Genomic DNA, 72,089 nt, shown 5'->3' with positions numbered 1-72,089 from the left:
GGTGGAGCTGGGTAGTTTTTTTAACCACCCTACTAATATTCTTTGTTTTTTCATAAATACGACACCAATACTACTACAGTATATGACAGTTTGTATTGTACCAACACTTTCAAAGCTTTGTTTTGGTACTTCACCCACCTTCACCTTAATGATTCGATCGTGTAATAAAATAGGTTAACCTTGTCTTCTAGACATTAAAATTGTTGGAAAATTGTTCAAAATGGTGGTGGATAGCGGTTCAGTGGAGTTGGTTTCCTGCTTAGCGCACAGGCTGCACTCATCAAATGGGAGCCAATTAATTAAGATTCAGAAAACGGGTAAGCAACCTCACGATAGTCCGTTGTTATGCGTCGACCGATATTGTCGAATTACAGGACAAGGAAAATTACTACAGTGGGCTGAATGCCGTTGTGGATAAAATTCCGAAAGGTGGCATCAAGATCTACATGGGCGACTTCAATGCGAATATCAACACGGACTATGAGCGTGTCATGGGACGTCATGGTCTTGGATTAATGAGTGAATACGGTGAGCTGTTTGCATAATGCTGTGGCAATAACGACATGGAATAACGATGGAAGGAAAGCTCTTTCCCCATCGGCCAGTGCACAAAGTCACGTGGGTCTCCCGTGATGGACAAACTGAACTGACAACTGACATTTGCTGTTTGCCCTGTTTGGGTACACTATAAAAAAAATACACGAGAGGACCGTGTGTTCTACACATGAATTTGCGCATGTTGTCAAAGCAAATCAATATCACGTGTAAAACATATGACATCGCTCATTCGAAACTCTGCATTTGTTTATAAACAAACCACACGGTATTAACGTGTAAAACAAATAGAATTCTGTTGCTTGACTTGCCAGAGTCACTTGTTTGATATGTGATATCGAAATGTATTCGTGTTGAATTTCGTTTGTTATAACAAGTGAATTTCATGTTTTCTTTCATATTTAAATGATAATGATGATTGCATATCCGTCCGGAATCCGATTTCCGTCAGCGGATCGAAATCCATTTCGAAAAACAGTTTTCATAACTTCAACTATTACATGATTAGAAAAACCGTCTCTCGTTGGTTTTCGAAACCATGACGGAAATCGCATTCCGAACAGATAAAATAAAATTCGAACAAGTTAGATTAAAATGTAGGTGATTGTATTTATTATTTTTAGAAATGCTGAACCACACCAACCAGCATTAACGAACTGAGGCCGAAGAGTTTGTTCTAGGACAGGTAAGTGCTTTCATCTTCCGGAATCTGCAACCAATGAATAAGATTCTCATCATCTACACAGATCACCAAGAAATTCAAAGGATTGCTGCCGGAAAACGTGATTGGTTCGGTGCTGATGCCTACCAATAACAGGAAGCCGCCATGAAGTACGTACGTCGCAAAGGATATTCCGAGGAACCGATACTGAGGATTCGTCGTTGTTTTTATGAAAAACAAATGCAGCAGCAGCAGGAGGAGAACATGCAATAAATAAGAAAATGCACCAAGTTAGTATGTTCCGATTAGATTCAACACCAACGAGGAGCCACAGCAGGTCAGCCAGTTTTCCCAGAGCAAGAAATTCAATTTTGAAATATTGATATAAGTATATATTCAAATAAAATATTCAACTTACTTCTGTATTGTTTTTGTTTTTCAACCGTATAATAGAAATCGCATTCCGAATGGATCAAATGAAATAAAAACAAATTATTATTTTTAAAAAAATCTACATTTTTTACAGTTTTCAACTATATAGAATAAAAAGATTTCGAGAACTTTATTGTACATAGATTTGTAGGCGTATACTCATATTTACCTAAGACAGCAGTTTAGTTCAAATTTGGTAAACTTCACTTCGTCTATTTATGTGCGAAGTTGTTTGTTCCACACATGCCGCAATGTCTTCTGCCACTGAACAGTGAAATGCCTCTTCCTTCCACCACCGCTTTATAACCATAATGGAAACACGAATATATTTCTTCATAAATAATATTCAAACATAGTATTTTTCTTCTTTATTGAAGTGGTATTTAATATAAAAGTATAGTTCACTATCACTGATAGCTGAAAATTGTTACAACCTTTTCGAAACATGCATGAACATGTGCGATTTTATTGGAATGATGACAATTGTCTCATCAGAATCCATACCTAAATTCGTTTCAATTGATTCATAACATATTTAAGATAAACATATGACATCGTGGTGTATCAAGTATGAAATTTTTTATAAACATTGTCATTTGAACTGAGTTTGTAAAGAACATCGCAGTGATGTGAAATACATTAAACTTGATGGTGTAACTTGGAATGAAATATCATCATTTTGAAACATATGAGTGGAACGTGTATTTGTTATGGGTATTCATGGATATGCATATCATATCGTGGTGTATCAATAATGAATTCGGATACTAACTTTGTCATTTGAAATAAGAATGTCAAGAACATCATAGTGATGTGGATTACACCAGAGTTCATGGTGTCAGCTGATTGAAAATATCCATATTCCGAAAAACATGAATCGAACGTGTATTTTTTTATCAGTGTAGGTTTGTTTGCTGCACTCTGGAAAAAAATAATACTAAATAGATTAAAAGTCATTCTAATTAGGCTTTCAGCGATCGTGTACGTACACGTACGTTTCACTCACACTTTTACTCGGTTTGTTTGCAACCACGAGCAGCTGTCACGGCAAAATCAAATGGCATTGTTTGCAACCACGAACCTGTGTTCGTGTTGGTGAGAAATGTCGGCGAGACCCTAATAGGCCAGAGTCTATTATATATAGAGTTACGCAAAGAGTGAAGCCAAATCTACCTATTGAACTGTCAAACCGTCTACCTATCGAGCAAAGTAAACAAATGCTTGTTGGTAAGGCGGAAGTATTGTTATCGCCTGATGATTATTATGGCGAATTAAAACTCATGAATTGAAATGTATTAGATTTGTTCTAGAAACAGCTTCAAAAAACTTCAATACACCCCCCAATAAAGTTGCAACATGTGTTTGCACTCTGTAGGTGACTTTGGTTATCGAATTAAAAAGTTTTAGAAGTGATCACTCCCGTGAAGTCACTTGAAGGGTTGAACAAAAATGAAAGTTTTCAACATAATAACAAGAACATCATTCAGAATAAGAGTAAGAAGATCCTCTTTGCGCAACTCTATATAATAGACTCTGTAATAGGCTATTCGCCTGGTTGACCCCGGCTTCGTTTAAATTCAGGCTATACTCTGTTAGTATAACTTTCATATATACAAGAATAGTATAAGGCGACGTTATCGAAAACAGTATTCTTGGTTGGTTTTTGTTTTGGTTTGAATGATTCATCTTTTCGAAATGAATTAAGAAATGAGAACAGCTTAGGGAAACAATTTTGCAAGCAATATTTATTATCTATACAACGACTTTTTGGCACAACAATGTATCCATCGAAACCAGCTTCAGTAATCTGTGTACATATTTGAGAATACTTGCGTGGTGTCCATTAAAAGAACATCTCCATCGTATAGACGCATTGTGGCAATAGTTACCTCGTCCGAAAAGTTCACATGCCCTGGAGTCTCGAATATAGTTTATCCAGAAGCTCTTGCTCTCTTCACGTCCGGCGGTATCGCGTTCCTGTCCAGTAAAAAGTGTGTCCGTGGAGCTTTTCCGTTTTTCCATGGCCATTTAGAAGCACATTTTTGAGCATCGGAGTATTCATCAAACCTGCTAATAATTCCAAATTGTTTAGCATGTTCGAAAGTTCCTGTTCTTTGACGTGAAACTTTACTTACTTCTACACGGTTTAATTAGAGGTTTATCCAGCAGTTGTGCATCTTCCTTTTGCACCATGATTTTGACTTCTTCTCCATAAGCCTCTAGTGCCGAACGAGGTGCCGACGAACCACCATTCAAAAAGTAACAGGATAATCGCTTTGCACGGTTTCTTCCTCTATATTATTTGCGGCATTTCAATAGTAAAATTCAGCAGGATTTTTTTACCTCTAGGTCTCATACAGATCTTCGGGAAGGGTATCGGATCGAACTTCTGAAATCATAATATTTACAATAAGCGATATTTCATCGGAATATTATTCTAAAACCTACCATCAATATGTCATCCACAACACCGTAAATCTGTATCCGTTCTTCTGCATATTGTTACATTTACGGATGAGGACCGGCAGCTTCCAAACGGTGAAACACATCCGGGACCAAACATAACCGTTTTTTTAGCTGACAGGGAAATTACAGAAAAACTTATGCACCGATAGAATAGTTGTGCCGAATTCAGCGATAGGTTAAATGATAAACTTGAAAGGTATACTATTTAAACAAAGCTTAGAATAAACTTCAAAAATATAAAAACGGATTTGTTTTTATACTTTGCTAGGATTATTCTATTTCTGAGTGTGCAGGAACAGCAACAGTTTTTTTTTTTGTCGTTTCGTCGGCATTACCCAGGGCAGCTCTGAGACTAGTTGTGTTGATGTCGTTGTCCCGTCGCTGCTGCTCATACTTTCGACAATGCAAGACAAAATTTTCAAAACGACTTATCTGCTTTTGTAAACAAAGATTCAAACGACGATTTGACGAATCTGATAACTCTCCCACGCAAACCAACACCACCAATAGGTAGATGAAGGATTCCTCTACCTGTTCATGGTGTTGGTTTCCGTGAGAGAGCTATCAGATTCGCCAAATCGTCGTTTGAATCTTTGTTTACAAAAGCAGATAAGTCGTTTTGAAAATTTTGTCTTGAATGGAGGATAACACGCTGCACGTTGATGATGGTTCCGCAGCACTCGCAAATTGGCGGGGTATCCTTCTTCAGTAGGGGTTCTCCTTATCCGTGCGGTAAGATGCGCGGCTACAAAGCAAGACCATGCCGAGGGTGGCTGGGTTCGATTCCCGGTGCCGGTCCAGACAGTTTTCGGATTGGAAATTGTCTCGACTTCCCTGGGCATGAAAGTATCATCGTGTTAGCCTCATGATATACAAATGCAGAAATGGTAACTTGGCTTAGAAACCTCCCAGTTAATAACTGTGGAAGTGCATAATGAACACTAAACTGCGAGGCGGCAATGTCTCAGTGGGGGACGTAATACTAATGAAGAAGAAGAATTAGATCCTTCTTCAGTAAGAACGTATGACTCAGCCTCGTATGGCCAATTCTAAGTCGGGTCAACGCACGCTGGTCTGCTGGACTAATCTGATCTCTCCACCTGAGCGTATCGTCCTTAATTTCTCTCAGTTTCACGTCTCGAGAATTGTGTCACTGATAGTTCCAGCACCATCGTATCGCCTGCTTCACCGCTCTCAAAGCGTCTTCACCAGGAATGGGTACATCGATTGCGGGCTGTTTCCGAGCCTCGTTTGTTAGTTGGCCTTGGTATTTCCACTAATGCCGGCGTGTCCCGGTATCCAGCAAAATCGGACGAGTTTGTTGCACACTAGATTTTCTATCTCCTGTATCCACGGGTGTTTTGATGTCCCGGACTTCAATGCCAACAGGCAGCTGGCCGAATCTGTAAGGATCACCATCTCACCACTGATATTCGGGGTCGTAACCGCTCTCTTGATTGCATACGCCTCCGCAGAGAAGACACTGCATGCTTGCCTAAAGCTGAAGGAATCTCACTTGTCATAATCTGCAGGAATCTGCAAGGCCGGTCATGTGGAATGCGGCTCCTACCGCGTTATCAGATTTTGAGCCATCAGTGTAGATCACAGTCGACCTACGAAATCTTGTCGAGAGCAATAAGGTACCAGTCAAAACGATTAATGCAAGAGATGGCGTTTTTTCAGTGGTAGTAAAATCGAAATTTCATCACTATGTATAAAACTACTAATCAGTGCAAACTAAGTGCAGGAGATAATCTTTTCACCTCATACTTCATTCCTTATCACTACTTTCTTCTAAAACACTTCCAATTTCCATAAATTTGCGAAATACCTTATTGTACACACCAAATTTTTTTCGCCGAAAATCAGCAAAATTTTGCTGAATTCTGCCGAGCTGAATGATCAGCAATCTTTTCAGCAAAAAATAATTACTAAAAATATCAGCAAAGTGAGTGTCATTTCATTCGACAACTTTTTACTGAATCATCAGCAAATTGAAAAAGTTTGCTGAAAATTCAGTAGGTTCGGTCATTACACGATGATTTGACAGCACCTTACTGATATAATTCAGCAAAACAAATCGAAATGCTGATATCATCCGTTTTTCAGTCATGCATAAAATGTTATCAAAATAAATTAGCTTTTCAATGTTTTTGTATATTTATTTTTATATTCGTATATTTATATATTCAGTATACTGATCGCTTTTCGTGCCGCTGCTCGAGCTTCCTGAAATTAAGCCAACGCCTCGGGGTGGCCCGGATCACCTTGCTGTAGACGTCGGAGGGATCGGAGGCATTTTCGCCGGTATCGAATTGCATCTTTCGCCTTTCGAATGGATTTTGTTGCTGCTGCCAGTATCTTCTCGGTGAAGCTGTTAACGTTCCACTCGGAATCTGACCGGATGGTTTCAGCCGTAAGCCGCTCGTATAGCGATCGGCCGGTCGCCAGTATTTTGTTCAGCTTTGCGCGGGTGAGTAAATAAATCAGAAAGTGAAAGTTTGTTTCTCGTACAGTCGTGTTTCTCCAGTAAACGGATCGACCGGTCGTCGAAATTTAGTTTTGCTTTGTGCGGAAAGCGGAAATGATCGGCCGGTCGCCGTTATTTTGTTCTGTTTTGCGCGGGTTAAGTAAGTGCAGTGCGTGTTTCAGTCGTCGGGAAAATAATTAAATATCTATTTCGTATTCGGTGGCTCATGCGCATATATTCCGCTTTGCTCCGGTCGAGACAAGTGCGAAATTCAATCGGGCAAGTGAGTACAGAGTACTGCGCGTCCGTTCGGTCGTCCAAAACGTTTCTTCTCCGTTTTCGTATGTCACCGGGCGTGCATGGTTTAACATTTTTCTCGTGGCGAGCCAGCGAATTTGTGTCATTTCCCATCCCATAGATCGCATCACTTACCGAAGTGAATCCAGATAAATTATCCTTTGTAACTGAAACGATATCCTATCCCAAGACAATCGTGGAGATGCAGAGGTATACTCGGTCTCTAGTAGCAACGAAAGTCGGACTAACAATCCTTCCCTTCCTATATGACTGTAAGGACGCGGCCGGCGCCGTTATTGACTTTAGATGTTTGAGCTCCCGAAACGTGTACATTAAGAATGGGTAGCTAGTCCCAAGCCCCATTTATTGTGTTCTCTGTACAATTTCGCAAGTTCTAGTCTATCACGGAATAGCAAATACGAATTGTACGGTCATAATGCTCATGCTCATGCTCAACCTTTTGTTCTTTCGACCTTTTGACTCAGATTTTATGTTTCGACCTTTTGTCCTACAACCTTTCAATATGCATTCTTAAGTTAACATAACACGTAATTCAACGAAGCTAATTCAGGTTACATGCCATTCAGGTCACTCTTACGTGAAAAGTGTCGTGGATGAGAACCATATTTGTTTTCATATAAATTTGTCGTGAAGATTGTTTACAATGCTGGTTTTCCGCAAATACCGAAGCTGCAATAACACTAACACAATCTCATTTAAATTGTTTACGAGTACATACAAACATATTCACCAAGATTTTTAGTAATAGTTACGTGAATTTCTGGTGAACAATACTAACGTCACGTAACAATCGTCTCTTGGTCAAGACAGATCAGTTACGTGATTTTTCACGTGAATATGACGTGATGATTATTTAGAGTGTAATGATAGCAGCTTTAAGGTACCCCGGGGCAAGTGGGACCTAAAAAACGCTAGTTCAGCAAAATTGTTAACGCATACTTAGAAAACAGGTTATTTCAGAACATTAACCACTGATACACCATTATATGCTCCCATTGTTGAAGTGTAGAGGTGTTGGAGGCCATGTATTCAATTACAAAAATATTGGTAGCGCAAGAAATAAATTTACCTTCAGAACCCACTTACCCCTTCAAACTAGAGATGGGCAAAACAGCTCATTGCAGTGAGCGGATCTGATCCGTTCAGCTCATTGAAAAGAGTCAGCTCCTTGGATCAGCTCTTCAGTTCTTTAATGCTACATATAATAAAACATAATTGTTAATATTATTATTTTAATTATTGTTCAAAAATTTGAAAAATTTATGTCATTCATTAATTTATTCATTCATTCATCATTCATCTATTTACCTTTCTTTGAATTTTTTAAAATGTTAAGCTACAGTGAGGTAATAATTTCTATTGAAAAACCGACAATTTTAAACTAATAACATTTATTACGCTTTTTCTGACCGTCTAGTTTTGAAGTCTAGGAGAACCATAACATTTATTTCTATACAAAAAACTAACTCAACATTATTTTCTATTCATAATTCTAAGTTGCATTTTATTGATAACGTTTCTCACATCGTTAATTTAAATAATTCAGTCCCTAGTCTCTGATATGTATATGAACCATATCACGTGTCATAAGTTTTCTCTTCATACTGGGTGCAGTAAATCAAAACCTTGTTTGCGCGCGCTTCTAACCCTTCTAACCATGCGTAGTTGACTAGTTGACATTTTCATACAAGCGAGCCCATTCATCTATATTGGTTCCCGAAATGCGAGAGAAATAAAAACAAGAGAGTAAAAAAATACAGAGCACGGTGCTACAAACAAACCGAGTGCACATGTAGCAGTATGCTGGCGGGAAAACCCGGCGCAAGCAAAAGATCCGCTCCGTGCAAGACACAGCACCCAGCTCGGTTCGTTTGAACCACACGGTTCGCTCGCTAGAATCGGTCGCGACTGATCCGGATCGAGATCCGTGTCGCACGGATCTGAGCTAGTGGCGCAGCTCTCGCTTCCATGTCACAGCAATTTCGAGCTGGACGACGACATGAGCGGAACTGAGAGTTCTTCGGATCTTCGGATCTTTTGCTTAGTACGGTTCGTTCGCTACCGCACTACTAGGTATCTTTTGTGTGTCCGTTCGTAGCGCCGAGTATGTGGGTATGGGTTAAGAAATAGGCGGCAAGCTAGATTATTTTTGCTTGTGTGTTTCTTATTCCTCTCTGCAGCAGAAATGATTTCTGTTGCTTGGCTAGATGGTTCTGTCGCTTGGCTCGATGGTGCTTGAGGTGCAAATAATAAACGATCAGCACGTGCGCGGTACTGGACTGGAATGCTCATACAAGCTCGCTTGTGTTGTGTACCGCGAGCGTGGTATTTTCGTTTGTGCTGTACAAAATACAACAGCGCGCGTACTCGAGTGCGTACGCTCGAGGGAGTTTCTCTAGGCGCGTATTTGACAATGATTTCATCAATTTAAAGTGAGCTGCTGAGCTGGGCTTCTTTAAAAAAGATCCATGGCTCATCAGCTCAATGTAAGGAAGCGAATCTTTGGAACAGCTCCTGAGCGGAGCGCCCACCTCTACTTCAAACGGGGCAAGTGGGACCTATTCTGTTTTCTACTGTCGAACGAAACTAATTTGAGGAATGTAGATATACTGATCATATTATTTTTGAGTATTAGTATTTTCAGATCATGGATGGAGATTGGTTGCATGTCGGACTTTATTTTTGCAACAAGAAAAGGATTATAATCATAGCAGGAATGAAAACAAGACAGCCGATTTGCTGCGATTTGCTGTTGTCTTGTTCTTCATGAGCTTACTTTTGTACCATATGTTTTAGGTGGCAAGCAAATCTTCATTCACTTTTTGTATGAATAAATATTTCTCTTTTTATTCCCGTAATGCTGGGTAGACACCTTTACGTGGTGTGTTACGGGGTAAGATCTACCATGGTCACATTGCCAGCTACAGGCAAATCCTGACCCAACGAAAACCTTCCCCAATTTCCAATTCTGTAGTGCTTATGAAATTGTCGGTAAGTCATTAAGTAAATACTACACTAATCCTTCCTTCCAACTTCCTAGATGCTTCCCAACCGCAGATAGTAATACTCATGTCCCTGTAATGTTTTTCTTAGATTGGAATCAAGGATTTAACCCCCCTTGATTTCTGATAGCAGTCTGGAAAAGCATTTCAAAAATAACATGAGTATAATTAAAGTGTCCAATCTTCTAATGCTGTGCTAGCGCTTCTTTTATTTTCAGAATTGTCATCACATCTGTTACCGAGGAAAGAAGCTGACGTTACCGTCTACTAATGATGATTTTCTTCTTCTTTTCTTATTTATAGTGAACGTAGTTATTCTGATTTCTGAACACGACGTCAACCATCACTTGCCGAATGGAGCATTTCATAACTTTTAAATAGCTTCGCTCCCAACGAAAAATTCATTAATATAATATTTGATTATTATTTATACTAACTGGAAGCGTTTGGTACGGGAGGTCCACGCTTTCTTCCTATCCCCTCGATTTCATGGTAAGGATCGACTTTAAGGGTTTACAAATTCTTAAGTCGCTCAGTATCTAGAAATCATCTCTGCGGTACATACTGCGTAGTTGGCCTGGCCGTATGAAAAGAAAAATGACGGAATTTAGAAACCGTCATTTTCCAGGATGCTTTCAAGTATTGGCTGCGCAAGTATGAGATTAGATTAGATTAGATTAGAGAATAAATATTTCTCTTTTTAGAACTCAAATTATTACATAAATCAATACTTCAGAAAAAACGTTTTTATACGCAGTATTTTTATGCGCAGTATTTTTAATTTGTAACAGAACAAAACTGCCAATTTATGTGTTAAGCACTTTATTTATCTGAAAATCTGATGCGAATTTTTAAAATAACAAAACGCAAGACAAATTCTGTTGTCCTATTGTAGAATAAATAGATTATTTGCACTGTGAACAGAAGAAGTATAGTTATAGCCATTGCTCTTCTTCATGCGGGATATAATTTTCAGAATGTAAAATACACATTTGCTAAATAACTGTACAATATTTTTTAAAAACTAAATCAAACTGTATCTGATTCAGATCCATATGATACATTAAGGACGAAGTAATTTTTCACTAGACAGCCATATAAAAACAAATAAAATAGCTTTATCGAAAATGTTATTCAAATATGTCCCACTTGCCCCATGTATGTTTAAATTCAAGGGCAAATGAAAATGGCAGATTTTGGCATTAATTTAAAAATTTAAGTCGTTTTCGATGTCACACAATTATTTAATTGCTCAAAATATTCACTTTCCACATCAATGATAAATTTAGAAACGACTATTTCTAGGAACTTTTTTCAAATGGGCGTACATGATTCTGACCTTGATTTTTGGAACGGCGACTGTGCTCTTCAATAATACCATTTTGGTGAACTTATGTGCCTAACAGAAAGAATAGATTCCGAACTATCTGGTAGTAACGTTTGTTAAACGAAATGTGCTGAATTGAGAGAATACTAACCGTTTCAAATTTCAAGGTCAAATACAGTTACGCCTATTTGAAAAATGTTCCTAGATTTAGTTGCAAATCCTTTGAATTTAAATAAAAGTAGTAGATTTTCCTGGTAGTTCAAAGTCATGATTTATTTATTTATTTATTTAAGGCCTACATCAACAGACTACTTATGTCCTAATGATGGTAATAAAAAAAAGATATAAGATATAAGTATACATATCGTCAAAAACTTTTTAAAAAAATGGACACAAACACTAAAACAGCTATCTATTGCGAAGTGAAAAATTCTTTGAATCTTCGACGCAGCGTCTGACGAGGCAGGTTGAAGTCGAATATTGTAGAAACCCTGTTGAATATACGCTGTAATCCTTCAATACTACCGTTCATACTGTAGTTAGTCCGACGAAATGGCATTCTTAACATAGCGTTATTGCGAAGTGTTCTCGGCTGTACGTTAATATTAATCTGTTCCAAAATGTCACTACAATCTATTCGGCCTTGCAAAACGTCTGCAACAAGTACAGCTCGAGCGGTGTTACGGCGTTCTCTTAGCGGCTCCAGATCGATAAGCCGTAGTCTACGCAGAGCAAATCGTAGGAAGCGTCGTTGCACGGACTCAATTCGTTCGGCACCGTTCGTATAATTGGGATTCCAAACGGCGGAGCAATACTCCAGTATCGACCGCACCAGTGAGCAATACAAAGACTTTAGACAGTAAATGTCAGAAAATTCTTTACCCATCCGAAAGATGAAGCCCAGGGTTTTGGAAGCCTTATCTACAACGTATGAGATATGCATTTTGTACGTCAGCTGGGAATCCAAAATTACGCCCAAGTCTTTGACATGACTCAGACGTTCTATGCTGGTATTCAAAAGCGTGTAGTCGAATCTAACGGGATTTTTAATCCGAGAAAAAGTGATCATCGAGCATTTTGCCGGATTGACTATCATACGGTTGACGTTACACCAATTGGCAAAGGATTCTAACTGACGTTGAAGGAAATAGCAATCTTCGATGGATTGGATTTGCAAGAACATTTTCAGGTCATCAGCATACGATAGGCGGGGAGCTTCGAGTACAAAATTCACGTCATTGAAATATAGTAGGAAGACTAACGGACCCAAATGACTTCAAGCAATAGCATTAGTATGGTGCCTCAAATGGTTTTGATTCCAAATATTTTTGTGTCGGGTGAATTCGTTTATAGTTCTGCTTCATCTTTCTAGAACATTGTTGACATTAAAAACGTTCATCGATTCATCTGCAGTCATAGTACCCACTTACCCCGTATTTTCACTTGCCCCGGGGTACCTTACATCAAATTATGCTGTCGATTATCTAAAGTGTGTTATTTACGAAAATTAAAAGCAATCCGCAAAGGGGTTATGCACAAAGTACGTCACGCTCCTAGGGGGGAAGGGGGTTTCGAGCAGCGTGACGACCCATACAAAAATTTTAAAGGTTTATTACAAAAACTGTGATGAAGGGGGGAGGGGGGTTGAAAATTGCCAAATTTTGCGTGACGTACTTTATGAATCTTCCCAAACAAAATGTTATTGGTGTTATGAATGCTCGTAAAAGTAATCTAATTGAATACTCATTTTGATATCAAATTAAGAATCTTATAATATCAAATTTAGTACTTACAATCATGTTGATTTCATTGACAGCAAAATTTGTTTTCAGTATGATTTCACAGTGTAAAAATATGCTCTTATTTCTGTTGTGTTAACCGTTAATCCATACAAAACGAGATCAACTGGAGTAATCAAATAATTGACATCATTGTCGTATCCCAGCCGAATTGGTTGGACGAATCCGCCATTGAATAGCGGTGCGACATTCCTGTAGAGATAATAATAATAATGATGGAAGGGCGCCTTCCGCAGAAGTTGAACTAAAGGCAGAACGGGAGCGTAATGCTGTACTAACGTCCAAGTTGAAGAAGATGAAGGCTCGAAATAGGGAGCTGATAAACTCAAAAGTTAGTGGCCCATCACCCAGGTATTCGCGTATTCAGTCTACTAATACTTCTGACAATCAGCAAACTGAAAACGAGTCACTATCTGCTTCTATAAATAACCTGTCATTCGCTACCCTGAACGTTCCGGAATGTAAGCCCTTGAACGATGAGGACGAAATTAAGATCTTTTGAGACTTGGCGCACATTGTTGGAGGCTTCTATGCAACTCGTAGGAGTTACAAATGAGAGAATTAAAATGAGTATTTTCCAAATCAAAGCTGGTCCTAAGCTTCTTGATATTTTGGAGAATACGAGTTCCTCATGTAGCTCTGCAAGTTTTGACATTTCTCCGTATTCGAATGCTATGGATCGCCTCCGGGATTATTTTGGTTCGCGGGATTATACCTTGCTACAACGACAAAAGCTTCGTTTCCTTACTCAGATGATTGGGGAATCGGATGTAAAGTATGTGAAGCGGGTTATCAACTTAACTAAATTGTGCGACTACAATGAGAGCCAAACTCTGGAGAACGTTGCGGATGTCATTCAATCCCATGCGCTCAACCTGAACGTTCGCGAGTTAGGTAGGAAAGTACTGAGAAAAAGGTGGCACCATTCCAGCATTATTAGAAAAGTTCGAGGTATTGAAATTGGCAAATTAAATGAGGAGTTGTTCGCAAAATCCCACATGTCCCAACAAGCTCAAGTTGCTGCAGTATCTGCCAGCTCAACGATTTCGACTCGACCTCGGACATATGATTCTCATGTAGAATGTGAACGTCAACACCAGACACCCAGGTATGTAGCTTCCAAGTTCAGGACCAACAACCAGCAGTTTCATAACAACAGAGGTGGCTTTCGTCGCGAAACAACATCACAACCTAAGCAAAAATCGTGTTGGCGTTGTTTGGGGAGATACCATCTAGCCTCCGACTATTCGGCGATCGACAAGAACTGCCGAAATTGCCTTCGGAAGGGTCACCTAGCTCGAGCTTGCAATCAATCGCGAGTGCCACAAAAGCGCAAGTCTTCAGTCGAAGAAGAAGGGAATCCCATTGGACCAGCATCAAAAAAAATCGCTATGGTCTCCAAGGGAGAGTTTACGGAGGATACTAACGTAAGTGCTGATGATTAGACTTTATGCAGAAGGGATAACTTACCCAATTTTCTTTATCCTTATTTGTGTGCTTCACATAACACTACTATTCCATGCTTGAATTTAAATAAAAAAAATAAACAGTAAAACTAAACTGAAACCTTCAATGTGGATTTATTATTTTAGTTGATCTGTGTTTAGTGACATGAGTTTTTCACGTTGTTTCAGGCAACGGAGGTGATTGATAATGTTGTGACTAGTCAACAGACTTGGATTGATCATGGGGCTTATATTCAAGGACAAGTTGCTGGACAGTCCATTCCATTTCTGGTTGATTCTGGAGCTGAAGTAAACACAATCAACGGAGATGTTTTTCGGACAATTATGAACAATGTAGAATCTAGGGCAGCTATTTTTGATGTAAGAGCTGATAAATTGTTGAAAGGATATGCAGCCAAAGGAAAAATCGATGTCATAGCAACTTTTGTTGCTGAACTATTGTACTTCCAGTTGATAGCCGAAGTGAGCTCTCGCGACAATCGAGTTTTCTCCCGTTTCCTTTTGTCGCAACTACGTCGCGACTAGTGCGCATCATGGCGCACGGCGGTGGCATTGATGCGCACTAGTTGCGATGCAGTTGCGACATCAGGAAATAAGGAAAATCTCAATCGTCGCGAGAGCTCACTTCGGTTTTCAACTGGAAGCACAATATTTGTTTCCGCGGATCGCCCTATATATTTGGAGAAGTTTTACGCTATCGATGAAGCCAGGTCTCTTATTAGCAGGAACACCGCTCTTAGGTACAGTATTTTACAAGTAGGACTAGATGTACCGATTGTAGATGGTGTTACAATGGAACGTTGTCCTCTTCCCGGAGAAATTTTTACAATTTCGGGAGTTACGGAGTTTCCAAAATTCAATGTACCGCCCGTTATTCTGACGTATGACAAAGATAAACCCCCATCGAGAAATATTTATACAAATATCCCACCAGCTTTGAAAAAGGAAGTTAAACGTAGATTAGATGAACTGCTGTCAGCAGGAATTATTGAACAGGTTTGTGAAGATATGGATAAATCATTTTGTTCGTCGTTGCTTGTTGTTCCAAAAGGGAAAGATGATATTAGGTTAGTTTTCGTGTTATTAGCTTTATTTCTTATATTAATTTCAGTATTGTTTAATAGGCTAGTTGTGGATCTGAGGGGACCTAATAAGAACATCGTCAGAACTCCGTTCAAAATGCCAACGTTGGAAGCGATATTGGCAGAATTACATGGAGCCAGCTATTTCTCCACTCTCGACCTTTCAAGTGCATTTTTTCATGTAGTCTAGATGAAAAGTCTCGTCATCTAACAAATTTTTTGCGGGCGATGGTACTTACAGATTCAGAAGGTTACCATTCGGCCTTTGCAATGCCCCGGATATATTCCAGGAAATCTGTCAAACAGTTATACTCTCAGGTTGCAAAAGGAGTTGTTAATTACTTGGACGATTTTTGATATTCAGGTGCACTAAGGAAGAGCATGACGCAAACTTGGAAAAGGTGCTCCAACGTCTCCAAGAACACAATGTTTGCCTGAACCGTGAGAAGTGCGTTTTCGGAGAGACGTCAGTCAGGTTTCTGGGATTCAACATGTCTGATGAGGGCCTTATGATAGAGGAAGATAAACTAAAAGCTATCAAGAGCTTCCGTACTCCTGAAACACAGTCAGAGGTCAAAAGCTTTCTGGGCTTAGTAAATTTTGTGGAACGATTTATCCTAAGACGAGCAGATAAAACTGAGAAGCTGAGGAAGCTAGCTAAATCGGATTGCTTTTATTGGACCGAGGAGGAAGAGAGGGAATTTCAGTTTCTGAAGGACGACGCTCTTGTTGAAGTATTGAAGCTGGGCTATTTCTCAAGCGATGATGAAACCGATATTTTTGTAGACGCTTCACCCATTGGTCTCGGAGCAGTGCTTGTGCAATATGATAAGGAAGGGTCACCCAGAATAATTTCATGTGCTTCGAAAGCATTGACGGAGGCGGAAATGAAATATCCTCATACTCAGAAGGAGGCTTTAGCCATTGTCTGGGGAGTGGAGCGATTTTCCTTCTACTTGACTGGTAAATCCTTTTCTATCAGAACGGACTCTGAAGCGAATGAGTTTATCTTTGGCGAAGGCAGAAAAACCAGTAAGAGAGCTATTTCTAGGGCTGACGCCTGGGCTCTGAGGCTACAACCGTATGATTTTTCCGTAAAACGAATCCCTGGACATATGAACGTGGCAGATGTTCTTTCAAGGCTTATCAGTAAATCGCAATATGATGCTCCTTTTGATGAAACGGATGAAAAGCACGTTCTTTATGCACTGGATGCTGGAGCTATGGATATTTCCTGGAGCGACATCGAAAGGGCATCGGAGAGTGACACCGAATTGACATTGGTTAGGACAGCTATTGTCACAAATGACTGGCCGGAATCATTACGCCGATTTGAACTTCACAGATCTAGCCTACGTTTTGTCGGATCAACAGTTTTCAAGGAAGATAGAATAATTCTCCCTGAAGAACTACGTTGTCGAGCTCTAGAGGCAGCTCATCAAGGTCATCTTGGTACTGCTGCAATGAAACGAATAATTCGAGAATACTTTTGGTGGCCTGACGTCAGTGCCGCTGTTGATAAGTTTGTCAAATCTTGTCAAACATGTCTGTTAATCTCCAGAAGGAATCCACCGATACCGTTATCAAGTCGCTCTCTTCCTGACGGACCTTGGGAGATTCTCCAAATCGATTTTCTTACTGTTCGCGGTTGTGGTACGGGAGAGTTTTTGATTGTGGTAGATACGTATTCCAGATATCTATCTGTGGTCGAAATAAGGTCTATAGATGCCAGAAGTACGAACGCAGCTCTCTCCAAAGTTTTTATCACTTGGGGTCTGCCAATGATCATGCAGAGTGACAACGGCCCGCCGTTTTTCAGTACAGAATTCACTGAGCATTGGGAGCAGAAAGGTGTACGAGTCCGGAAATCGATACCTCTAAGTGCCCAATCCAATGGTGCCGTAGAGCGCCAAAATCAAGGCATTGTCAAAGCAATAGCCGGCAGCAAAGAAGATGGGGTATGCTGGAGGAAAGCACTGGAGCGTTACGTGCACGTGCACAACACAATCAAACCACATTCAAGACTAGGAATCACGCCTTTCGAGCTCCTTGTTGGTTGGAAATATAGAGGATCATTTCCAGCTCTTTGGGATTCAAGAACCAATAAGGAGCTCGATCGCCATGATGTTAGAGAACGCGATTCGCTAGAAAAACTAGTTAGTAAAAACTACGCAGACCGGCACAGGGGAGCAAAATCATCGGATATAATGGCGGGCGACAAAGTTGTAGTAGCAGTTCAAAAATCAAATAAAACTGATCCACAATTCTCAAGGGAGAGTTATACAGTGTTGAGTCGAGACGGATCGAAGGTTGTATTTAGGAGTGACAGAGGTATACAGTATGCCAGAAACATTCAAGATGTTAAACGAATTCCGAAAGAAAGTGATGATAACAGCGTAGATAAGATAGATACAGGGCATAATGTTCCTTGTTCAGTAAGTGACCGCGACAGCGAAGGTGACCCCGAAGTATTAAACGATGCTTTTGATGATACTATCCTTGATAGCGCAAATGCAAACATAGACCAGGATAATTTAGTAACTTCTAGACCTAAGAGAACTGTAAAAAGACCTGGAAAGTTCAAGGACATGCTTGTCTATAGTATCTTTCAGTAGCGGACACCGATGATTAAAGATGATATCAGACATCAATAATTTTGGTTATAAGTACAATATTGATCTTCCCTCATGTAATTTCATTAGAATAGAGAAACGAAAAAAATTGGAGTTATAAAATTGTTTTATTCCAAAAAAAAAACATTTTCACGCCTAATTTTATGTGTACAGCGAACGATCACTGTGTACGACATTTATAGAGTGCAATACTTGTGTATTGTTTTTGTATTGATATAATCTCAAATCCTTAAGGAGAGTAGGGAAGAGGGTGAATGTAGAGATAATAACCAGTATATTTAACTGAAATAAAATTTCAATATTTTAAATTAAATTTATAACAAATGTGAATTTATAAGTACTATACCGAAATAATATTCTCAAATAGGTGGTCAATAACGCCCAATCCTCATACCGTAATATTATTCCTAAATATTATGGCTAATTACACCGAATCCCCATTCGTAGTTGGTAAGAGAAAACCAGAGAGAGAGAGAGTAATAATGAAAGTTCGTTCTATCGCTCAGTTAGCAGCGACCGAGAGAACTCAGTCTTGAAATCGTTTTTATACGCAACGGTTGTGCGAGTCGAGTGGTGCGATGATCCGGCGAGATTATGGTCCGGCGACCGATGAGCTTCCGGCGGATAGGCGTCCGGAGCGTCAAAAGCACGGTTCGAGGTACGAACCTTTGGACTGCGACAATTCCGTCTCTAAAATCGTCAATGAACTGACGGTACGAGTCACTTCGGACAGAAAATCTCTCACCAGCACTCACTCTCCCGCATCAGCATTGATGCGCTGGTATATTGAAGCACTATGTCGTTCAATAATCATGTGCGTATATATACAGTACAATTATTATCCTAAAAATTCAACATCAACTCCGGATACTACAACCATGACAGCAAATTTTGATTTCAATTTGATTTGAAACTTTGCTCGGGTATCCACTCGTGGCGAAGGTGGGCACCCCAATGGAAGCAGATCGTGGTTCGAACCAAACTCGGTTGGACAGTGTATGGGCCAAGACAATCCATCAAGGTTGCCGTAGGCAACTATCTTGGTTACCATCAGCATATCACCAACGACGACCTACACGAGTTTTTTCAAAAGCCACTACGCGTCGGAAGATTCAGTGGTGGCGATACCGCTAGAAACAGCCAAAGAGAGACGTGCTCTAGAAATATTGGAGCGTACAACGAGACGAGTCGGTGATCGCTTCGAAACCGGCTTGCTGTGGAAGAATGATGATCCACAGTTTCCGGACAACTTCCCAATGAACAAACTCGGCAAAAATCCAGTGCTGCATGAGAACGTTTGCCGACAAATAGAGGAGTACCAGCAGAAAGGGTACGCACATGTCGCTACCGCCGAAGAACTGGCAAATACCCTTTCAGATAGGGCCTGGTATCTACCTCTCAACATCGTTAACAAATCGGAAGAAGCCCGGAAAGATCCGTCTTATTATTCTATATTTCTTATTCTATTCTTAAAAACTAGTTTAGACACATTAAAATCAAAAACAGCACTTGCACTATTAAACGATCGAAAACAGTTTTCCAGAGGGTTGTTAAAACCATATGACGTCCTGTGACGCTGAATCATAATAAGATTGCGTTCACGCAGATGCCGAGAAGGAGCGTAAAACGTAACGTTTTGCAATAAATACGGACACTGCACGACATTTTTTTAAAATATCAAAAACAAACAGCCTTTGCAGATTAGTCCGACGAAGCGCTCCAGTGTCTCCAGGCCTATAAGTTTGCAGCGGCTGGAATAGTCCGGGAGGTTTACAGGATCATTCCAGGGAAGCCGACGGAGGGCGTATCTGATGAAACATCGTTAAACCTTTTCAATCCTGATAGATTGTGTCACGTGGTATGGGGACCACACACATACCGCATACACCAAGATACTTCGCACCGTTGAACAGTACAGTGCTTTGAGTGCATAGATGTCCGTGAAGTCCTTTGTATTTCGACGAATGAAACCCAATACAGTAAATGCTTTCGCGGTAGTCATGCTGATGTGCTCATTAAAACGAAGCTTGGTATCAATGGTCACCCCCAAATCGCGGATCAAATCTACACGTTCTAATTGAGTGGAACCTATCGTATACCCATTTTCGATACGTGTATTTCGGCTAGAAAACGATATAGCTTTGCATTTGCTTATGTTGAGAGCCATTCCATTTTCCGAACACCACAGTTGGAGTTCGTCTATATCGGCTTGAAGCGCACAACAATCGAGATGCGATGAGATTACTTTAAATATTTTTAGGTCGTCAGCATACAGTAACTGGCCCGATTTTAGCCGACTACATAGGTCGTTTATAAACAGTACAAAGATTAAAGGTCCAAGTACACTTCCCTGCGGGACACCGGACGTAATGGTAAACGCGCGTGAACGAGAGCTATTCAATCTGACGAAGGCCTTTCTTCCAATTAAATATGAGTGCAGCCATTGCGTTATCCAGTCGGGAAAACCCAGATATTTGAATTTCTGGATAGTGAGCTCGTGGGGAACTTTGTCGAAGGCCTTAGAGAAGTCGAAATATATTGCATCTACTTGATGTCGAGCCTCGATCTCTTTCGAAATATAATTCACATACGACATTAGGTTCGATGTGGTCGATCGCTTCTTCACAAAACCGTGTTGAAAATCGGATAGCAGTGGCTGGGATGCGGCGTACAATACGTTATGGACAAGCTCTTAGAAGACTTTTCCCAAGCAGCAAAAAATAGATATACCTCGGTAGTTTTCGACTTCGTGTTTGTCACCCGATTTAAATATCGGAGTGATGGCGGCCGATTTCCATAGTTCAGGGAATGATCCCTCATGCAGTGACTTATTGAAGATCACTGCCAACGGTGCCAGCGCACTCCTTGATGAACATCGGCGATAGCCTATCCGTACCAGGTCCTTTTGAAATGTCTAATTTCTTCAATATTGCGAGGACATCGTTTTGCGAAACGACTAAAGGTGGTAGGTTAACATCGAAAGGAAGAACGTTTCGTATAGTTTCGGGAGCAAAATTCGGCGAAGAAGAACTATGTACTCCATCAAAAAAAATCGGCGAAAAGGTTTGCAGAATCATCCGGTGTATCAGCTGAACGATCTTTGAACGTCAAGTTGGTAGGAATGGCATTTGATTGCCTACGATTGCGTATGAACGACCAAAACGAGGACGGATTGTGTTTAGCAGTTTCTTCCAGGCGAGCGACATAGTCACGGAATACGGCTTCTTGACGTTCGGTGTAGCTTGATTCTATTGAGCGGAGGCTGTTCCAGTTGTCTGCAGAACGTGTGCGAAAGAATCGTTTGCGAGCTTTCCGTAGTGCGTTCCGGAGCTGTTGCAGCTCTGATGTCCACCAGGGATGTTTGAAGGGAATTGGCTTTCGTCTCCGCGGGACGTATTCGTTTAAGATACCATATAGTTTGTCATAGAAAACGCATACGGTTTCATCAGTGTTCTTGCCATTGAAGGAGTCTGTCCAGTCGATAGACAAAATGGCGTTGTTAAGATCAGCACCTCCTTAGCCGTGCGGTAAGATGCGCGGCTACAAAGCAAGACCATGCTGAGGGTGGCCGGGTTCGATTCCCGGTGCCGGTCCAGATAATTTTCGGCTTGGAAATTGTCTCGACTTCCCTGGGCATAAAAGTATCATCGTGCTAGCCTCATGATATACGAATGCAGAAATGGTAACTTGGCTTAGAAACCTCGCGGTTAATAACTGTGGAAGTGCTTAATGAACACTAAGCTGCAAGGCGGCAATGTCCCAGTGTGGGGATGTAATGCCAACGAAGAAGAAGAAGAAGAAGAAGAAGATCAGCAAAGTTGCAGTGTCGGAAGTCAAATCCGTCGTCGTGATTCGGAACATCGGTATTTCTGTTGTTGTCATTCACACTGATCCGAAGAACAAACGGTTTATGATGGTTATCGATACGAAGTAGGGAAGTAGGTGGTTCAAGAAATTCAATTATGTTGGGCTCGTTAATGAATGCCAGGTCAAGAATACGGCCATTTGAATTATGCAGGGAGTTGATCTGATGCAATCCAGAGGCAACCATCGATTCGACAAGGGCAATCTCTTGCTCCGATGAGGCGTTAATTGGAAGTAAAGTACTTATGTTTTCGTCGAATGACCAACTCAGGAAGATTGTAATCACCTACGGTGACAATTATGTCGGAATCCTGGGCTTGATTGCAAATCTGTGATACGGTCGCTGAGTGAGATAAATAAAGAGCCGGACTGGAATTTGGTCGGAGATAAATACCACAGACGAAGATCGAAGAGGAGGGTAGTTTGATGCGTGCGGCAACTTGTTCAAGATGGTCACTGTCGATTAGTTTAACGGATGTGCATTTTAACGTTTCCTTCACTGCAATAAGTACTCCGCCGCCGCGAGTTAAATTACTTGTAGCTGCGTTGCAATCACAGCGAAAAACAGAGTAATTGGATGCAAATTCGGAACTGGAAATGTAAGGGCGAAGCCATGTTTCAGTGAGGACTATGATATCATAGTCACAGCTGGACAACTTAAGATACAATTCGTTGGTTTTGGTACGCAGCCCTCTTACACTCTGATAATACAGTGTCATGGAATTCAGTTCAGAGATGTTCCACCAACAAAAGATTCGTTCCGTTGACAAGCAGAAGCAACGGTTTATCTTCCGGAAATCTCCGGAGAAACAAGCCAGCGTTTACGTAATGGATGTAGCGACTTTCGGGTCGAAAAGTTCCCCATGCTCGGTGCAGTTTGTGAAAAAACGGAACGCGGAGGAGTTTGCTGCACAATATCCGGGGGCATCGGCGGCGATTACGCACCGTCTATTTCGATAGCGTCAACAACGTGGAAGCGGCCATTAAGCTGGTGAAGGACGTTAGATTGGTCCATCTGGAAGCAGGATTCGAGATCCAGAACTGGGTGTCAAATTCGCCAGCGTTTTTACGGAGTGTGGGGAGGAAAAGCCGGCAGCGCCGGTACAATTCTGCCGTGACAAGCAAACGCTGAAGGAAAGGGGTTTGGGACCCTAAAGCGGATGAGTTTTCGTTCTCGACAATTTTAACCCGCTTTGGTTGCTGTCTCCAATTTACCATCCACGGCAAAATAATCATCCAGCATCTGTGGCGGTCCAATTGTGGATGGGACGAAGAAATGGTGAACAATTCTGGACGTTGTGGCAGCGGTGGATAAATTTATTGCTGGATGTCGAAACTATCCGGATTCCTCACTGTCATCAAAAGCAGCTGATGAAGACGACGGCGGTGAACTACGAATTCGCCAAAGCGCCTCTTCAGCAGCTCCAGCATTCGGAGACAATCTTGTGACGACAGGCTCAGTGGGATAACTTTCCGGACGAGGTGAGCACGCTGACCAACAATTTAAAACGACGGCCGGGAGCGCGGGTGGAAACCATCAAGAAAAGTAGCCAAATCTACAAAAGCTCACCGGCATTAGACGATGAAGTAGTATTGCGCATGGATGGGAGGCTGCGGGGAAGGACCAGCTCTCGGCTGAACTTCTCAAACATGGCAGTGAGCTGCTTTATGAAGTTCTGCACCATATTATGTCAAAAATATGGGAAGACGAAGAAATACCTGCTAGCTGGTTGGGCGGCCTCATTTGACCTCTCTTTAAGAAAGGGCACAGACTAGAGTGCGCCAATTACCGAGGAATTACCCTCCTTAATTCGGCGTACAAAATTATGTCCCGTATTCTGTTCAACAGATTGAGACCGCTTGAAGAGTCCTTCGTCGGCGAATACCAAGCCGGTTTTCGGGAGGGCCGATCAACGACGGATCAAATGTTTACCCTGAGACAAATCCTTGATAAATTCCGGGAGTACAACTTGCAGACTCATCGTCTGTTTATTGATTTCAAGGCGGCGTACGATTCAGTGAAACGGAATGAATTTTGGCAAATTATGCTTGAACATGGTTTCCGGCGAAACTGATACGGCTGATTCGTATAACGTTGGACGGATCGAAATCAAGTGTAAGGGTTGCGGATGAAATATCGACGTCATTTGTTACCTTAGATGGATTAAAGCAGGGCGATGCACTCTCGAATCTACTGTTCAATATAGCGCTCGATGGAGCGATTAGGAGAGCTGTTGTGCAAAGAAGCGGTACCATTATCACAAAATCGCATATGCTCCTGGGATTTGCGGACGATATCGATATTATCGGAATTGATCGCCGTGCCGTGGAAGAAGCTTTAGTGCCTTTTAAGAGGGAGACAGCGAGGATTGGACTCACGATCAATACCAGCAAAACGAAGTACATGGTCGCTGGCAATCAACGTGGGTTCATTAGTAGTGGTGGTAGCGAAATGGTGCTGGATGGTGAAAATTTTGAAGTGGTAGAAGAATTTCTGTATCTTGGAACATTAGTGACGTGCGATAATGATGTCACTTGTGAGGTGAAAAGGCGTATTGCAGCTGCAAATATGGCTTATTACGGATTTCGTAACCAGCTTAAGTCCCGTAGTCTGCAAACGAAAACAAAACTCGCGCTGAATAATACTCTGATTCTTGCGGTGGCTTTATACGGCCATGAAACATGGACGTTAAAGGAGGCTGATCGGAGAGCTTTCGGAGTGTTTGAGCGTAAGGTGCTGCGGACAATACTCGGCGGTAAACAGGAGAACGGTATCTGGCGGCGTCGCATGAATCACGAGTTGTACCAGGTGTATAAAGGGCTGGATATTATTAAGCTTATACAACACGGCAGATTACGGTGGGCTGGTCACGTTGTTCGTATGCCGGAAGAACGTCAAGCGAAGATAATATTTAGTAGAGAACCCGGAAGAGGCCGCAGGCTTCGTGGAAGGCCGCGTACACGATGGCTTTTTGGAGTTGAAGAGGACCTGAGGGGGCTCAATGTTCAGGGCGACTGGAAGAGATTGGCCCAGGATCGAGTCCAATAGAGAAGGATACTCCATTCGGCATAAGTTCATTGAAGAGCTGTAGCCTATCAAGTGTCAAGTAAGTATGTTCCGGCAAAGAATGAACTCCGAATTCGCACGGTTCTACGGCAAACCCAGCAATCAGAAGATGTCAAGAGTGGAGGATACGATAGGCAGAGCATGTGGCAGGGATGTCAGACAACCCTAAAAAGGTAGTGTTCGCTTCGGACCCGCTGGGAACGTGAAGGCGTGGAGTGCAGCGAGGTGGACGGTGGACAGGTACAGAATAACTTGATGAGCATGGGGCGCAACCGATAATGGAGAGATTTGGTATCGAACAGTATATTGTGGTGTCAAATTTTTGATTCGAGTTAGGGGCAGTCTTTTCTTCATTGGCCGTCAGGGCGAAATCAATCGCTCCTTCAAGGAAGCAGAAGGCACAAGTTTGAGCACCTTTGTCGGCCTTCTATCTTCCCACAACTCGCCTGATAAACGCATCCTGTTTTTGTCTTGCGGCTCGAACAGCCTTGCGGATGATAGATAAATAGATTAATGAATAGTGTCGATCCAACACGGATGAATGCAGGTATTAGAAAATTAGCAAATATGTAAAATAGATTAAAAAGAAAATCATATTGGAAAAGCTAAAGCTACGATCTATTTTCCATTCTACTTCAGATGAATTTATTCAGGGCATGCATGGGGTGAACAAATCCATACAAGGTAGGCAGTAGGTAGTTTATTTACATTTATTTACCTGCTATTATAATACAAAGCTTACAATTACACATTCTTAACAAGATAAGATAGACTAGAATAAACAAAAATTCGTTTCTCTCAAGGGTAATTGCCCCATAGCTCTCCTTTCCTCTAAGCTTGCAAAATCGTCGACGTTGTGCTGTTCCGCACCGTCGTGTATCGCACGGGCGATCCAAAGCCCAGGTCGTTCTGCTTCAGTTTGCGCTTGATGCACACAATGATCACGCCGATGATGAACCCGATCAGCAGCACCACCACCACCGACAGGAGCGATAGAACGATCGACCGCGGCCTGAGGAAAGCCGGCGCCTCGTAAATGGGGATTTTAGGAACTTTCTTCGGTGGCGTGGAACAGAGCGATTTGTCGCCCAGTTCGGTCAGCGGCAGTGCCGCCAGGTCGTACGGTGTTTCACAGCGCGCTTCGGACGAACTGTGCGGCGATTCGAACTCGTCCTCGAGGATGTGCTTGACGGATTCGATGGTCTCGTACAGCTCGCAGTCGCAGTGCCAAGGGTTGCCTTCCAGTTTGACGGAACGCAACTTGGGGAACGTGTCGATGTCGGAACTTTTGTCCTGCACCGGGATGGGTTCATCCAGAAGGAGATGCTCGATGACGCAGTAGGAGATGTCCAGCTAGAACGATGGGCGTAGTAAAATAAGTTATTTGGGGCATTATTTGTTTTGTAAATGTTAAAACAATTACATTTGATTTATCTTAAAACAAGATGTCTCGATGCTAAACTTGCGCGACTTGAAAGATGCCTTGTTTACGGTGTCGAACGAACCCCGAGAAGCAATAAACCAAATAGATCACGTTTTAATCAACGAAAAATTCTTCTACATCCGATCATTACGACAGTATGATTGCGTTCATAGCTTTCGATAAGATTATGACTACACGTAGCATCCAGCAGTGGCAGCTCCAACGGAAGCTTTTCGATTGCTTAATCGAGCGCAGCTTCTTTTGAATATAACGCATGCTTTAAAGATATGGAATAAACGTTGAAGCAGCCGCAATTATCGTTGCTTTGAAATGATAAATTGCACTTTGAAACATTATGGTGAGTAAAATGACAAGCCTAAAGCTAGGTCAGTTGACGAAACACACAATGGATATTCAGCAAACTCTTTTGGGTACTTGTCATAAGATGAGTTTTTGCTATTCCATTTAATTCCAAGTGGTGGACATGAATGGAATAAGTACTAAGAGAGTAAAGTAAGGGAACAAAGTAGTGATCATACCTTGTGTAATGAGTTTAAAGTTCTAGGGTTGTTTAGAGAAAACAGCCAACTTTACTTAGAGGCAATAGCGGACACTAAAATTCATGTGAAGCTCACCTGTCTTAGCCGTATCAATCCTTTCAAATCGCTCATATCGAATTTGTCCAGTTTCGGATTATGGCTGCAGGATAACACTTCCAGTGACTTCAACTCGGCGAACGTCCCCGTGTCGATATCATCCAACAGCGGCATCCCGCTGATATTCAACTGTGTCAAATGATCCAAATCTGAATAAGTTTTGAAATAATTATCATACTACCACCATAAAACCACTGTCGGTATCCTCACCAGAGAAGCTCTCGTCGTCCAAGCGCTGAATCGGATTCTCGCCTATGTACAGTGCCATCAGTGTCGGTTTCTGCAAGCGGATCGAGCTCGGCACCGCCGTAAATTGATTGCCCTGAACCAACAGTTCCCGCAGTCCTTCAACCTTCTCGAACATCTCACGAGGAAGGTCCACGAGTTGGGCGTACGACAGATCCAAATGTTCCAATCGACTGATCGATCCCAGTGCCGTTACCGAACCGTCTGTCAATTCCTTCAGCGGATTGTGAGCCAGCGACAGCCGCCGCAGATGTACCATGTGTTCGAACAACGATGCATCTAGGAACCCAATCGAATTGTAGCTCAAGTCTAGCTCATCCAACGCAATCGATTCGTATTCCTGTTCAGCATATCTCCCGCGGAACACATCCGGCCGCAGGACATCCCCAGTCAGTAGGTTCCAACTCAAGTCCAACCGGTTGATGTTGGGCGTATCCAGGAAAGCTCCACTGGCCAGCTCGGTAAGGTTGCAGTGCCGGCAGCTGAACACCAAGTCGGCCTCCGTCGGTGGCAGTTGCTGCAGCGATTTGATATCGTTTCCGGACAACGAGAAAACGATTTCCTGTTTGGACAGGTCGTTGTCGAAAATATCCGGCCATGAGGCCAACATGTGTTGGAAGTTTTTCGCCGAGCAGTCCAGGATGGAGTAGCTGAGGTACTGGGAGTTGGATTCGTTGCGAACCGTACATGAACACACTTCGCAAATCCCTTCGACTGGTTCAAATTCGGTATTCTCCAGGGTGTGGCCGCTGGCTACCCACACCAGCAAGAGCAGGAATATCTGCAAACGAATAAGCAAATTTGAGTAAATGATTTATTACGTTTACAAGGAAATGAGTGAATCATACGCATGTCGGAAGTAGAGTGAATTTACCTTACGCGTACAGCTCATCGTGCTTGCAAAACGAAAACTAGATCAAGAAATACGGAATGCGCATTTTAATCGGAGAGAGACGGTTTACCAACTGCAAATATATTTGGATGCAGCTTTTCACGATGAAATATAGTACGCCTAATGGTAGCGTATACTAAGAAGGGAAAACACCTAACCCACGTTATCGCGAATTGTTATCAGTTGACACCCCAGCTGTGGCCGCACCGTACCCTGTATATGCGATATCTACTGTATGCGCTGAAAAAACCGGGTGAAGCCTTCATTTTGATATCTTATTGTTATCAAAAAGGTTGCACACAATCGTGCGAGAGATAACGGAGAATAAGATTCGAGCGAGCATCGCCTTATGGGCGACATAGAGCTCGGTACAAGTCATACTTCAGTTTGAGCATTTGTTGAGATTACATTACTAAAAATACTGCTCATAAAAGTATTTTTGTACCATATGGACACTGAACTTTGAGTTAGTATAGAGCAGTAATGCTTGAAGAGTGTACCAATAAACCTAACAAAATAGCACTCTAAATAGACCATAAACCAGTCAAAAACAAATTCAAACTCAGATTTTATACAGTTTAACAATATCCCAGGCTCATATCTTTAATTACAAACGGACTGTGTGGTGCAAAAATAGATAAAAAAAATCTTGATTTTATAACTTGTGATTTAAGTCACATTTTTGGACAATAATTTTTATGAGATACTAGCAGTCCCGACGAACTTCGTTTCGCCTACAATTGCTTATTTCTCTGATAAGTTCTCGAGATTTGCAGAAATGTCTATTTCATCAGAGTATGGGGGCACGGCAAATGCTGGGTAAAGCGTACCATTGGTACTTCGCGTACCTGAAGGAATAAAATAGACCCCATCTCGCGGTCTTTAGCCTCTTACCCAGCAACTCCTATCCCTACCTCCCCGTGGTGCTGGCCGGGATACGAGCAACCTTAGGGAAGATCGGGTAACCAACCCCGGTGGGAACTATGGTCGTATGCTGACAGGGAAGGGTTAGTTTGCTCCTCTCCGGAGGTGCAAATTTTATTGAGCGTCTGTTCTCCATGTTAGGGGCGGCTGATCATCGTCCTAGTGCCAGCGAAGGACTCTAAGTGAAACTGTGCACCTTGGTCCACCGGGAATAAGGAGGAATTGTCCTCCGAAAATTTAAAGGGTTTGGTGTCTAGCGCTGCAAGCCAGCCTTCGAAAAAAAAAACATAAGCAACGAACAATCAACAAGAGAGTACCCTCCCCTTGGATATGTTACCTTGCCGCGGTGGGTGGGCTTACGCCATTAGCTAGCATTAATATGGCGTCCAAAGACATATCCTGTCGTGGTGGTATCACATGTTGACTATTTTTGTTTAATGCCGCGTCATAATCTGGCATTGACGCACTGATCTTACGGATGTGATCCAACGGACGTCGAGTCTTGGAGCCTTGAATGGTAGTGCAGTCAGGCAGATCTCATCCCTCAGTGATAATGGTGGTAGATCTCTTCTTTTCTGCAATACTTTTCTGAAGCGTTCCCTGATATTGATGAGTCGTAGCCGCGCTTAATTCTAGCTAGATAGGTACTTATTTTTATTGAGTGTGGCCAATTTTATCGACGGTAATAGGGAATTGACTGTTGGATTCACTGAGTAGAAGTTTTATCAAAACTAGGAACGTGGCGCCTTTTATTTTGTTATGGCTCACTTTGAAGAACCATAATTAAAAATATCACAAATTTTAACGATGGTATGCAAACAATCTTATAATGGCTTCATCTCGATAATTTTTACTAATAGATAGGGAATAGGCGTGATGAAGCCTTACTTTGCCACCGAAAAGTGAATCTATAGCTCTGACCATGACCCACACAATTATAGTTACGCTTGCTTTTAAGGCTTTAGGACGATTAGACAACTTAGGGACCATTTCTTCATCTTCGCATAACGCTTTAACTAGGTTTTTCGTCTAAGCAAAGCTGACCTTTAGTGATAAACAAATGGAGGCAATTTACTACAGCTAATACGCAACATAATCTACAACTAGCATAGATTTAAACTGAATAACGTAGGAAACATGTAATAACTAAGACAGACAAAATGATAGTAGATTTAAACATTGTAAGACGATATGACACCGTATTAAACATTTGGCATAATTATGACTGAGGATACGAAAAGATTGACAATAGAAACATAGACGTGGAGATCAATCATAAGACTTCCTAAGCCCATCATCAAATTGAAGCTCATGAACTGTCGAATCTTGTTTGGAGGCAATTCCGATGCTGTCGAGGACTATCGTAGCCCACAATGATAGTATTCCGGGTTTTCTCGAAATGAAGTTCAGAATATGTAGTGATTAAAATTGTGAGTAGAGAATTTTTGATGATTGCTTGGTGAACGGTTCTAAACTGCGGCCCGCTTTGGCCTTTTAATTCAGTTTTAGAGGCTTTCACTAAATAATCCTCAAAATCTAATGCAACATTATAGGGTATCTGTTCCTATATCAATAACAATAAGGCAATGCGCATATAAAATGCATTAATTTCCCACCCAATAATTAAGAAACATGAGAATAATTATGCTCGGCTCACGTAATTTTTAGTTGAAAACAATTTGGTAACTTGAAAAATGAAATTATTATCACATTTTAGAAGTATTTAGCTGAAAAACATCATCACCGCCATGCACCTATTTCAATAACATTCAAGAATAAATAATCCTATGCCTGTACCTATATCAATAATACTACTTCCAACATAAAATACGCACACTATTACTTGTGTGTATACGTAACGATATGATTGCAGTGATGCCGAATTCTACAATGTTTTGTATTTGAGTTTAAATATAATTACGAAATTGCAGTTTTGTTGTAGTTTTTCAACTAATTAGTTTAATTTTATGTTTGTCATAGATTATCTTTTCGATATACCTTATTTTACAAACATAAGAGTTGAATGTCACAGTAAACGTTTATTCAAGCATTCTTGAAATAAAACCTAGGTCGGCAACCTTTGAGAGTACTGCAAGTCATGTAAACAGTTTGGAATACGGACAAGGATAATTTAGACGTTGTTCGAAATAAACCTATATCAAACTATAGGAAATCGCGTTGATTTTTCAAATAAAATTATATGTATAGTGAAAATGTGATGTGCTTTATGTGTTGTGAAGTGTATTTCGAAAGGATACACTTGTGTTAGCTTGAAATTGAGTGGAAAACAACGGCGTGAAAACGGATGAATCTGCTAGTAGCAATCGAGCAGTGCATCAAACCAACAGTTCAGAGGTAGGAAAATAAAAATAAAAGTGCATAATAATTTTTGTTTTTTAATAATTCGATTCTTGTGCATTAAAACATTACTTTAAGAAAATCTTGAATAATATTCGAAACATTCAAGAATGTGTTCCATCCATTATTGTGTACATATGATGTGAGAAATTGTAATTAAATTGATTTATTATTTGGTTTATCGACGGTTGAGATTAATATACGGGCTGTTATTAATATGGGAACAGATACCCTAGTTAAATTATGTTTTGATTAGAGTTTCTTACTTCATCATCAATATCATTATATTTAGACTAAAACACGTGCGATTGATGATTACCTAATTAATTTTTTAACGTACTTTTCGAGCTTCTGTTGCTTGATGGGAACATGACCCAAACGCTATTGATTTTAATTAGAACTAAATGTAAAACATATAATCATATTTTAGAAAAACAAGTTGAGTTCAGTTCCGCAGCATGTGCTTTTATTGAAGCTTGAAACCTAACTGGCTCGCCAACTGCGAGTCTACCCAGAAACGGAAGTTACGTCTACAGTTCATCTGCAAGAAATTTATATTCTACGTTATACATATCAAGACATTTTGACGTTTCTGTTGCTATAAAAAAGGTATCGGTACATAATGACAATACTATAGTCGGCCATACTGACACTAGTCGTCCTCGGCTTAAAATCCTTGCAACAACTCATCTTCATCGACTCCTAAGAACCCTTCATCTTCAGATATAATTACTGACGCTTCTGTATCAACCTCAACTACATCACCAGCAATAACATGAGGCTTCCATTTGCTCATAGTATTTGGTCCTAATATACCTTCAAAAGGACGTTGAGAGATTTGCATACCAGGAATGTCAGTTACCACATAGCGATTGTTGTCAAGGCATTTTTTCACAACATACGGTCCTCGATTCTTTGGTTGAAGCTTAAAATTGACGCCAGGAGTTGGGTTGTTTTTCAGCATGACATATTCTCCTTCCTTGAACGTTGTATTAGCTCGCACCTTCTCATCGTGATATTTCTTATTTGCTTCTTGAACTTGAGCAGAGGTCTTAATTGCTGTTTTTCTAATCTGTTCCAGAGGCCTTTCATCGTTCAGATCTATTTTCAAGAGGTCATCTAGTAGACTGGTTTCTTGTCCTCTACGTTGATTTACCCCAAACAATACCATACTTGGAGTATTATTTACAGAACGACAAAGTGTGTTGTTCAAATAATACTCAACATCATTCAAATATTTGTCCCAGTTCTGCTCATCGCCCTCGTTACGAATTTTAGATAATACTGGAGCAATTACTCGATTAAATCGCTCGATGGCTCCGTTCGCTTGTGGATTAGCAGTGGCGTTCAAAACATGCTTTATATCATAAGAATCAGCAAATGATCTGAACTCCTCACTAGTAAAAGAAGTACCCCTATCAGATACGATCCTCCGTGGTACAGAATACTGACGAAAATAGTTTTCCAGGCATTTCACTACTTCCCCAGAACCAGTACTTTTCGTTGCATACAGCTTGATGTATCTTGTGAATGCATCTATCACTGCAAAAATATGCTTATTTCGCCTCGAAGTCATCTGCAACGGTCCCAAGTGATCAATATGGATTGTGTCGAACGGCTCTGTTCCTTTGTCGATATTCTTTAACCCATTCTCGTGTCTAGCTTGCTTCTTAGTGTATATTATACACTTCAGGCAATTTCCTACGTGTTGCTTCGCTTTGTCGTTCATTTTCGGGAACCAGTATTGACGCCTGAGGTATTCCAACATTTTGGTACTCCCGAAATGTCCCATTTTCTCGTGTGCCTCGAATAGCAAACTAAGCTCCATCTCTGAAGGTACATAGAAAAGCAATTTGGAACCGTCTTTCCTATACACCATGCCGTCCCTTAATTCAAACAACTTGTTTTCACGTTGCTCAAGATCGGTCCGAATTTTCTCGATTTGTGCATCTCGAAGCTGACATGCGATCAAAGCTGTTGACAATGAATCGCGCTCTTCCACAATACCAACCATATGACATCGACTTAACGCATCTACGTGATGCATTTTATTACTTTCACGATGCTTCATATTGAAATTGTAGTTCGACAAAAATAGAGACCAACGAGCAATCTTAGGATTAATATCTTTTTTGTTAAGGGTTTGTACCAGTGAGTTGCAATCTGTGATGAGGTCAAAACTATTGAGACCATATAAGTAAACATGAAACCTCTGCAAACAATACACAACCGCCAGAGTCTCTAGCTCAAAACTGTGGAGCCTTGATTCAGATTCAGAGGCTCTTTTGCTAAAGTACATCACAGGGTGCATACTCCCTCCTTGTCCTTCTTGCAACAGAATACCTCCGAATCCCAATGCACTTGCATCAGTATGCAGCTCCGTCCTCGCTGTAGGCGAATAGATCGCAAGCAGTACTGGAAAAGGTCGTGATCGTCATAAGACAGAGAGCAAAGCGCCTTTTTCTATTTCAGGCGACCAAATGAAAGAATCGTGGGTACTTTGATCAATTTCGCATGAAAGGCAGTAATGAAAGGATGTTGCGCTTTATTTTAAAATTTAAATTTATAAGTTATTTTAATAGATACATGCGAAAAATAGTGACTAGTCGATAAATTAATCATACTTCTTTAATTCACCGAGTTGAAAGTGAAAATAAACACAAAAATAAAGCAGATATTGTACACTTTCATGACCTGTCACGGAAGAAATATTTTGTGAGATTTTTGTAGCATGCCATTCATCCTTCGCGTTTCAATAGATTTTGAAAGGGGCAGATATGTAAACATCGCGTGACATCTCTTATTGAAAATGAGAAATTCCAGTACTGATCGCAAGTACTGGTTGACTCATTAATTTATCTTTCAATTCCAGGAACGACTTCAAACAGGCATCGTCGAACGAAAAATTGTTCTGCTTAACAATCTGATACAACGGATGAGCTATGGTCGAATAATTCTGAATAAATTTACGAAAATATGATGTCAGTCCAATGAACCTTTGCACCTCAATGATGTTTCTGGTACCGGAAAATCCTCAACAGCGTGAACATGACTCTGACTTGGACGCACTCCGTGCTGGTTCACATCGTATCCCAAATATGTCACATTAGTTTTCAAAATTTGACATTTCGAAGTTTGTAGCTCCAGTTTATTTTCGCTCATTTTCGTTAACACTTCCCGAAGAATTTGGATATGCTCTTCTACTGTAGCTGTAGCTATCATTACATCATCCATGTAAACCACTATTTTGCCTTCACGAATGAGATCCTTGAAGATTAGGTTAATGAAACGCATGAACACCGCCGGAGAATTACACAGACCAAATGGAACACGAGTAAACTCAAATTGTCCCATGTGTGTGACGAAAGATGTGTAATGTGTACTACCTTCGTCAATAGGAATGTGGAAAAACCCACTTCGAAGATCAAGTGTGGAAAAGTACTTCTCTGCCGTGAATCGCATATTTGTCCCATATGAATAGGAAACCCAGCAAAGATGGGACAGATATGCGATTCACGGCAGTTCTTTCCTTGCAACTTATCAATGTGGTCTTCTATCAATGGCATAGGAAACCTGTCTTTGACCACCAGTTTGTTCAGTGAACGAAAATCGACACACATAATATTTTCCCCATTCTTCTTTTTAACTAGCAAAATTCGACTCGCGTACGGTGAAGAACTTTCCTTTATAACTCCCTTTGCGAGAAGATCTTCGATGATTACTTCCACATTTGCCCGTTCACTGTAAGACAATCGCCGTGGAGTGCAACTGAAAGGTTCCTCTTTTTGCAAAATAATTTTCATTTTATAGCACACTTTTGGATTTGGCGGTCGAAAAGCATCGATGTAGCAATCCTTCAGAACACGTTTAACTTCATAAATTGCGTCAGATGATGTTCCGCTATCTCCGATATCGAATTGGTCCACTTCCCAATCGGCATTATCATCCAGATCTCAATACTCATTACCGACTTCAACCAACCGTCATGGTCAATAGTTTTGTTTTCATGAAACGCCAGACATGATCGCTCCAACCACATTTTCCCATCATAAACGGCCTTTAGACCATTACTGGTAACAAAATCTCTACCTATTAGCAAAGGAGCCTTCATAGTCTTATCGGACACTACTCGGAAATAGCATGGAAATTTATCACTGTCCACTACTAACTTTCCGTAAAAGACACCTTTGAATAATATCTCGGAATTGTTGATTCCAACGTATCTCTCCTTAAAACTGACTTCTTTCGTCGCTATCCCTGCATCCCTTACAACCGAATCATGAATTAGCGTTATTGGTGACCCTGTATCTATCAAACCTGCTGTTTGTACTGCAATGTCGTTTACATAAACAGTGAAAGTTGTTAGGTCCCTACCTTCATCGATTACAGCAACTCCAATCTCCTTCGATGGTCCGGGCAGTGATACCGGCGTCGGTTGACGCATGACCGCTCCTGTTTCTGCTTTCCTGTTATTCGCACCGCGTAGTCGGCAATCTCGAGCGAAATGTCCTCTGTTATTGCAATAGTTGCACCGAATGTCTCCTTCTCCTGAACGCCAGTCCATCGATTTTTTATCCGTCGTCTCGTCCTCCAAAGTTGCAGCCTCGTAGCGCTTGATGAAGTTGATTAGATCTTGACAGCTTTCGAAAAACTCTCCTTTCAAACGAGACTGCATGGTAGTGTTGTTCAATCCCCGTACAACATATGTCACAATGGCACTTGTTGACATTTTAGCCGGCTTTGCAATCTCCATCATACGGTAGATATATATTTCGTATTGCATATCCTTAGGCCGAACAAACTTTTGCATATCGAAATGTATTTTCGCCTCATTAACGTGGTTCGGGAAAGCATTAACCACCGCTGTCTTAAAATCGTCCCATGTCCAGATATCTCCACGATGCGCATCATACCAAACTTTCGCCGTTCCTTCCAGTCGACTTATGGCGTACGTCATTGTTGCCAAATCCGACCAGGTATACATTCCTTGAAAGTTGTCCAGTCGTTCAACCCAATCCTCGCAATCACCTCGTCCGTCGTATGGTGCAATTAGTGCCTTGACTAGATCCATATTCAGCAATACTTCCGGTTGACGTCTCCGGATAATTTCATTTCGGAGCAACTTCAACTCATCGTCTTTGATATCTTCTTCATCATTTTCGTCATTCTCCACTTTCGTCGTCAAAGGCGTTTCCTGAAGAAACTTTTTTCGATTCTTCCGAACCATTTCTACTTATTTTCCGCTGATCCCACTTCTGAACTTTAGTAAAACAAGTTGAGTTCAGTTCCGCAGCATGTGCTTTTATTGAAGCTTGAAACCTAACTGGCTCGCCAACTGCGAGTCTACCCAGAAACGGAAGTTACGTCTACAGTTCATCTGCAAGAAATTTATATTCTAGGTTATACATATCAAGACATTTTGACGTTTCTGTTGCTATAAAAAAGGTATCGGTACATAATGACAATACTATAATATATAATAACTGATATTTCTCCACAGCTTAAGTATTCATCATAAAACTATCCCCAACCTGCCCCAACTCCTTAGGCAGCGATATACTATGAGTATATCCCGCAAAACTTAAAACCCCCATGGGTAAAGATGTTGTGAAGCCTTATCCTTATGTACCTGGTGTATCATGGACGATATGAATTCCAAATTCACATCGGTGACTTGGCCCCTGGCCCCCTTATACATCAATAAAATAAAATAACAATCAACAAGAGAGTACGGACCGGAACCATCGGCGAAGACCACTGCGACGAAAAGGGACTAGGGACTCTGTTCGTGGAACTGCAAATCTTTCAACTTCATCGGGAGCACACGCATACTCGTCGATGTGCTCAAGGACCGTGGATTCGGCATCGTAGCGCTACAGGAGGTTTGCTGGAAGGGATGAATGGTGCGAACGTTTAGAGGTAATCATAAATACCATCTACCAAAGCTGCGGCAACACACACGAGCTGGGAACAGCTTTCATAGTGATGGGCGATATGCAAAGGCGCGTGATCGGGTGGTGGCCGATCAACGAAAGAATGTGCTGGTTGAGGATCAAAGGCCGGTTCTTCAACTTCAGCATAATCAACGTCCATAGCCCACCCATAGGTTCTTATTGCTTGCTCAAGAAAATCTAAATCTAAAGTAGGGTAGAATACGGCATTGGCAGGGTGCGACAATTGTTGGCACCCTCAACAATATTTGCATTTTCCAGCAAACATACACTATTTTTGAACATAATTTTATTTCAATCACACAATTTCAAGTCTAAGCTTTCATTTGAATAAGTTGTTTATGTAAAAGTATCAAGATTTGATTTGTTAATCATCGAAACAAATTTGCACCTTCGAAATCATTGCCATATTGCATTGCCAAAGAAAGCAGCGCACGAAAAGCAAACTGTTACTTACTTTTTTGGATCGCCTGTTTCTCCTCTTTATTGAGTATGACACGATAAATTAAGTACGTAAACTACTTTTTACACTTTATCACCACATGATTATCACCACAAAGAGCAAATTTATGCAATATTTGTTGTATGTTTTACTAAATAAAATCGGGACTGTTCGTTTTCTTTGACAGCAGCACACTTCAGAATAAAGCGAGAGAATGTGTTTGTGAGCATATCAAACACATGAGCATGAGCATGAGCAGGATAACCGTACAATTCGTAGTTGCTACTCCGTGATTGACTAGAACTTGCGAAATTGCACAGGGAACCAATTGAATGGAGCTTGGGTTTAGCTATCATTCTCAATGTGCAAATTTCGGAAATTCAATGCATTTTACTAAGTCAATTACGGCGCCGGCCACGTCCTTACGGTCATCAAGGGAAGGAAGGATTATTAGTTCAACTCTCGTTGCTACTAGAGACCGAGTATACCTCTGCATCTCCACGATAGTCTTAGGATAGGATATTGTGTTAGTATGAAGGGATATATTATCTGGATTCACTTTGGTAAGTGATGCGATCTATGGGATAGGAATATATGAATGAGAATTAGAAGTACTAGAGTAATGAGAAAGTATTAAAGTGAATTCTAATAGGATTCATTTTTTACAATTAGAATTTTGAATGCTATTGGATTCTAATACCACGCACACGTCTACCACACCATCGCTACCCGCACATTAACCTCACACATTCTTACTTGTATGAGGCCTGCACGAGCATAGCGACCGTATATAGCATTCGTATGCGGGTACAAATGAATACCAATCTATTTTTACATTTTATTTACTGCTACTTAGTAACAGGCAGCTTTTTATAACAATTCTATATTTAGAATCATACTTGCTAGCAATGAGAATTTGATTTGCAAAGAGATTGAGTTATATGATTAACGAAATTATCTAATAGGAAATTGGAAAGGGCCAGGGATCAAACCCTTAATCTCCTGCTTATGAGGCAGAAGCAGTGACACAAGGCCACCAAGCACCCTTTTTTTGTTTGTGAGCATATCAAACACACGCTAAAAAGATACCTCGCACAATTCTATGTGATTCGATTCTGGTAAAAATCCGAACAAAATATCCGGCGATGGCATTTATTTAAAAAAAAAGTGTTCAAATACAAATGCTTCTATTCAAATTTTTACGCAGAACATGAATTATATCAAAAATGATAGCAACACCGTAGTATTTTAACCCTTATGTGGCTGACAGGACCGTTTTCCTTTTGCAACTTCAATACTTTTCAAGCTCATCAAAAAAATCATAACCATTCCCGTTCCTACATAGCGCATTTCAACCATAAATAATTGCCTACTTTTAGGGTATTATCTATTATTCAACTGTGAAACGTAGTGTAAGAATGGGGTGGCTCCAGCGGCTGGATAGGACAGTGCTGCCCATTATTCAACATATGAAGACTCACGAGGTGGAATATATTGTTAATATACTATACTACCAGAACCGACGAGCTTCGTTTCACCTAAAATTGATTAATTATATATTTTTTACATTATTTAAAAGACGGTTAAGTATTCGAAATTTGCATTTTTTTTAGATTAATTTTCGATTAAAGCAGAAATTTGTACTTCATTTGTATGGGAGTCCCCCTTCCAGAATAGGAGCGGTCTAATACCATCATAAAAATCTTCACCTCTACATACAAATGTTTACTAGTCTATAAGAGCAGACAGACAAAAATTCATTCTTATGTGTATATATTTGGTTTTACGTAGTTTACATCGAGCGGTCGTGTCTTGTACACAATCACCATGATTTTGTTTTTTTTATGAAACAGACATATCATGTAAGGACCGCAAAGAGCAAGTTGTATATTTGAAACTGGTTGATAGACTATTGCTAACGAATCTAAGGCATTACAAAACACAAAAGATGTAAATCTCGGCAGCGGACAAAAAGCATATAAGTTCCCTTCTTCAAAGTGGCCAACATTATTCAAATAGGTTGAACATGGTAAAAGTTATGAAAATGCCAATATCTGGGTACACGGGTACCCTATCTGGTATTCACGTCTGTTTCTTGTTGGTCGCATAAGGGTTAAATTTGTTTCACAATGTGTTTAAATGCTTTTGCCTATCTTTCTACATGACATAAAATTGATGCCAAGGCTAAAAATTCATGTTTTGTTTTAAGCCAGTTTTGATAAATTATAAAGTTTGTTCCAAAATTGAGTGAAGTGAGATGAGCGTGCGGCCGATTAATATGAATGAATTTTACTATTTACTGGAGGATATAAACAACCAGCATTTGCCACCAATACTCGCTTAACTTTTCAAAAGGACCTAAGTAACATTTTTTTCATGAATTAATTTGATTAGCGCAATCAACATAACAACATGAAAGCTATTGATTGCGTTATTCAAATTAATTCATGAAAAAATGCTACTTAGGTCCTTTTGAAAAGTTAAGCGAGAATACATTACCAGTTTTCTACTTCCATGTCTAGTTGCTAAAGGGAGCAAACTCATTGCTGATAATATAAATTGCTATGCCAATAGAAGAAACGTTGACCTGTTACTTTATATTAAATTTACTGAGTTTGTGGTAATAGCTGTTATATTTAGTGAACACCAATCATCAAAGAAAGAGCATACAAATGTATACCAGTTAAACTGTACCTGTGTTTTAGTGTAGTTATTCATTATTTTTATCATTCAATTTCGCGAATGTCTTAGACTTCCAAGAATAGGTATTTTCTCCTACCGTAGAAGTGATCCACAGTGAAGGTTTAACGAAATTCGGTGCAAAAACATTCGAAAACGCGAGTTTATTCTGTGCTCCACGTGCCTCGAGAAACAAAACAACAAGTTGTCCGGCTGCCCGGGTGACGTTATTTCGTTCACTCTCTTGGCAGTGTGGGTTGCGGTGTGCCAGAAGGAAACTTTCTAAAAAAAAGTGGTGAAAAGTTTTCGAAAATACGAAAAAACGTCAAGTAGTCAACTGACGCATAAGGCGTACTACAGTGTGTCCCGCAAGTGTCTGAGCACAGTGTGGAACAAAATTTTGTGAACACCAACGGAAATACCGACGTAAAGACATACAGTATCCCCCCGCTTGTCCGGACCTCACTAATCCGACGACTCGCTAATTCGGAATTTCTTCGTGTGGATCTCGGCATCTCGTACCCACAAGCCCGCCGGGAACACGAAATTCGAATCGGAGCCACCAACCGGAATCCAAATGCATACGCCAATGTAGTCGCCAATAGCAAGGACACCGAAATCGGAGAACTGAAAGCCATGGTCGCACAGCTCCTTGCCGATTCCAAGGCCAAGGACAAAAGGATTGCGGAAATGGAGAAGGCATTTAACCACAAAAGCGTCGGCGACCGAATGGACAAAGTAAAGGAGCACGGAACAATCGAGGAGTTGGTTAGGCAGATTGCTGAACTTTCAACCGCAGTGAAGAAACTGCAGACTGACCTTGAAAAACGGGATGAACTGATTTTGAGGAAGGATGAGACGATCAGGAGGCTGATCAATCAGGCTGACTCCATTGCCCCCGCTGCTACTATGTCTGATGACAGCAATCGCGCTCTCATCTCACAATTCACCATCCCCGAAACGCCGCAGTCCAGACAAGGTAACGCGCCTACAACCGTAGAGAGCATAGAAAAATGGTTCGAAAAATACTTGTCCGAAACGAACGAAGCCACCGCACCAGCAAAAGGAAAGAAGAAAAAGGCGAAGTCTCAAAAGAAGAAAACTTCAAAATGCGAAATTTATTCTGACGAAGACACTACGTCCACTTCCTCTCATCAATCGAAACGGACACGATCGACTACCAAATCCACCACCAGCCACGGCTCCCCAAACGCTAAGCGAAAGGCGAAAGCCAATAGCTCCGCGGAGTCGATGGATCTCACCGTTTAGATTCGAACCAATCGCTTCTCAGTCGCCCTAAAAATCTAAGTGGTTGAAGCAAGTGAACCCATTTTACTCTTCTCTTCACCCCTCCAGAGAAATTCACCACGCCAATGGTACAGGAAATGACTGAGCAAGCTACCTCTACACCCAGATGTCCAACCCCCATGTCAAACCCTGACGAAGAAAGTGCCGCAGGTAGCCGAGGCGCCGGCCGACCAGACGTCTTTGCCCAACTGGAACGGCCGGGTCGACTTCGACGCCTGCCGGACAAAGATGGCAAACAGCCGAAGATACCAACGAAGTCATTGCCTCACCGGAACTGGGGAACACCCCTTGGCGCTGGGGGTAAGTTGGAAGCGGGACGCATAGAGGGTTTCATTCCCTATCCCCCGATGAGCTTCAAGAAACAGGATTTGCAAGATCGGCCCAGCACTGGGTGAGGCTCGGGACGCTCAATCCCCCGAAGGACGCCGCTAGGATCAAGCATGGGTTTTCGCAAGACCAACCATGGAATCGCCGCACGCCCAACACCGTAGCACCATTCTTTGTTACTTCTGACATCAATAACGGCAAGCTAACTACCCATAATAGCTCCGTACGGGCATCGTCTTTTGCAGGTGACACGCTGTTACCTGTCACGAGGGAAGCTGCGCCTTGCTCGGATCCCGACATGAATCCCTCTAGCCCGAGCTCCGAAGGGACTATCCACAACATTCCCAGACCGCACCTGTCCCATACCGAAACTGTCGCAATCTTTTGACACCGGCGCCCTCAGCGCCTCCCTTTGCCCCTCTTTCACACGAAGAGGCAACAGATGCGAACGTCTACAATGTCCTACACAAAACTCGCTACGGACCAACAGCAGTGATCAAGCCTGGCAACTCCAAGGCTTGTACTAGAGATCCAGTAACCCCAGTACCCCTGGCAGCTGTACCGTCCAAAACCAGTAGCGCAACTGTCGGGTGGCTACAGGAGCCTACACTCAACATTTTTCCCGCAGCTCCTTCACCTGCGCTCGGTGGAGCTCTGTCAAGGTCTGCCAATGGTGCGACGTCTCGCACCCAATCAACTTTCGCAATACAATGGAACATGAACAGCTTCTTCCACAATATCGTGGATCTGGAAATTCTGGTACAGAAATATCAGCCAGCGGTACTCGCTCTTCAAGAGACGCATAGGGCCACACCATCCGCCATGAATAACACCATGGGTCGCAAGTTCCGATGGCACACCATCACCGGAGCGAACATTTTCCAGTCCGCTGCCATTGGAATTGCCGCGGAATTTCCAGCTCAGCCAATCAGCATTACATCGGACATTCCGGTCATCGCCGTCCGAATATCATGGCCATTTCCGCTCTCGGTAGTATCATGGTACTTACCCAATGGAAAGTCGGACAACTTCCGAAACCGGATTGAAACAGTGCTGGATCAAATCCCCCAGCCAATGCTAGTCCTTGGTGACGTAAACGGACACCACGAAGCTTGGTACAGCCGACGCTCCAACGCTAGAGGTACCACCATCACCAGCATTGCCAGCGAGAGGGACCTGACGATCATGAACGACGGTTCATCCACTTTCTCTCGTGGCCAAACAGACACCGCTATTGACGTCTCGCTTTGCACCGCCTCTGTGACAAGCCGCTTTCTGTGGTGCGTGGAAGACGATCCCATGGGAAGCGATCACCTCCCTATTCGATTAGAACTGGCCAATACCATCACCCCAAAAACTACCAGGCGCCCCCGATGGCGCTTCGCTGAAGCCAACTGGCCGGAATTCCAGATAGTACTTGAGGAGGAACTTGACCGCCAGCCATCCATCTCGATCGAGGACCTCTCCATAAGGATACAAAACGCTGCGTCTGATACAATCCCGAAGACATCTCCCAATGCGGGTCGTCGAGCCCTGTACTGGTGGAGTGAAAAAACCAGGCAAGTGGTAAAAGCTCGTAGGAAGGCGCTGAGAGCCAACAAAAGGGCCAAAAGGAAAATGCCAGACGATCAGAATCCTACCGAGCAGCTCGCAACGCATGCCGCAAAACCATCCAGGAGGCTAAGGCCAGTGGCTGGACGGAATTTCTGGACGAGCTGAATCCCAACCTCTCGTCTTCAGAGCATCCAGGGCAAAAGGCGCATGAATGGTATGGCCCTAAAAATAAACGGCGTTACCTGTAGGGACCAAGCCATTATTGCCGACGCGCTAGCTGACCATTTTCAAGATCTCTCATCCTTCAGGCGCTATTCCACTCGTTTCTTGAGCCGGCACCCTGCACCAGAACAGGCAATCAAGAATTTCGTAGTGCCTCACGACCCGACGAAGGTTTTCAACCGTCCCTTCTCCATGGAGGAGCTGGAATTCGCCCTACAGAAGGCGAAAGGGAAATCAACAGGACCAGATGAGCTGGGTTACACAATGCTTAAAAGGCTCCCCCCAGCGGGAAAGCAGCACTCCTGCAAGGGATGAACAAAGAGTGGCTGCAGGCAACACTTCCTGAAGGCTGGAAACACAGTTACGTGATCCCCATCCCTAAAGGCACCGGTTCCGTCAACGAAGTCGGCAACTACCGTCCAATCGCTTTGACCAGTTGTGTGGCAAAGGTGATGGAGAGGATGGTGAACCGTAGAGTAATGGACCACCTTGTACAACACAAACGATTGGACTTCAGACAGCATGCTTTCCGGCCTGGCCTTGGCACTGGGACGTACCTGGCTTCTCTTGGCCAGATCTTGGACGACTGCTTGAAGGATGGCGAGCATGTTGAGCTTGCATCCCTTGATCTGGCGAAAGCCTACAATCGGGCGTGGACCACGGGGACCCTGGAGAAACTCAAGAAATGGGGCATTACTGTAAATATGCTAGCTTTTCTGCGGAATTTCCTAGATGGACGAACGAACCAGGTACTGGTGGGAAACCACAAGTCCAGGAAGAAACCAGAGTCCCGCAAGGATCGGTAATTGCAGTTACGTTGTTCCTCGTGGCGATGAGCGGCGTCTTCTTGGTGCTTCCAAAAGGGGTGTTTATTCTAGTATATGCTGATGATATTCTCCTGATCGTCACCGGTAAGCACCCCAGGAGCATTAGGAGGCAGAGCAAGCAGCAGTGACAGCAGTCGCCAGTTGGGCCCAAGATGTAGGTTTCGACATTGCAGCAGGTAAGTGTGCCAGGCTTCACATCTGTGACTTGAGGCATACACCACCGCGTGAGTCCATCAAAATCGCAGGTAACCCGATCCCTACTAAGAAGACCTTAAAAGTTCTCGGAGTGACACTCGACCTGTACCTAACATTCCGACCTCACTTCGAGAGGATTAGAGAGGCATGTAGGACTCGGATTAATTTACTACGGGCAATCACCAATAAACGAACCACGAGTGACCGAGACATACGGAGGCGTGTAGCGGACGCTATTATCAATAGCCGCCTAATGTATGGATCGGAGATCACGAGCAGGGCCTTCGACGAAATGGTGCAAAAACTCTCCCCGACCTATAACGCGGCCATCCGGACAATCTCTGGGCTTCTCCCATCAACTCCAGCCCTTGCAGCCTGCGCGGAAACTGGAGTATTACCATTCCTATCCAAACTAGCAGCGACAATCGGATGCAGAGCAGTTGGATTCCTGGAACGTACATGGGGAAATGGGCAAGCTTGCTTCCTGCAAACCCAAGCAAACCTTTCTCTAAACGCGGTGGCCAAATCTAAGCTTCCCCCGGTGGCTGAGGTTCACCGAGTAGGACCAGGAAGCTGGAAGGCCCAAGTCCCAACCATCGACTGGGCAATCAAGGCGCAGCTGCGGAAGGGTACCAACCCAACTCGAGCCAAAACAGTCTTCAGTGAAAGGATCCGAAACAAATACCAAGACGCGGAGATTCGGTACTCTGACGGATCTAAGGCTAATGGTTCGGTGGGGATCGGTGCCTTCGGTACAGATCTGCAGATACACCTGAGACTTCCCGACCAATGTACGGTCTACTCAGCCGAAGCAGCGGCCTTATCCAAGGCAGCATCTGATACAAATGCGGCATCCACTTTGATTGTTTCAGATTCAGCGAGCGTCCTGTTGGCTCTGGAAACACCCAGAACAAAACACCCGTGGATCCAAGCCACACAGGAGCTCGTGCAAGCTGCTGACAGCAACATCACCTTTCTATGGGTACCCGGCCACGCCGGAATCCGCGGAAACGAGGAGGCGGATAAGCTGGCCAACCTGGGAAGAAGCAGCGCCTACCTCACGCGAGAGGTTCCTGGGCCCGATGCCAGAAACGAAATAAGGAGGACAGTGAAAGATTCATGGGAAACAGAGTGGTGGGGAAACCGCTCCTTGTTCCTGCGGAAAATTAAGGGAGAGACCAGAGCATGGGAGGATCGAGCGGACTGGAGAGAACAACGCGCATTGTCCCGGCTTCGGACGGGCCACTCCAGGCTGAGCAATGACTTCTCCGGCCAGGGTCCGTTCCACCGGATGTGTGACACCTGTCAAGTAAGGAACAGCAGCGAGCATGTACTGTGTGAGTGCCCCCTCTATGAGGCCCCTAGGTCGCGGTAATCGATTGGTAGTATAAGGGATGCACTATCCAACGACCCGGCATACGAGATAGCAACCATCCGCTTCTTGAAAGATGCAGACATCTACAAGGACATCATGCAGGGTTGTTACGACTACGCGGATTTCGCGATTTTCGCGGATTTCGCGGTTTTCGCGGATTTGGCGCGGATTTACATAACGATTTTAGGGTCTCGCGCGGATTTGGCGCGGATTTAGTTTTAGGTGGAAATTAAATAAATAAAATGCTAAATCAAGGAAGTTTATTTGAAAATTAGTTTGATGCCTATCTATAGATGGGCTTTATTTTCATTAGCAAATGTTGTTGAGAACAAATTTACGTTTGAAGGTTATTAACATTATTTTTCGGATATGTCCAAGTCCTTATTTTATGGCATGCATTACACTCTCAAGCATTATTTAAACAAATGTTATGAGGACAAATACGCCACTTGTTGTCATTTTTAATCCATTCTAAAACACGACGCACACAAACAATGTCTATTGGAGGACATGAACACCAATTTTCATCTTGTCAATTTATTTGTAATTCCAATATATTTGTCAGTTTCTGATTGGTTGTTTCTTTTACGATGAACCACTCAGCATGATATTTTATATCATTCTTCAAAAGTCGTCAGGAATTGTTTCATAATATTGGAACATTTCATATTTCCTCTATCATTCATCTAGAACGAATAAGGTTTTTTTTTTATCTATTGTGTTTATTTGACAGGCTGAGACGTGTATAACACTTAACGGAGCCGAGACTTTATGATATTTACAATCGATATCATCTTATTATCAACAGTTAGTAAGGGGAAAGGGTATAGACCAAGATACTCGTGGCGACTCAAGGTTAGATCATTAACGGTATGGCGTAGCGTCGGACTCGAGTTGTGGTTCGTCAGGGAGCATCTTCCGGATGGCCATAGCTTCGTATTACACAGAACAATAAGACAAAAACAAAACAAAAACGAGAAAGAAAAAAAAAAGGAATTAGACTTTTATGTCAGACGAGCAAAGAAAGGCATAGATGGTCTGCATATAAACCACATCGCGATCCCCCAAAACACCTCTTACTTCCCTGTAGGGTTGTTTACCTCGGGCCACAAGGGTATCCAATAGTTGCTCTCTGGAGGCGTCGTTTTCCGAGCAATACCAAACTACGTGATCGATGTCATCGTAACCGGCTCCACACCTACATAGGTTGCTATCAACCAGGTTTATTCTATAGAGGTGTGCGTTTAGTGAATAGTGATTGGACATTAAGTCTCGACATCGTGCGAATGAAGCCTCGGCTTAAGTCCTCACCTCTGAACCACGCTCGCGCAGAAACTCTAGGAACTATGGAAAACAGCCACCGTTCAAGTTCATTGTGTGACCAAATCATTTGCCAATTTTGAAGAGTACTCTGACGGACTAATGGGAAAAACTCGTTGCGCGAGATTTTTCTATCAAAAATTTCACCTTCCTGTGCGCCCACCTTTGCTAGCGAGTCCGCCTTCTCATTGCCATAGATTAGGCAATGGGATGGGACCCATACAAAGGTAATCTTGAATGATCTTTCGATCAAATCACGCATCTGCTCTTTTACAGTTCTAAGAAAGTAAGGTTAACAGGTTTCATTGACCGGAGTGCCTCGATAGAACTAAGACTATCCGAGAAGATAAAATAATGGTCTACGGGCTGATCGGAAATTATCCCCAAAGCGAAATTAATTGCTGCCAGCTCAGCAACATAAACCGAACACGGTTCTTGAAGTTTTCGGAAGGTGGTTGAATTTACATTGAAAACACCGAAGCCAGTGGATCCGTTAATGCGAGAACCATCAGTGAAATATCTGTTATTGCAATTGACATGTTCATATTTTTCAGAAAAATGGAAGGGATAGATATTTGTCGAAGATGATCTGGTATTCCTTGAATAGCGTGTTTCATAGACAGATCGTATTCAATTGAGGAACTGTCGTTGACGAAGTGAACTCGAGGTGGATTATAACATGGAAGACAGAGATCTGACGATATGTAGTTGAGATAGACTCGCAGGCAGTGTTGTAAAATGTCATTTGCATTCGTTTGCATATTTTTCCCAGAACTTTTTTCAGGAGTTAGCTATCAGCTCCTGAGGTATGGCGAACTTATAGCGCTTAAATGTGCCTACAACTTTGTCTTACAAGACATTGCTGTAAATATGTAATCTGAGGTGTGGGAGGCAAAATGTCATTCAAATGACATTATGTCAAATGACACGTGACATTTTGGAGAGTTTTTAATTTCCAGCCTCAGTTGTTATATTTAGAGTAATGTACCCTTGGACAAAAATATAGCCCTACTCAAGCGTTATGAGTATATCTAAACTTATGAAGTAAATTTGACTTCTGAAGAAAGTTATGAATAAATTAGTCAAATGACATGCAGATGACATTTTACAAGCCTGCTCGCAGGTATCTTGAACGATGAACCAGTTCAAGCATATTATCGAAGTTTTCTAATACAAGTGTGTTACTTGTTCCACATTTGATCAGTATTCTAAGTGAGTGCTCCCAGTAACGGTGCTTTATAGGAGTGACTCCAGCAAGCACCTCCAGGCTCATGTTATGCATTGAATGCATACAGCCAAGGGCAATACGCAAACAACGATATTGAATTCGTTCCAATTTGATTAGGTGTCACTCAGCTGCTGAGAGGAAGCAGAAAGAGCCATACTCTAAAACAGAGAGAATAGTCGTTTCATATAGTTTGATGAGGTCTTCCGGGTGAGCGCCCCACCATGTTCCGGAGATAGAACGGAGAAAATGGATCCTTTTTCGGCATTTCTCTAACAAATAATCAATATGGGTCTTCCAGATACACTTAGAATCAAACCAAACCCCAAGGTATTTAGAAGATAAAGATTGGTTGATGTCATCTTTCAACAGCTTTAGTTTCAGTTGAGCAGGGTACCACTTCTTAGTAAACACAACCAATTGAGTTTTTTGCGGGGAGAACTCGATCCCTAAATGTCTGGCCCAAACAGTCAGGTTATTTAGGGAATTTTGCAATGGTCTTTGCAGGACATTTGCACATGAACCTCTTAGGGAGATCACGGCATCATCTGCAAGTTGTCTAAGCGTGCATTGTCCTTCCAAACAATTGTCAATATCTTTAACATAGAAATTGTAAAGCAAGGGACTTAAACATGAACCTTGGGGAAGGCCCATGTAGCTATTTCTGGAAGTTGTCAGAGTGCCGAGAATAAAGTTCATGTGTTTTACTGACAACAAATTGTACAAGAAATTATTCAAAATAACGGATAATCCACTACTGTGCAGATTGTCTGACAGTACTTCTATGGAAACAGAATCAAGAGCGCCCTTAATATCCAAGAAAACTGAAGCCAGTTGCTCCTTGTGCGCATAGGCCAGCTGAATAAGGGTTTATACAACAATTGAAAACATAAAAAATGTTCTGTGATTTAATGCAGATATCTCATTTTAATAAGTTCAGATGAGCTCGGTGGTCTAGTGGCTACCGCTTCTGCCTTATAAGCAGGAGGTCGTTCAATTCCAGACTCGTCTCTTTTCTACTTTGTATTTCTATCTTAGTTCTTTCTGTGTTTCACGTTCTTCCAAAACGATTCCTACTGTTATAATCTTCCACACAATCCCAAAACCTCCCGTGGCACCTATGAGAGGTCGTAGAGTTCTCTGCATCTTTCTTAAGTAGGTGTCCAACAAACCATCCTTCCCTTCCTCAGCATTCGCAAGGACGTGGCCAGGACAGATCTCGACTATTGGGGAGAGTGCAATGCTTCCATCTAAGCGATAATGATTAGTCCCAAATCAATATCTGAGGTAACGGATGAAAGTAATGCTACTCTCATACAATAGTCTTGGCTTGCACCACCTACGAATTTGTGCGAATTGCTCAATGCTAATGCTAATGCTATATCTCATTTTAATATGTTCTTCCGCAGAAAGTCGATCAAAAATTAGAAGATGATTCTCAAAAAGTTATTTCTGGCGGATTTTTTATGATATTTTCGGTTCACTCCGATTTTACAGGATTACCAATAGAAAACGAAGAAACTTCCTAAAGAAGTTTCCGCAAGAACCCTATGATAATATTTGTATAAATTCCTTGCAAATAAATTTCCACAGCGTAAAGAGGATTTCTGCAGCATTGAAACCCAGAAAAGTTATAAAGACATTTTTGGGGGAATTTCCTGGAGCGGTGACCGCAGGAATGACTATAGAAAATCGAAATGCCGCCTTGAATTTACAAAAGAGTTATAGCGATGATCACATAAATTTCTTTAATAAGTGCTCAAAATAAAACCGAGAGTTTTTCCGCAGGAAGTCACCAATCAATTTATGCAAGAATTTCTAAAGCGATTTCCGTAGGAATTCATGAAGGGATTTCTGCAAGTTAGCTCTGAAAATTTTCCGCAGGTTATTTGTGGAGAATTTACTTGAACTCACGACAAAATTCCCAAATGAGTTACAAAATAATTTCCCAGGGGAATTTTTGTAAGAATACTCGGAGCTAATTTGGAGCGACTTCTGCACTTCGGCAGATTCAAGGGCAGTTGGATTTCTGCAAACATTTCCATGAACATTTCTGGGAGAATTTCCGGAGGATGACCCGCAAAAATTTCTGGAATGAATCTGCGCACGAAAGATGATTTTTTTAAATGAAATTCCAGTAAGAATGGTCAAACAAATTTCTGCGTGAACTTTTAGAAAAGCTTGTTACAAGAATTGAAGGAGAAATAACGGACTTATTTCTGTTGGAGTTTTCGCAAATTATTCTGCCGTATTTCCTTTCTTCTGAAATTTCTCAAAATATTCCTGTGGAATTTTTAAAGGGATTCACGCTTGATTCTGACTTAAAAATCAACGGAGCTTGAGCAACTATGTTAGATTTTGCATTATCTGTTTCTTGATATGAATTCGAATATTTGTTTTACAGAAGTTTAGTTTTAAAAACGGAGCTTCATTATCTAATTCCTTAATATCTACGCAAGTTTGTCTTGTGATCAATGACTATAACAAAGCTGCATAATTAAATACTTCAAAAGAAATGGCGATTTTGGCAGATTTTTTAATATTTGCCACGTTTATCTTTAATCAATTATTATCAAATCTGGCCTTAACATTCATTTGTATATCAACGTACTTTGGGCCGAATTTTATAAAGTTCTATCAACAAAAAAAGCCCTGACAATGACGGAACAAAACATGCCAAACCCATCATCTAATCCAAAAGGCGGTGCTTATGCAAATAGTTTTGACTGTTTAGTTCTTGTTCCCTTATATTCAGTACTTCTAGTGGTGAATAAGGCCATTTAGAAGGGTTGTAATACTTACTGCGGTATTATTAGTCCTATTAGCATTTTGAGTTTTAAATCATGAAATCAGTAATATTGTAAAAAAAAGAACTTGAAGAGAAGACGTTCAATAAATTGTTATACAAAAATTGACATATACCGTGTATTTAATTAGAATTTATATCTGGATCGCGCGGATTTGGCGCGGAATGGATTTCATGTCGCGCGGAAATGGCGCGGATTTGATTTTAGTCGGCGCGGATTTGGCGCGGAAAATATTTCTGGATCTCCGTAACAACCCTGACATCTAACAAGAAACCCGGATCACACACACGACCCACGCTAACGAAAAAAAAGGACATCAGACCGCATCGTGCTTTCGTGCTGTGCGGTTCTTTCTCTCTTTGCGGAAGGAAGTTTTTAATACTACCCGAAGCTATTTTAATTTCAACGGTGCTTCTTAGCGCTATTTGTACCCACTGATCCCGTTACGATCTTTGCAAGGACCCGTGCCTTCGTTTTACGTTGGACCCGTTTGCGGAAGTAAAATTCCGACAAGCGGTGGTAATCCTGCAGGGACACCGTTCTGGGAAAAAACCTCTTAGAAGGTCACGTCTCCACGCTCAGCAATGAGTATTAACAAAAACAAGAGGAAGGGGAGTCTCTGAATTCTCCACTTCCTTCAAAGAAACAAGGTTTCAAGACCGTCCTGCCCAAGCGCGGAAAAAATAGAAGGAAGCTGGAGAATTCAGATATTCCTTCTAACTCTAATATCGGAAATAATTCTTCTCCAATCGAACTGAGCAATCAGTTCGATTTGATTAATGATGAAATTGAGCAAATCAAATCTACTCTCTAGCCCAGGTGATTCGATTCATGCGAAAAAGCAAAGGATTCCGCCAATTGTGGTATCTGTTGCCGAGTTTTCTGGCTTCCGGAATGAGATTTTGAGTAACCTTCAGGGATCAAGGTTTCATTTCAGATTGCTAGGAAGGGTGACTGCCGCGTTTTGCCGGGATCCTTTGACGATCGCAAACGTCTTCTTCACTATTTAACTGAGAAGCGCCATAAATTCTTCACATACGACGACAAAACTGAGCGATTGTTCAAAGTCGTCTTGAAAGGTCTCCCCAGTGATGACAAATCACTGGATGAGATTAAAATTGAAATTTCTCAATTACTTGGATTTTCACCAGTCCAAGTAATTAAGATGAAAAAGAAATCCCATTCTGGTACTTCCCAGAGGGCATTTCTCAAGAATTTTATTTAGTTCATTTTAACAAAAGTGAACTAAATAATATGAAAAGTTGGAAAAGGCCTGTATTATGTCTCATGTCCGTGTTACATGGGAACATTTCCGTAGGCCTGGGGAAATTTCAAAACCCTACCCAGTGCCGTAAGTGCCAAAAGTGGGGTCATGGAACCAAACATTGTCACATGGATGCTAAATGCATGATTTGTGGTGGAACCTCTCACGCCAAGGACGCATGTCCTGTGAGAGAAGATTCCAATAAATTTAAGTGCGCAAACTGTGGGGCAATCATAAATCCAATTTCTGGGAATGCCCTTCACGCAAAAGTTTTGAATTCCGTGCAAAATTGATGACGGGAAATTCAATCGGATCCCAGATTCGACGGGTAGAAATTTTTCAAACGCTCAAATTTCGAAACCGGTTACCGGTCGAGCAATTCATACCCACCACAATTCACAAACAAATTTTGCCGCTCGTCAACGGGTAGCAAGCACTTCAGTAAATTCCAATTTTCCAATGTACCTACGTATGCAAACATCGCTGCTGGTAGACCAAATTTCTCTTCTCAAAATGAGGTTTATACCCATGTCCCAACGGAAAATAACGGTCATGTTGTTGATTCAGGTAGCATGACTGCTTCCGATTTTGATTTTTAACTGAACAATTTGCATCACATGATTGATGCAATGTTCAAAGCAAATACCATTCCTGAAGCTGTTCAGGTTGGTATAAAGTACACACAAAAATTGTTATCGGACTCTGTTTCAATGGATCCAAATAATTGTGTGAAAGTTCTAAATTGGAATGCCTGCTCTCTAAAGGGTAAGGAAGATGAATTATTCAACTTCCTTTCAGTTCATAATGTGCATATTGCCATTATAACTGAAACGTATTTAAAACCAGGACTCTCCATTAAAAGAGATCCAAACTATTTTATCTACAGAAATGATCGTCTTGACAGCGCCTGTGGTGGGGTCGCCATTGTCATTAATAGACGTATCAAATATAAATTATATTCTTCGTTTGAAACCAAAGTTTTCGAAACCTTGGGAGTTTCTGTTGAAACAAATTTTGGACAATTTTCCTTCATTGCAGCCTACTTGCCTTTTCAATGCAATGGGCAGCAAAGAATTTGTTGAAAGCTGATCTTCAAATTCTGACTCGCAACAAATCAAAAATTCTTCGTAATTGGTGACTTCAATGCAAAAACACCGTTCATGGAATAATGCTTAAAGCAATTACAATGGTAAAATTTTATTTGAAGATTGTTCTGCGGGATATTATACTATTCAATATCACGATGGACCAACTTGTTTTTCTTCCAGTCGAAAACCTTCTACAATTGATTTAGTTTCAACGGATTCAAGTCAGCTGTGTGGCCAATTGGTAACTCATGCTGACTTTGACTCTGATCACCTTCCTGTGACGTTTGAAAACTCACAAGAAGCCATTAACAATCCAATCAGCTCTACTTTTAATTATCATAGAGCTGATTGGGATTTATAAAACGTATATCGATAGGAATTTTGATGTTGATATTCCTCTCGATACCAAAAGTGATATTGATAATGCTCTCGTATCTTTGACAAATCTAATTGTCGAAGCCAGAGGCATTGCAATTCCGAAATGTGAAGTTAAATTCAACTCCATTATTATTGACGACGATCTTCAGCTACTGATCCGTCTTAAAAATGTGAGAAGAAGGCAATACCAAAGAACTCGCGATCCCGCGTTGAAAGTTATTTGGCGAGATTTGCAAAATGAAATTGAAATTAAAAAACGTTTCGTTATTCTGAGAAATACCAACTTTGAGAATAATGTCTCGAAGTTGGATCCCAGTTCGAAACCCTTTTGGAAAATTCTTAAAAATCCTCAAAAGCCAATTCCAGCGCTTAAAGAGGGAAATAAAATTTTATTAACAAATGGCGAAAAGGCTCAAAAACTTGCTCAGCAGTTCGAGAGTGCCCATAATTTTAGTCTCGGTCTCACTAGTCTAATTGAGGATCAGGTTACACGGAGCTTCGAAGACATTCTCAATCAAGAGAATGTTTTTGACCCTTCGTTGGGAACCAATTTGGATGAAGTGAGATCTATTACTAGAAAATTTAAATATATGGAAGCTCCGGGTGATGATGGTATTTTCTACATACTTATCAAAAAGCTTCCTGAGAGCTCTTTATCATTTTTGATTAATTTATTTAACAAATGTTTTCAATTGGCATACTTTCCAGATAAATGGAAAAACACCAAAGTTGTTCCAATTTTGAAGCCGGACAAAAATCCAGCTGAGGCTCCTAGGAGTCCTAGTTATCGCCCAATCAGTTTGCTTTCTTCAATAAGCAAACTGTTTGAAAAGATTATTTTAAATAGAATGATGGTTCATATTAATGACAATTCTATTTTTGCTGATGAGCAATTTGGTTTTCGCCATGGGCATTCAACCACTCATCAGTTATTAAGAGTTACGAACTTAATTCGGCTCAACAAATCTGAAGGATATTCGACTGGAGTTGCTCTTCTTGATATAGAGAAAGCATTTGACAGTGTTTGGCATGAAGGTTTGATTGTAAAATTGATGAATTTTAATTTTCCTCTGTACATCATTAAACTGATCCAAAATTATTTATCAGATCGTTCACTGCAGGTAAACTATCAGAATACTAAATCTGATAGATTACCTGTAAGGGCTGGTGTCCCCAAGGCAGCATATTGGGGCCCATATTGTATAACATTTTTACTTCTGACTTACCTGATTTACCACCAGGGTGTCAAAATCTTTGTTTGCAGATGACACGGGCCTTTCAGCCAAAGGGCGAAGCCTTCGTGTCATTGTAGTAGATTACAAAAAAAGTTTGGATATTTTCTCCACTTACTTGCAAAATGGAAAATTTCCCGAATGCTTCCAAAACTCAGCTTATAATTTTCCCACATAAGCCGAGAGCTTCTTATTTGAAACCTTCTAGCAGACATATTGTCACTATGAATGGGGTTCCAATTAATTGGTCTAGCGAAGCTAAATATTTAGGACTTCTGCTAGATCAAAAATTAACTTTTAAAAATCACATTGAAGGCCTTCAAGCCAAATGTAACAAATATATTAAGTGCCTATATCCACTTATAAACAGAAAATCAAAACTTTGTCTTAAGAACAAACTTTTGATTTACAAACAAATTTTTAGACCTGCCATGTTGTATGCTGTGCCAATATGGGCTAGTTGCTGCAATACCAGAAAGAAGGCACTCCAGAGGATTCAAAATACAATTTTGAAAATGATTCTGAAGTTGCCTCCGTGGTATAGTACCAATGAACTTCATAGAATTTCTAATATTGAGACATTGCAACAAATGTCCAACAAAATAATTTCCAATTTTAGACAAAAATCGTTGCAATCTTCTATTGCAACGATTAACTCCTTGTACCCTTAGTATAAAATAGGTTAAGTTTAGTTTAAGTAGAAAACATTGTAATTCCTACATGGTTCAATTCAACCAGAGGAAAAAAATTCTAACTGCTAGAGGCAATTGAAATGTATTAATAATAACTAAAAGCGTAACATAGCAAATAAGGATGATAGTGTTAAGAAAACACGGAACACCTAGTCTAAGAGATGAATACATGTATTAGATAATTAGCAAATAAAATTAGTTAAAAAAAAAAAAAAAAAAAAAAAAAAATAAAAAAAAAAAAAAAAAAAGGACATCGATATACACTGGAAACAACGAAATTACTACAATTGTACACCGAACAAAGTCGCCACTGCATAAGCGCAGCATCTCGAGGCAGCGTTGCCGGAAGAGGGTGAGCTCGATGGGGCCCCTCAGCAGTCCGGAATACGGTCAAAGCAGCCATTAACGACGCAGCGGAGAACAACGTCCGGTATATGGGACGAAGTCGACGGAACGAAGAGGGCGGTTACCCTCCAATAGCGTTTCCGAACTAAATCTATCACATGTTGTACATATGCATAATCGAGTTTCAGACATAGGCCTTGGAAGGTTTTAGCACGCTGTTCTCCAGGGCTTTCTTCAGTTTATTCATCTCGACGTCAACAAACCCACGCAATACAACTTGATTTGACTGGTTTCCAATGTACTTCCAAGGCCTACAAAATCGGCCGGTTTGCAAAATCCCAGACAGTTGAATAGTTGTACCTCGTGGACTTACCAAATTGCCGAGCTACTACGAAAGCCTGCCCGAAGCGTGCGGAGTTCTGCGAAATCATCAGGAAGGCATCCATAAAAAAATGATAGGAATCCAACCTGGGCCCGGGTCGCAAAGGTAAACAGTCGTCCAGGACGGAGATCTTTTGCTTAGAACCCATAAGTAATTAAATGATGAAACAAATAATATCTTTAATATTTTCGAGAAAAGAATGGATTTGGGTTTCAATCAAAGTTTCCCTAAATAATGCATATTAACAGATCACTTGCTATAGAAAACATGTCTTTGCTATCAATGTTGATTGATTGCATCGGACAAGTCTGCTGAAACAGAAAATTATTGAACGCCAACAAGTGCTCAGAACAGCGAGCGCCACGCAGAGTAGCATGACTCACTTCCATCCTACAATACCAGATCAACCAGTCTGGAGAAGAACCACGTTGTATGTTTCTATTTACAAACAATGCAATACACGCCATCCTATAATATGGTGGTAGTTAAAAGCTGACGATATTCAAGCGTCCGGCAGCACATCTGCGATCCATTCAATTATAGACCGGCGGCGGCGGGGAAGCACAAATAAGAAAGAACGAATGGTGTTGTGCTGAACATGGTTACTCTTTCTCGATACGCTCCATCGCCTCCCAAGAAGCTGGAGTTGTAAGGGATCGTTCAAAAATTACGTCCATCGTTTTTCGGCATTTTCAACCCCCCTCCCCCCTCCTGTCACAAACTGTCACAAATAATTGACCCCCCCCTCCCCCTGTACGTACATATCTCATTTATATTTTAGCGATTACTGTGGTTTATCTTTTTCGTACATTATTTTCACAATAACATAGTGAGTTTTGTCCCTTACTAACAGTTTGAATGTTTTTAAAATGCAAGTTGTTTCTAAAATGCTTTCAGTATTTTTTTCTTGTGGACGGACGTCACATAAGACGAACCCCCCTCCCTCCCCCTGTCACAAACTGTCACAAAACTCTGACCCCCCTCCCCCCCTCAAACCTTGGACGTAATTTTTGAACGGCCCCTAAGCAATTCCTTTCTATTTATCTCCATTGACTCACCAATGTTATCAAACGTTGTTTTCCTTAAAAAGGTGTACAGGAATGTAAAATGCAGCTGCACTACTAACCTTCGTGAATCGTTGGCTGCAGTTGTACAAATGCGTCATCATCTTGTTCCGCGTTTTCCATTCAATGTTGACAATGATGCTGATGACCAGGGCTTCATTATCAGTAAGTCAACAGCATGTGAGAACTGAGCTGAGGTCTATAATCTGTCTTAATTTTGAAGGTCACAGATCAAATAACGCGTTTGTATAGCGAAGATTATTCTAACGATTCCAAACACACAAGTTAAACACATCAAAATTGATCTTCCGTTCGTCCTCAGCTTTACCTTCACTAATGACCACAATTCAGTTTTCGGAATTACGTTGACGATCACCAAACCGATTGTGATCAGGGTCAGTCAGGCGTCCAAGCACTTGAGAACCAAGAATGAAACAATCAATCGTTAGGTGCGCGCGCGATCACTCATAATAGATGCTGTTTGAGGAATCGTCAAACGAGAACTGACCGCGGTCGAGTGGGTGCTAACGTTTTCCTTCATCTCATCTTAACTCCAGCACGCAGAGCGCCTTTGACTGGCGCGCGCGCGCGATCATTCGTTAGAGAAATTCTACACTCGTGTGATCGTGCCATGCTCAGGAAAAAGGGTTGTGAAGGTGCATTATTTTGCTCAACGCCTATGGCCAAGGAGCAACTAACAACAATGAATTAGCGGGAAGCCCTCATTGTTTTCATTCACAAATCATAACCCTAGATACCTACATCCACACAAATAGAACGGAAACAACGCGCATCGGCTTTCGCTCTCACGCTCTTCTCGTGTTTACAGCTCGAGAGCACCATCAGACTTACTTGCGCGGGGTCTCAGACTCAGCCCGTCGGTACCCGATGCGCCAAGGTGATCGTGTCGCGTTAATCTGCGATTCTAGACCTTTGCGTTGTATTGGATCAGTCTTGAACATGAATATGTTTGCGATGTTCTTTCTGTATTGATGCGGATACTGTGAACACATTTCATGTGGAACGATAGCGTTAAAGCTAACAGTAAGTGAGCATATAATTACATAATTACTAATGTTGAAGACTTGTGCTTTAAAGCATGAGTCATGATGGTCCGAGAAAAGGGCTCTTTTTCTATTGATTCAAATGAAAGAATTTTTATTATTACCTTGAGAAGTCTAACTTATACAGTTCTAGTTTGAGTGCAAAACGAGAATAAGCAACTATTTGTTTGCTAGAATTTGTTAATAGCCTTTAATGCACGTTACTGATTTCAAACCGGTATGCATTATGATCGTCATATCTCTGATCGAAATGTCTTGGCCGGGTGGGGTACTTCATGTATGTACTATTTCTGAAGGATGGCGTTGACCTTTCACAGGTCTCATGAAAATTGAAAACGAGCATGTAGTTTTGAAATCAATACCTACTCCTGTTACGCTTTAATTGAAAGCTCTTTATCGCTGGCGGCGCCAGAGCTTTGGTAATGGCGGGGCACCAGCATTTTTGGTTCATTTATAACATGGCGTCAGTAGTAAGAACCATAATTGGAGAGGTTAATCAGTCAAGCGACAAATCAATTTAAAAAAAAAATGTCAGTTGATTACAATTACGAAATTTCAATTGCTTTTTATCGTCTATAGATTGTTTAGTAATTTATTCAACACGTCTCTATTAATTCTTTGGAATGTGTTTGTCTAAAAACTTCCAATTTCTGAGAATATTCGAAGAAGTATTCAGATTCAAAACCGGGTTTTACTACTGTCCAGAATTCTTCAGGTGTCTCAAGAATTCTTTGAGAATTACCTTCTAACATTTTTTTTCGTAAATATCTTAAATAATTCATTCAGGAATTCCTTCAAGAACTCTTTCGAAAATTATTTCAGGAATTTCTTTGGATACCATCGGGAAATCTATTTTCTCGTGAATTTCTTCAGTAATTCTTCCGGAATTTCCACCGAGAATTCTTCCCAACATTCTAGGACGGAATTTCAGGAATTTCCTTAGAAATTTCTTACGGAATTTCCGACATTCTAAAATTACTCCAAAAATTCGCCAGAAAATCCTTTGAAATTGAGGAATTTCCTTGAAAATTCAAAAAAAAAATTCAAAAATTTCTAAGGAAATTTTTTTACGATTTATTTTAGAGATTTGTTTAGAAATTCTTTAAGAATAATGTTTGTCGAGCAAAGTCTGACATAATTTCATTCATTTATTTAGTCTACATCTAAACAGATAACACTGAATCAACAATTTGACGCCACAATACACGGTTCGAGGCCACACCTCTCCATCCTCGAATGCGCTCCACGCTCGCCAAGTCGTTTTGCACCTGGTCTGCCCACATCGCTCGCTGCGCTCCACGCCGTTTCACAGGCACGAATCGGAAGGGAACGGTGGTGGTGCGGTGGCGAATCTTTTTTGACCGCAGTTTCTTCTGGAGCCCGTAGTAGGCCGGACTTCCACAGATGATGCGCCTTCGTATTTCACGACTAACATTGTTGTCAGCCGTTAGCAAGGATCCGAGGTAGACGAATTCCTCGACCACCTCGAAGGTATCCCCGTCTATAGTAACACTGCTTCCCAGGCGGGCCCTGTCGCGCTCGGTTCCGCCCACAAGCATATACTTTGTCTTTGACGCATTCACCACCAGTCCAACTTTTGTAGCTTCACGTTTCAGGCGGCTGCCACCTTTGCAAATGTTCGGCCGACAATGTCCATATCATCCGCGAAACAAATAAATTGACTGGATCTGTTGAAAATCGTACCCCAGCTGTTACACCCGGCTCTCCGCATGACACCTTCTAGCGCAATGTTGAACAACAGGCACGAAAGTCCATCACATTGTCTTAGTCCCCGGCGCGATTCGAACGAACTGAAGTGTTCGCTCGAAATCTTCACACAGTTTTGCACACCATCCACCGTTGCTTTAATCAGTCTGATAAGCTTCCCAGGGAAACTGTTCTCGTCCATAATTTTCCATAGCTCTACGCGGTCTATACTGCCGTATACCGCCTTGAAATAAACGAACAGATGGTATTCACGACATTTTTAAAGGATTTGCCGTACAATAAAGATCTGGTCCGTTGTCGAGCGGCCGTCAACAAAGCCAGCTTGATAACTTCCCACGAACTCATTCACTAATGGTCACAGACGACGGAAGATGATCTGGGATTTCACTTTGTAGGCGGCATTAAGGATGGTGTTCACGCACATCGAACGCAAATTTCGGAATCAACCCGGTTTTTGATTTATTGAGCGATGCGCGGTGATATGATCAATACAAGAACACTAGTTTTACGCGATATACAAAACTGCAATTTATTGCAATCGAATGACACACTTTATTTGGGGAACTAAGTACGAGTGGTGTATTTCGTAACGAAAGTACCGAACGCGGCGGAGGTTTATTGCTAACTAATATATCAGCTGTTTCTCATCTGCTGGTGGTTTTGAGCAAAGCAGCAGACGATCGTGAGGCGATCGGCACCTACCTAGCAGTATACGGTACGGCGGTCGCCGGGCATTCTAACTGCGAGAATGAGTGACCACACGCTAGGGTGGCTCTCGCAACATAGCTACAAAAACTAATTTAGTGTTTTGGCACAATCATAGCCGGCCGCCTTGAAACCTATGGATTTCAATTTCACTACTTGATTAATCTAATTACTTCCTAAATTCAATAGCAGACCTAATTCAATACTAATTTTGTAATTTCACTAGGCGTTGGTACAAACTGACGGTGCTGTTCTGCGACGGATGATACTGGTTGAACTACGATGGTTTCATTGGGCTTCGAATGGTTGACTGTATTTCGGAATGGTTCTCTTGATCTTCGAGAATGCCGTCCACAAAACGGCTGGTGGGAATGATGTTTGCTTTGGGGTTTCTTGCTATGGGTAACGACTGCATCTCTTGCTTGGATTCATCTGCGGTTGCTGGTTTCTTGGATACCTCTGCGACTTGATTGCTGACGGTGAAACGGATGACGGTAGTGCTTCTTCGGGGGTGTGGTCGATTGCCTCGTGCATACGGACAATGGGCATCGATCGCTGGTGGGAGGTCCTCTTGGTTGTTTGCGGTTGTCCTCGACGACGACGGATAGGCATCAAACGTTGCTGAAAATGAGAGGGTGCTTTTTCACTTGGATTTATGTACAATACAACAACTTGCCTGGAGCGGAGGCCCTCGTGGCCTCCACGGCCGCTACCAGCGGCGGTGACGATGTCCAACGGTTGGGAAGGGTTGAAAATTCGACCATATCGTTACCAAGGGTCCTGACGGTTGCGGTGAGCTCATACCGCGCCATGGAGCTGATCCGGTTGCCACAGAATTGTCGATGAGTTGGCCAAACTTCGATTAAGACTGCAGCTTCTGGACCAGTGATTGATGTCAGGATATACCTCGGCGAAATGTGACAAATTAGCCATGCAACAAAATAGAGCCGGGGCCGACTCAAACGGATTACTCTAACTAGAGTTCGATGGACAGGACTTCTTGAGGACGCTCACAACTACCATCACCAACATGCGTTTGTACCTCTGACTGGGGGTTCATGGAAATAGTCTTGGACTGATGGGGTTGGCTCCGAACGATCGACTGTCCCGGGGACCCGGGACAGGTAGAATAGCGGTGGAGTGCGGAGGCCACAAGGACCTCCGCGGGTGCCGAAGCACCACCGGTGGAGGCGAGTTATGCCTCTTCGCTGGTTGAGTTTGCGTTGTCCCGTATAGGGAGTACGCAAATCTTCGAGATTGCTCTTCGGAAGACCCCATTCGTAGTGCGCACGTCTACTACACGGATGTTATCGTCTGAGCCACGGAAAATGGCAGTCACACGACCCAAATTCCATTTCAGCGGCGGAAGCCGCTCGTCCATCAGCAGAAGCATAGTGCCGACGGAAATGTTGTCACGTTGGCGTGTCCACTTTGTGCGGTTGTGCAGGTCGGAAAGGTACAATGTGGTCCACGTTTTCCACAGCTTCTGGGAAAAGTCCTGCGCCCTTTGCCAGACGGAGAGACGGTTGGTTGGAAAATTGTCCAGATCGGGTTCAGCGATGGCAGTTAGTGGACGCTGTATCAGAAAATGCCCAGGTGTGAGCGCTTCGTAATCTCCAGGATCGTTACTGAGCGGAGTGAGGGATCTGGAGTTCAAAACAGCTTTGATCTGCGTGAGCACGGTTTGCATTTCATCGTACAACAGCGTCCGGGTTCCGATGACCTTCTTGAAAGCGTTCTTGAAGCACTTCACGGCGGCTTCCCAAAGACCGCCAAAGTTCGGCGACCTTGCTGGGATGAACTTGAATTCAATCCCTTCATTCGCGGCGTTGCAAGCTACGGCGTTCTGGAATTGCTGCTGCTCAAACAAGTTCAACAGCTGTCGAAGTTCCCGCTTTGCTCCAACGAAATTCGTGCCATTGTCACACATTATGAGGACCGGTCGTCCTCGCCGGGCGGTGAAACGTTTTAGTGCTGCCAAAAACGCCTCCGTTGTGAGATCGGAGACTAGTTCTACATGAACTGCCTTCGTTACAAGGCAGACGAATACCGCAACGAAGCATTTAACTGGAGTACTTCGGCGATGGGGGTAGGAAACTAGAAACGGACCGCAGTAATCCACACCGACCTTCAGGAATGGCGGTGCCGGTGTAACCCTTTCTGGTGGCAGTTCAGCCATCAGTTGTTCCAAACATCTTGGTCTAACGCGGAAGCAGGTGACACATTCGTGGAGAACTTTACGCACCAGGTTTCGGATGTTGGGGATCCAGAATCTTTCTCTGGCGCTTGCGATGACGACTTGTTGTCCGGAGTGAAGCAATTTCACGTGGTAATGGCGGATTACCAACGTAGCGAGAGGATGACGTGGATCAATAATGATTGGATGCTTCCGGTTTTGCGAAACAGTTGCATTCCGGAGCCGGCCGCCAACGCGAAGTATACCATCTCGTAGTATGGGGTGGAGTGATGCTATTCTAGAGGAGTCCTTTACCTGATCCTCCCGGGACAGACTTGCAATCTCCTGGGGAAAGCATTCTTCTTGGGAGAGGTGAACCAGTTGCAGTAGAGCATCTTCGTATTCTTGCGTGCTAATGTAGCCGAGTTTCCTGGAAGTTCGGTGCGTTCTTTGCGAGTTGTGACGGAAACGACGTAATAAAGCCACCAGTCGAACGAGAGAAAATAGTGTCGACCGTAGCGAGAATATTTCGTTTGGTGTAGTGACTTGCAGTGGCAGGGCTACGGATTTCCGTTCTTCAAGAGAGGCTGGATCAAAGTGTTCAACGCTGACATTTGGAGTTGCAGGCCAGAAGCTTTGACTTTGATGCAACCAAACAGGTCCGTTGAACCAGAGTGGCTGGTACTCTAGCTGTGTGGCTGATATTCCTCGCGAAAGAACGTCTGCTGGATTCTCAATGCCTGCAACATGATTCCACACGCCGCCTTTCGTCAGGTGCTGGATCTCGGACACCCTATTCGCCACAAAGGTTTGCCATCGCGATGGTGCCGACGCAATCCAGAATTTTACGATGTTGGAATCGGTCCAGAAGTACGACGGAATTACCAGTGAGGTGGCTTGACTGACTTTCTCGTACAAATGACTGAGAAGCAGGGCGGATGACAATTCAAGACGGGGCGTAGTCTGCCTACGTTTCTTCTTCTTCAGGTCCTCTAGTGGCGCTACTCGTGACTTGGCCATCATTAGCTGGACACGCACAGAACCGTCCGCGTAAGTACAGCGAAGATACAAACAAGCGCCGTATGCGCTATCTGAAGCGTCGCAGAATCCGTGCCATTCGGTTGCGACACACTCTTGGGTATATCCAACCCATCGTGGAATGCTAATGGATTCCAGAGAACTAAGATTCCGTCGGTAGTCCAACCAAAACGCCTGAAGGTTTTTTGGGAGCGGGTCATCCCAGTTTAGTTCCAGCTTCCATAGTGTCTGGATAAAGATTTTAGCTTCGGCGACGACTGGCCCTATCAGGCCCAATGGATCGAAGAGCTTGGACGCGTCGGAAATCACAACTCGTTTTGTAACCACCGACGTTGTATTCCACTCGGGCATGGTGAAACGGAAGTTATCGGTTCTGGTGCACCAGACGAGACCCAACGTTTTCACGGTTGAAATTGGAGGTGACGAGTCCATTTCGAATTCCGCTCGATGATCACAACGATCAGGCTGCAACTCCCTTAGCACCTCTTCACAGTTGGAGTTCCACTTGCGTAGTGTGAATCCAGCGGAGTCTGTGAGGGCGATTGTGTCTTCGACCAGCCGTTTTCCTTCTTCGGGGTTATCGACGCCAGTGATCATATCGTCGACGTAAAAATCTTTCCGCAGCACCTTTGCTGCGCCAGGATGTGTAGCTTCTCCGTCTTCTGCTAGCTGAACCATACAACGTGTAGCTAGAAAAGGAGCGGAAGCGGTGCCGTACGTAACGGTCGTGAGCTGAAACACTTCGATAGGTTCGTCGGTGCCGTTCCTCCACAAAATCAGCTGCAATTTTTGATCACGTGGACACATCTTGATCATCCGATACATTTTTGTAACATCGGCCACAATGCCGATCCGGTGAAGACGGAATCGAGCATGAATCGAGATTAGGTCGTCCTGGACCACAGAGCCAATCATTAGCCCGTCGTTGAGCGAAAGACCAGACGAAGTTTTGCACGAAGCATCAAATACTACCCGCAATTTTGTTGTTGTGCTGTCCGGCTTCAAGACGGCGTGATGAGGCAAAAAGTAGTGTGCCGCCCCAGAGAAATCTTCTTCGCGTATCATTTCCATGTGCCCCATTGTCACGTACTCCCTCATAAACTCGCAATACTGCTTCTTCAGCTGAGGGTTGTTCGATAGCCTTCTCTCCAGACTAAGGAACCGCCGTTCCGCCACAGCTCTGGAGCTACCTAGCTGACCGATTACGTGGTCCTTCCTAGGCAGGTTCACGATGAAACGACCATCTACGTCGCGTGTAGTGGTTTTCTTGAACAACTCCTCACATGTGGACTCTTCCACGGAATAGGTACTCGCTAGATGACAGCTCTCGAGATCCCAGAAACGAGTGAGCTGTTCTTGAAGATCGGACATGGAACACAACGCGGTGGATGTGGCGGGTACGGAGATCGAGCTACTAGGAATACGTCCGGATACAACCCAACCGAAAACGGTGTTTTGGAATGTTGGGCCGTTCTCGCTGAGCCTGAACCTTCCTTCCTGCAGCAGGTCGAGGTAATACTCGGCACCGATTATCATATCGATGTCCGATGTGTGGTAGAACTCAGGATCAGCTAATACGATGCTCTCCGGGAGATTCCACTGGCAAGTTTCAAACCCTTCACATGGGAGTGGAATCGTCAGCTTCGGCAGGACGTTGAACCGCATAACTTCCTCGAACTCCGAAATGCTATCGAAACGTGGGCTGATTGTACCGCTAACAGCTTTCTTCGACACGCTCCCGGTATTACCGATGCCCTTTACCGGTAGATAATTCGGGAACTCTTTAAGCTTCATGCGTCGACAAAACTCGGACGAAATAAAACAATACTGCGAGCAGGAATCGAGTAGTGCCCTGGCAAGCATCGAGCTTCCGTTGGCATCGCAGATCCGCACAATGGCAGTGGAGAGAAGAACTTGACGTGTGGAGGTCTTGGTTTGTGTTGGTAGGGCTGTGGTGTGTTGCAGTGTGTTTGGATAGTCTGTGGCGAACTGTGGGTTGGTGCTATGCGATTGTGTATTGACAACTGGCAATGAAGTGGAAGGTTCGGTGTGGTTTGTGGTTGGTGCTTTCTGGTGTGTTGGTGGTTCCGATTGCGTATGCTGTGTCTGTTGGTGGTGTTCACTTGGGGGTCTCTTCATCGTCTGTGGAACGGATGACTTCGTGCTGGCACTGTGCATCTCTGTGTGGAGGAGGGAATGATGCTTCTTCCCGCATTGACGACACGAACCTTTGCTGCAGTTCCGGGAAAAATGACCTGACGATAAGCAGTTCATACACAGACCGTTCCTCCGCACTGCATCGTACCGCTCCGAGATCTTCAGCTTCATGAACCGCTTGCACGAAAACACAGGATGAAATGGTTCGGAACAAAAGCAACACCGACCAATGGACGTTGAGGAATGGCTGACACTTATCTTCGGCTTCTTCAAATCGGTGGAGACTGAATGACTCGATCCAACTGATTGAAGAACCGCACAATGATTCTTCAGGAAGTTCCGGTAGGCAGGCACTTCCTTGGAGTTGTGCGACGATTCCCAAAATCGCAGCGTGACTCCATCCAACCTTGAGCAAACCATGTGCACTAGAATCGTGCTCCAGCCGTCGGTGGCTTCTGAATGCATCGCGATATGACACCCAGTCTCGTAGCCTGCCGTCGAACGTTGGGAGCTTTATCTCCGGAAGTTTCACCCTAGAAATGCTTGTTCCGGTAGCCACGACTGACGAAGAACTCCCTGGCGGTTTTCTAACACGCCGATCTACCAACGCGGCCTTAGCCTTGCAGAAGCGGTTCTCCACGTCCGTAGCGATGGCTAAATTGTCTTCTTCTCGCTTCCTCGATTCACTCTCCAGCCTTACTTTGCGAGCTTTCTCCGGTTCATCTGGATTGGCGGTTGCCTCATCAGCAGCTTCATCCAGCAACACCTCCACTTTATCACGCACCACAAAAAACTCAGACACACAATTTTCCAACAGCTGCAAACGAACTTCAACTTCTTTTTTGTCTCGTTCTTCGTCAAAGTCTTGCACGAACTTCTCCACCAGCACTAAACTGTTCAGAAGGCGCTTCTCCTTCTTAAGCAAACTTCTTAAGTCTTCGGGCATGATTGTCACTTAGTCACTCGCTAGTCACCCCGAAATCACTGTACAAAGTCTGCACTAAGAAGTTCGTTTGCACTGGGAACACTACACTGCACTTTACAATCTCCTCCGGCTGCACTGATGACAACAAATCGACCGTATGTTCTACGCGCCGCGAGACGAACTGACCACCCAAATTGACAACAGCGAAAGGAATTCAACCAACGGAAATCGAGCCAACCAGGTATCAGCGGAATCCAAGACCAACTAGCAACGAACGAACCACAGGGACCAGATTCACTTCGATCAAAAACACAATATTTCACATGCAAAATGGAATTTATTTTTAATCGTCGCACAGTGTATCCAACCCACAGTCTAATGGCTCCCGTCATGCATCGCAAGCCACAGACCACACATGCAATGGTGTACTTCCCTTTATCTGCAGCCAGTCCGTAGTCGCCCAAATCGGTTCGCTCAAATGTCGCCACCCACTCTACGACGATTCGCCAATTGCCTGCCAAGGATTCGCTTTCACAGCAACAGCTCAGCACCAATCTTCCGCAATAGTAATCCGCATCCAAACTTGAATTTATTCTTCGCCACCCAAGATGGCAATCCCAGCGCGCCAACGAATCACTCGAAATGGCGAATTTCTTTGCAAGCACTTTGTTTGCACTCCACAAAGGCACTTATTGTCCGCACTAGTGCACAGCCTTATGTGCCGACACCTTCCTAAAACAATTTTAAATACTGATGGCAGTGAGATATTGTAAAAATAAGGCGGAATATATTCAATTACTCAACGCAAAATAATTTAGGCAATCAACATAAATTTAAAATGTTGCATGTAGGAATTTTTGGGTTAATTTACTTTTCATCAATTTAAAAGTTATGTGAAATATCGCATACCCTTATCACGGTTTGGCGAAACCGTCGAAAACAGCTTAGTCAGATTTACTTAACTGGAGCGCGGTGGATTGACATGTTCAAACGTGCTCACATATTGGACAGTGTACGATATAGCGGTACATAGCCGCGATCGTCATTGATGATGATGCATTGGCGCAATGTATAGGACACTAAGGAAAGAATTTGTTTGGGTGAGGAGCGCGGAATAATAACTTAGCCAAAATGATAGAGACAATAAGAGTCTTCATTGAATCTACATACACGTATACAGGTGTATTGATATAAAGGGGTTTGTTGCCCCGTATGAAAAACAGAGAGAACATGATTTTGATCTTACCAATATAAACTTGAAAGGAAATATTGATATTAGGGTCTGAGTGCTTCGGAAAAGGAAGAGCCGACCCGAAGGGGTAATGATTCTTTTGGGAAAGGGAATATAATTCAAAGCCCAGTTGAAAGAAAGAGAAAATATTGATTGATTGATTTTAAGAGTATACTTAAAATCAAAGAGTAATACAAGCGGTAGCTGTTAATAGCTCGCCGGTATGGTGCGCTGTTTACAAAAGAACCCATGCTGGGTTCGAATACAGATGTTTAAGTGAAGGTTTTCACAACTCCGTTGGTTTAGTAGTATCATGCATTATGAAACATTTGGGACTTGTTGAACATTACTCTGTGAGATAGCAATGGTCAAGTTTAGGTGTAAAGAAAGGGGCAGGACTTAGAGATACTCATTTTATACAAAAGATATATTAGTAAATTGAAGTAGCCACTTGAATGTGTGCTCGAAATAAGAGAGTTTTAGAGAGTGGAAAGAGAACAGAATTTTTCCAAGAGAATTTCAAAGGGGGCAAAGTTTCGTAAAGTATGGAAGTCCAATATTAAGGCTGAATTAGCTAACTTATGACAAGAAATTAAATAACTATTGTAAAAATTTGGAATCAAAAGGAAGTTGTTTCGGAATTTATGGATTTTCAAATAAGCTGATGAAGCGTTTCGTGCAAAAGAGCTTTAGGGAGCATCCATAAAGAATGCAAAGTTGAGTAATGAATGGAACCTCAAAATCGAGGATATTTACGAAGTTAAAATTAAAACCACATAGTCTGAATAGATAAATGTGGGATGAGGAAAATGGTTACGTTACTTAAGGATTCTTGGACCTTTCGTGGGGTCCAAAGTCCAGTCTGATGCAATTCATGAAATCATTATGAAATTCAGAACTCGGATTGACTATAAATACCGTGCGCTTTTCCAAGCTCGGGGTCAGTCCCAAATATTCAGCAGCACCTTTATTGGAATTCGGCGCTTTCTAGGTTTCCCTAGCCGGCCTACCGAATACTCCAATTGAGTCAGGGTCAGTCCCAAATATTCAGCAGCACCTTTATTGGAATTCGGCGCTTTCTAGGTTTCCCTTGCCGGCCTACCGAATACTCCAATTGAATCAGGGTTGTCCCTTAGACACCTCGACACTCGTGACTAGTGCACGAATCGAGATCTAAGTTTAAATTAATTAACATTTTTGAAAAAACATAAGTGAACAGTTAAAAAGTCCGTCGCGGTAAAATCGAAAATCGGTGTTAGAGTCCTCTTGATAAGTATCGAAAAAAAGTGTTAGAAACTTGTGAAAACTTAGGAAAATAGTGCGAAATCCGTTGAAATGGATAATATTTGAGTTTAATTTCTAGGGAAAAAGTGTAATTATAAGAAACAAGTGTTACATAGTAGAAGAAAAGTATTATTGTAAGAACTAAATAGTGTTACATAAATAAAAGGTTCTTATTCCAATCGTAGTTGAGTGTTTGAACTAAAACCCGAAAACCAGTGCCGCGCCGTCGGCCCCTGAACACTTCATATATCGTGGTAGAAGCGTCTTAATATTCCGCTCAGGACATTTCCACTTCGTTTCATATGGTGACAGCGGAAAAGACTGTTTTCGCAACAGAGGAACGCTAATTTTTGATTAAGTGAAAATCAGTGCCGAAGAAAATAAGAACAAACATCAGATAAGTAGAAGTGGTTTGCGGAGAAAAATACAAAAAACGACCACAAGATCGAGCACCAGGTCTTAGATATGGAAACAACAATAATACATGGAATTTTAATATGGTAAGTAACAAACCTTTTCTTTAATTTGAATGCCTTAAAACATGTTGGATATTATTTCTCATCATCAATAGTGAAAATATTTGCTGATTTTGACATTATTCAAATAAATGTCAAGTTTGGACGATTCATTTGAAAAAGACTCTGAACAATTAGAACAAATTCGAGAATTCTTTTTAAGGAATTCGATAATTTAAACAAAAATAGAACCAGAACAAGGTCTTTACAGGGTATTTTCATAAATCAGAAATCTTAAAAGCGGCGTTAGAAGAATTCGAGAACATTGTCCAAAAATATGAACAATTAAACGAAACTGAAATTTGGAATGATTTAACAGATAAACTGGATATTGTGAAAAGAAATATGAAAATTGTATTCAAATATTAGAAAATACCAAAACAAAAAGAAATACGGAAAAGAACTCTGAAATTCAAGCAGGAAAATTTCATAATTTGAGGAATAGACGTGAGTGTTAGTGAAGATCATTTTCCAATTAGTATTGAGGATTTTTCGAATCTGAACGTGTCCATATCTGGCACAGATTTATATTTTGGACCAATACGTGATCCTAATCTTCTATCATCTACATTAAATAACGCTGATCAATCTGAAATCGATACCAAATCTTTGATATTAAACGAGCTACAAGAATTTAGTGTTAAATTTGAGCCGGTATACAAATCATTCTTGAACAAAATGGCTTACGAATTCCCCACAGAAAAAGCAATTAAATGCATTCCAGAATTTCGAGGAACAGCAGCTGAATTGGATGGCTTTTTGTTCCAAGCAGACTATTTTGCAAAATTCATTCCACCAAGGAATGATCAGAATGAGATCCATGAAACCGAAACGGAACTCATTCATGTAATATTATCCAAATTGAAAGGACCAGCAGCATTGCATTTCAAACGAATACATGCCGATACTTGGGTAGAAATTAGAGATAATTTGCAAAGAGAATTCAAA

At 42.1% G+C, this 72,089-nt stretch overlaps 2 protein-coding genes and 2 long non-coding RNA genes across 5 annotated transcripts; 1 reads left to right on the top strand and 3 right to left on the bottom strand.

Annotated features, from left to right (window-relative positions):
• Positions 1 to 795: 795 nt before the first annotated feature.
• On the top strand, positions 796 to 1,627 carry LOC134212547 (uncharacterized). Its single transcript, XR_009979295.1, has 3 exons — positions 796 to 931; positions 1,179 to 1,240; positions 1,302 to 1,627. It is a non-coding gene; the product is annotated as an uncharacterized LOC134212547 (long non-coding RNA).
• On the bottom strand, positions 1,145 to 2,546 carry LOC134212555 (uncharacterized). Its single transcript, XR_009979296.1, has 2 exons — positions 1,818 to 2,546; positions 1,145 to 1,423 (listed from the first exon to the last, which is right to left on the bottom strand). It is a non-coding gene; the product is annotated as an uncharacterized LOC134212555 (long non-coding RNA).
• Positions 2,547 to 25,838: 23,292 nt separating this feature from the next.
• On the bottom strand, positions 25,839 to 58,836 carry LOC134212540 (platelet glycoprotein V). 2 transcript variants are annotated; one of them, XM_062690505.1, is made up of 4 exons: positions 58,381 to 58,836; positions 27,432 to 28,248; positions 27,201 to 27,370; positions 25,839 to 26,495 (listed from the first exon to the last, which is right to left on the bottom strand). In XM_062690505.1, the coding sequence occupies exons 1-4, from the start codon at positions 58,420 to 58,422 to the stop codon at positions 25,974 to 25,976; spliced, it is 1,551 nt and encodes a 516-aa protein (XP_062546489.1). In that variant the 5' UTR covers positions 58,423 to 58,836; the 3' UTR covers positions 25,839 to 25,973. The 2 variants fall into 2 exon arrangements, with proteins under 2 accessions (XP_062546489.1, XP_062546499.1); XM_062690515.1 differs by lacking the exon at positions 58,381 to 58,836 and adding an exon at positions 28,342 to 28,525.
• Positions 58,837 to 63,010: 4,174 nt separating this feature from the next.
• Positions 63,011 to 68,132, bottom strand: LOC134207183 (uncharacterized). Its single transcript, XM_062682909.1, has 2 exons — positions 67,593 to 68,132; positions 63,011 to 67,363 (listed from the first exon to the last, which is right to left on the bottom strand). The coding sequence occupies exons 1-2, from the start codon at positions 68,130 to 68,132 to the stop codon at positions 63,011 to 63,013; spliced, it is 4,893 nt and encodes a 1,630-aa protein (XP_062538893.1).
• Between the last annotated feature and the right edge of the window lie 3,957 nt (positions 68,133 to 72,089).

Source organism: Armigeres subalbatus, chromosome 1, assembly GCF_024139115.2.
Source record: "Armigeres subalbatus isolate Guangzhou_Male chromosome 1, GZ_Asu_2, whole genome shotgun sequence".
Classification (NCBI taxonomy): domain Eukaryota; kingdom Metazoa; phylum Arthropoda; class Insecta; order Diptera; family Culicidae; genus Armigeres; species Armigeres subalbatus.
The sequence above is the reverse complement of the archived record's forward strand: the minus strand, read 5'-3'. Positions and strand labels throughout refer to the sequence as shown.

Bases quoted from the DNA above. Each gene is read 5' to 3' on its own strand.
- LOC134212540 (XM_062690505.1), bottom strand. From the start codon at position 58,422: ATGATGACGCATTTGTACAACTGCAGCCAACGATTCACGAAG. The intron at 27,371-27,431 runs GTGAGGATACCG...AAACTTATTCAG, and splicing joins GGACGACGAGAGCTTCTCTG to ATTTGGATCATTTGACACAG. The intron at 26,496-27,200 runs GTGAGCTTCACA...CCATCGTTCTAG, and splicing joins GATTGATACGGCTAAGACAG to CTGGACATCTCCTACTGCGT.
- LOC134207183 (XM_062682909.1), bottom strand. From the start codon at position 68,132: ATGCCCGAAGACTTAAGAAGTTTGCTTAAGAAGGAGAAGCGCCTTCTG. The intron at 67,364-67,592 runs GTTGGATGGAGT...TTTTCGTGCAAG, and splicing joins GTGCACATGGTTTGCTCAAG to CGGTTCATGAAGCTGAAGAT.